This window comes from Akebia trifoliata, chromosome 5 (assembly GCF_017979445.1).
Source record: "Akebia trifoliata isolate Shusen 1 chromosome 5, ASM1797944v1, whole genome shotgun sequence".
Classification (NCBI taxonomy): domain Eukaryota; kingdom Viridiplantae; phylum Streptophyta; class Magnoliopsida; order Ranunculales; family Lardizabalaceae; genus Akebia; species Akebia trifoliata.
The window spans coordinates 20125322-20197410 of NC_141379.1; the positions used below are offsets into that span (position 1 = coordinate 20125322).

The 72089-nt window shown below is 35.7% G+C and overlaps 2 protein-coding genes across 9 annotated transcripts; one reads left to right on the forward strand and one right to left on the reverse strand.

The window, feature by feature from the left end:
• Positions 1 to 15476: 15476 nt before the first annotated feature.
• On the reverse strand, positions 15477 to 33823 carry LOC147401614 (D111/G-patch domain-containing protein). Of its 8 annotated transcripts, XR_015178616.1 has the most exons (6): positions 33683 to 33823; positions 33538 to 33591; positions 24646 to 24768; positions 23272 to 23470; positions 20278 to 20340; positions 19861 to 20156 (listed from the first exon to the last, which is right to left on the reverse strand). XR_015178616.1 is itself a non-coding variant. In XM_086442945.1 (4 exons), exons 1-4 carry the CDS (start codon positions 33737 to 33739, stop codon positions 23336 to 23338), a joined length of 369 nt encoding a protein of 122 aa, XP_086299071.1. In that variant the 5' UTR covers positions 33740 to 33823; the 3' UTR covers positions 23039 to 23335. The 8 variants fall into 8 exon arrangements, 1 of the variants encoding a protein (XP_086299071.1); XR_015178611.1 differs by lacking the exons at positions 19861 to 20156; positions 20278 to 20340 and adding an exon at positions 15477 to 15771; XR_015178615.1 differs by lacking the exons at positions 19861 to 20156; positions 20278 to 20340 and adding an exon at positions 15477 to 15774.
• A 28840-nt stretch (positions 33824 to 62663) lies between these two features.
• LOC147401615 (uncharacterized) lies at positions 62664 to 64794 on the forward strand. Its single transcript, XM_086444422.1, has 3 exons — positions 62664 to 62882; positions 62925 to 63060; positions 64694 to 64794. The coding sequence occupies exons 1-3, from the start codon at positions 62664 to 62666 to the stop codon at positions 64792 to 64794; spliced, it is 456 nt and encodes a 151-aa protein (XP_086300548.1).
• Positions 64795 to 72089: the final 7295 nt, after the last annotated feature.

Genomic DNA, 72089 nt, shown 5'->3' on the forward strand with positions numbered 1-72089 from the left:
TGTTGTGGCATCAGGTGGAAAAGTTCGATCCTCTAAGAATGCCTTGATGTCTCCATACCATGGTTTTTCCTCAGCTTTTTTGACCTCCACAGGTAAGCAATACGCAGGCTCGTCTTGAATACCAATTTCAAGAGGGTCGACTATGGTGTCTTCGGAGATGCTGATCATTGAGGCCAAAGTAGCCAATACATCTGCAAATTGGTTCTTAGCCCTCGGCATATAAGTAAAGGAGATACAGGTGAAGTTCGAGCTTAGATCTTCGAGATACTAGTGATACGGAACCAGTCTCTGCTCTCGAGTCTTCCATTCTCCCGTTGTCTGGTAGACTACTAGACTTGAGTCTCCAAATACATCTATTTCATCCACTTCGAGGTCGATCGCTGCTTTCAACCCCAGAATGCATGCTTCGTACTCGGCTTCGTTGTTCGAACATTGGAACCTCAGTCTAACCGTAATAGGGATATGAGTCCCGTCTGGCTTAACTAGAACTGCCCCAATTCCGTTTCCCTTTTGATTTACTGCTCCATCGAAGTACATTTTCCAAGTAGATTCTTCATTGTCGCTCTCGGCTTCAACAAACAAGATGGCTTCATCAGGAAAATTTGTCTTTAGCGGCTCATAGTCGAGCAGAGGGTGTTCCGCTAAGTGGTCAGCAATGGCTTGTCCTTTGATGGCTTTTTGAGTGACATAGGTGATGTCAAACTCAGATAATAATAGCTGCCATTTTGCGGTGCGTCCTGTTAGTGCCGGCTTCTCGAAGAGATACTTCAAGGGGTTCATTCGAGCAATGAGCATAGTCGAATAACTAAGCAAGTAGTGGCGTAGTCGTTGTGATGCCCAGACAAGGGCACAACATGTCTTCTCGAGAGTCGAATAGTTCACTTCATAACTTGTGAACTTCTTGCTAAGGTAATAGATGGCTTGCTCTTTTCGACCTGTTTCATTATGTTGACCCAGTACGCAGCCCATGGAGTTTTCTTGCACGGAAAGATACATCAGTAGAGGTCGACCTGGTGTGGGTGGAACTAAGACTGGTGGATTAAGCAAGTATCTCTTAATCTTTTCGAAAGCTTCTTGACAGTCTTCATTCCATTCTTTCGGCTCATTCTTCTTTAGTAGTTTGAATACTGGCTCACAGATCGGAGTTAGTTGTGCGATGAACCGACTAATGTACTGAATTCTCCCTAAGAATCCCCTGATCTCTTTCTCTGACTTGGGTGGTTCCATATGTATGATGTACTTCGTTTTAGCTGGATCAATTTCGATGCCTCTTCTACTGACAATGAACCCTAATAACTTCCCTGATGTTGCCCCAAATACACACTTTGCCGGATTAAGCCTTAAGCTGTACTTCCTTAATCGATCAAACAGTTTCTTCAAGTTTACCAGATGATCCTCGTCAAGGTTAGATTTGACTATCATGTCGTCCACATATACCTCTATGTCCTTGTGAATCATGTCATGAAATAACGCAGTCATGGCTCGTTGGTAAGTTGCCCCGGCGTTCTTGAGACCGAATGGCATGACCTTATAGTGAAAGGTACCCCAAGGTGTAATGAATGCAGTCTTCTCTTGATTTTCTTCCGCCATTTTTATTTGATTGTAACCCGAGAAACCGTCCATGAACGAGAACATACCGTGCCCAGCTGTATTATCGACCAGAGTGTCGATGTGTGGTAATGGAAAGTCATCTTTCGGACTGGCTCTGTTCAGATCTCTGTAGTCCACGCACATACGCACCTTTCCATCTTACTTTGGTATAGGAACGACATTAGCGAGCCACTCAGGGTAGGTGGATACTGCGAGAAACCCTGCTTGGAACTATTTCATTACTTCATCCTTGACCTTAAGTGTCCATTCTGGTTTCAATCTTCGTAATTTCTGCTTGATTGGCTTGCTTCCCGCTTTGATTGGTAACTTGTGAACGACTAGATCTGTGTCTAAACCAGGCATGTCTTGGTAGGACCATGCGAATACATCTTGGTACCGTTGTAAGAGCTTTTTCATCTCATATTTCTGCTGAATCGTTAATAGGGCTCCAATTTTAACGATCCGTGGGTCATCTTCGGTGCCTAGGTTCACTGAGTTTGTATCCTCTATATTTGGCTGAACACCCTTCTCGTGACGTTCCATGAGTTCTTTGATTTCTTTTGGAAGATATTCAACCTCTTCTTCTGACTCTTCTTCGATTCCCATGAGATCAAAGTCAAGTTCGAGGTCAAAGTCGTATTCATCTCTTTCATACTCTGTTTTGTTACCAGGCTCATTCAACTGAGGAAATTCTTTGAAAACCTTTGGTATTTTGAAGATTTCTGATTTTTTTGAATTTTTTAAAATATTTGATTTTTTTGAATTTTGGAGAATTTTTTATTTTTTTGAATTTTGAAAGATTTTTTATTTTTTTGAATTTTGAAAACTTTTTGATTTTTTTGGATTTTGTAGACCATTTGTATTCCTGAAACAAGATAAAGATAAATCATGCAAATTCATTAGCAACGAAGGTGAGCCTCCAAAATAGTCTTGCTCCGAGGACGAGGGCTCATTATGGTCCTCGGGCGGATGAGATTTTGCTAATGACGTTTTTTTTTGGAGGCCGTAGGGATTTTGGACCCCATGGCGGCCTCGTAAGTGATTGGGTATTCCTCCCAATTCTTGAATTCTTGCCCTTCTTCTACAGGGTGGATAAGTCGGGAGAGTGGCTCCCTTAACGGTTCGGATATGACCATCATTTCCGGTTGACTGTCGTCAAATCCGGGTGTAGGAATTTGTAGGGTGGGCGGAATTACAACAGATCCCCAGTCGATTTGAAAAGGGAACGGTGATTTTCTTCTTCGCACGTCGTGACTTCCGCCTTGGCGGGCTCTCTTTCTTCTTCCTCTTGACTCCATTCGGAATCCCCTCCGAACAAGATGTCCATGCCATCTGTAAAGGAATGTGGGGACTCAACGAATGAGTCTTCTTACGATTGAATGGGCTCGATACTTACAACATTTGGTTCTCCGGTGTGGTTTGTTGCTGGCAGTTCTAATGAGTCATCTGACTTCTTCAAGGATGGTGGGAAGCTGACGCTGATGTGTGGTATTTTGCCTAAGTTCCATACATTAGGCTCTCGGTTCTGTCTTCATGCAATTCTAAGCTCCCTTTTTTTATCCTTTATATCAGATATGTCCTTCCTCGTAGGCTTGAATCCAAGACCAAAGTAGGGAGTGTGTTTTCGCATGCTGATCAAAGTGGCCCTGCCCTTTCCTTTTGGCCCTAACCCTTGTCTCGGATGATATCCCGCCTTCTTCATCACTCGTCCGATCATCAGGTTTGTTTTTGACAACTTTGCCCTTGTCTTCTCTTTTCCCCTTTGGATATGATTGATAGATGTGAACTGAAAGGAGTGGTATCCTTCGTTTTCCCCGGTCATTTCTACGTCGATATACGGTACATCCGGCGATCGATCGACTGGTATGAGATTTTCTGCGATGATCGATATCACCCTCTGTCCTATGATGAATTTGACTCGCTAGTGCAAGGAGGAGGGGACTACCCCTGCGGTGTGGATCCAGGGTCTTCCTCGAAGAAGATTGAATGCTGAGGGTATGTCCAGAATCTAAAATGTCACTTCAAACGTGCATGATCCAATAGTGACTGGGAGATCCAATTCTCCTAACGACTCAGTTTTTCTACTATCGAAGGCCCTTACGGTCCTTCTAATTGGCCTGAGGTAAGATAAATCCGTGTTTAACTTGTGCACAGTTTGTAGAGGACAGACATTAAGAACCGAACCATTGTCGATCAGTACCCTTACTACCATCATACCTTTGCACATTATCATAATGTTCAACGGTTCAATGTGTCCACATCCCCCGTTAATAAGTTCATCATCGGTGAAGGTGATCGGATTGGGGGCCATGACCTGACCTACTGTCTTTTTGAACTCTTCTGGCGAGGTGGTATCAGGTACATGCGCATTACTAAGGGCTTTGAGTAGTGTTTCCCGATGATGCTCTGAGTTTAAAAGCAGGTCAAAGATACTGATTTGAGCTAGCATTCTGTTCAACTACTCTACTATGTTGTACTCACTCTTTCGAATGAGTTTGAGGAGGTCAGTTGCCTCCTTGTCAGTTACCCTGCTCTTCTTATTCTCTAGTTCCCCTTGAGGTGTTTGTTCCTCCTCTACCAACTTTCCTTTTCATTTTTCTTTTCTCTTGTCCTCTTCCTCGTTCTGCCTTTTTTGTTCTTTTTCTGGTACTTTGTAGTACCTCCCTGATCTAGTCATATGACCAATGTCTGTGATCATTGCCTCTTTTGGCTTCTCAACTCCTGCGGATGTCACAATCATCGTCTCATAACTCCATGGGACGGTTTGACTTGAGCGGTATGGGAAAGGTTTAGGGGATATGATGGTCATGGGTTGAGGATCTGGCTTTACATGGAGGATAAGAGGTGGCGGGTTGGGTTTGACGGTGTTTGGGGTTTGTGGGTTGGTGTAAGAGAGGATGAGAGGTGATCGAGAGGAAAAGCTTGAAGTTTGAGAGGTCGGTGCAGTGTAAGGTATGATGAGAGGTGGTCGGGAAGTAGGGCCTGAAGTCGGTATGGTGCAAGGTATAATGAGAGGTGACCGAGAGGTCGAGCTTGAAGTTGGTAATGTGTATATAATGAGAGGTGGTCGTGAAGGATTTGAAGTTTGGGAGTTGGAGTGAATGGTGAGATTGGCCAGATTGACGGGAAGTTGGGATGGTGGTTGGTTGGTGGTATCTTGTGGTAGTGCATTAATGCTTGATGACGTTGGTTCCTTTCTCAAGTTGACTCTAACCTTCGAGCCAACAGGTGCTATCAAGGCTGAAGGGTCGAAACTTGGTTCGTCTTTCTCTATAGCATTGATCGTAGGTCCATTGCCTCTAAGGTTGTGAGTTGGTAATGGGTTCTAGTTGATATTTTGTTGAGGTGCTTGGGCAATCGGACCATCGAAGATGATCATTTTCCTGTTGATCAGATTTTGAACTTGGTGCTTGAGTTGCCAACATTGGTCGGTGGCATGCCCCGGTGCACCCATATGGAATTCACAGAATTGATTGGGATTGTACCCTGGCCCCTTTATTGCTTCTGGATTTGGTTGCCTCTTGGCGAGATATTCTCCCCTAAGTAGGGCTGAGAGTGTTCTGATAGAGTCATAGGAAGATGGGTGAAGACTCGTGGGATCGTGTTGGGTCTACGCTGCTCGGTTTGATGATTCTGGGCAAATTGTGGGTTTTGACCGAATACTGGATTTTGTCCGAATTGGAATATCTGCGGTACCGGTGCAGCTTGGGGTGGGTTAACCTTGAAGGGGACCTGAGGTGCTGGTGGCCTCTGGTTTGGTGTTGAGATGAAGAAAGGTCGGACAGGTTGTACATTATTGACTTGTGCTTCTTCTTTCTTCTTGCTCATGACTACCGATTTTCGTTGAGTAGACCCCCCCACTGGTGCCCCTAAACTGGACAAGTCGTAGATCAGACCTGACCGAATACCGTCCTCAACTAGATCCGCCACTTGGACCAATGACGAGAAGCTTGCAGTTGTATGACCCACTAGATGCGTATAGAATGAATGACCCAAAGTAGAGATGAATATAGTGTTCATCTCTTGCTCCGTCATAAGTGGTTTAACCTTAGAAGCCGATTCTCGCCACCTTTGGGCATATTCTTTCATACTTTCCTTTGGCTTCCGAGTCATCTTGGCCATGTCATTCCTGTCCAATCCCATATCTGTATTGAATTTGTACTCTTCTGAGAAAATCGTAGCCAGATCCTGCCAGCTCTTGATTCGAGAGTGATCCAATTGCGAAAATCATGAAAGAGCCGCCCCTGTTAGACTCCTTTGAAAGAGTTGAACCAACAACCTGTCGTCATCCCCAAATTGGCACATGGATCCACAATAAAGCTTCAAGTGTGACAGAGGACATCCAATGCCGTTATACTTCTCGAAATCAGGACACTTGAACTTTGGTGGTAGTGGTGTATTGGCGTATAGGCAGAGGTCTCTGAATCTCATTCCACTTACGGAGTCCCTGCCTTTCATCTTTCTAATCTCTTCCTCGACTGCCTCAAGTTTGTTGGCAAGTTTCTCTTCTATGGTACTCCTTACTTCAGCTGCCTTAATTCACATTCTTCCTCTTGAATGACCTCATGTCGTGGTGGATTACAATGAATGTGAATTGGTGGTCCTTGATTGGTAGGGACGGTGGGTGGTAAGGTATTCGGTACTTGCTGAGGTTGTTGTTGCAGTTGTTCGGGTATAGCCTGATTTGAGCCGGATGCCTGATGTTGTACAGCTTGAATGATGTTTGGATTTGCCATTAGCAGATCTAAAATTTTATCATGTTTTTCTAATGCCTTCACCACTATATCTAGCTTCGAGGTGAGATCTGTTATTGCTTCTGTCACTGTTTGTTGAGGTTGCTCTGAAGTACTCATGGTTGGTTGCGAGCGTAGAAAATATGGAGGATTGTCAGGTGGCAAATACTTCTTTCTAGGTCGTTTGGCCACCTGTGGATAAAAGGTTAAACGTTAATATATCATTTACATAATGAAGATGCATGATGATTTATTATGTCAGATTGGATTAATTGGTAAAATTGTATTAAGAAAATCTTGAATTTCGTTGAGGTTGGATTTTTTGTTAGCACGAAACTGGGATTCGTTGGCACGGAGCCAGATATTGATTAGCACGGAACTGGGGTTTGTCAGCACTGAGCTGAAGTTTTATTGGTGTGAAGCCGGAAGGTTATCGGCACGGAACCAAAAGTTTGTCAGCGCGGAGCTAGAGATTTGTCAGCACAGAGCTGAAGGTTCATTAGCACGGAGCTGGAGGTTTGTTAGCACGGAGCCGAAGGTTCATCAGCACGGAGCCGGAGGTTTATCGACACGGAGCCAAAGGTTCATCAGCACGGAGCCGGAGGTTTGTCAACACTGAGTTGGAGGTTTATCGGCACGAGCCGAAGGTTCATCAGCACGGAGCCGGAGGTTTATCGGCACGGAGCCAAAGGTTCATCAGCACGGAGCCGGAGGTTTGTCAACACGAAGTTGGAGGTTTATCGGCACGAGTCGAAGGTTCATCAGCACGGAGCCGAAGGTTTGTCAGCACGGAGCTGGAGGTATCAGCACGGAGCTAGAAGTTTATCGGTACAGAGTCGAAGGTTCGTCAGCACGGAGCTGGAGATTTATCGGCACGTAGCCAAAGGTTTGTCAGCACGGGGCTTGAGGGTCATCGACACGGAGCCGGAGGTTTTGTCAGCACGGAGCTGGAGGTTTGTCAGCACGGAGCTAGAGGTTCATCGGCACGGAGCTGGAGGTTTATCGGTACGAAACCGAAGACTTGTTAGCACGGAATTGGAGGTTTGTCGGCACGGAGCTGAATGTTTGTCAACACGGAGTTGAAGGGTTATCGGCACGGAGCATGAGGGTTATCGGCACGGAGCCAAAGGTTTGTCGGCACGGAGCCAAAGGTTTGTCAGCACGGAGTTGGAAGGTCATCGATACGGAGTCAGAGGTTTGTCAGTACGGAGCTGAATGTTTGTCAACACGGAGTTGAAGGGTTCTCGGCACGGAGTCGGAGGGTTATCGGCACGGAGCCAAAGGTTTGTCAGCACGGAGTTGGAAGGTCATCGATACGGAGTCGGAGGTTTGTCAGCACAGAGCTAGAGGTTTGTCAGCACGAAGCTGGAGGGTTCTCGGAACGAAATCAGAGGGTTATCGGCACGGAGCTAAAGGTTTGTCAGCACGGAGTTGGAAGGTCATCGATACGGAGTCGGAGGTTTGTCAGCACGGAGCTGAAGGTTTGTCAGCACGGAGCTGGAGAAACATTTTGTAAAAGTAGATTAACTGATAGCTCTAGTTTGGGTTGGGTACGAGTTGTGGTCCTGACTCGAAATATACGTGGGCCATGGACCCGTCTGAAAGTGGGTATGGTCGTGGACCTCGCTTGAAATGGATACGGGTTATGGAGTCATTTGGAAATGGATATAGGTCGTGGAACCATTTGAAGTGGATATGGGTCGTGAACCCATTTGGAACGGATATGGGTTGTGGACCCATTTGGGTATGGATATGGGTCGTTGATCCAATTGGAAGTGGATATGGGTCGTGGACTCAATTGGAAGTGGATATGGGTTATGAACCCATTTGGATATGGTATGGGTCGTGGACCCAATTGAAAGTGGATATGGGTCGTGGACCCAATTGGAAGTAGATATGGATTGTGGACCCATTTGGATATGGTGTGGGTCGTTGACCCATTTAGAAGTAGATATGGGTCATGGACCCAATTAGAAGTGGATACGGATCGTGGACCCATTTGGAAGTGGATATGGGTCGTGGACCCAATTAGAAGTGGATATAGGCCATGGGCCCATTTGGATATGGTATGGGTCGTGGACCCATTTAGATATGGTATGGGTCGTGGACCCATTTAGAAGTGGATATGGGTTGTGGACCCATTTGGATATGGTATAGGTCGTGGACTCATTTAGAAGTGGATATGGGTCGTGGACCTAATTGAAAGTGGATATGGGTTGTGGACCCATTTGGATATGGTATGGGTCGTGAACCCAATTAGAAGTGGATACGGGTCGTTGACCCATTTGGAAGTGGATATGGGTCGTGGACCCAATTGGAAGTGGATATGGGTTATGAACCCATTTGGATATGGTATGGGTCGTGGACCCATCTAGAAGTGGATATGGGTCGTAAACCCAGTTCGAAGTGGGTATGGGTCATGGACCCATTTGGAAATGGATATGGGTCGTGAACCCATTTTGGTGTGGATATGGGTCGCAGACCCGATTCAGAGTGGTTATGGATAAGGTTGATAGTGTGTCACATTGGGTCCGGATCAACTTTGATAGGTAGAGTGGAGGCAAGCTCCATTTGGGTCAAACACAAAGTGACGAGGGGTAGACCCTAAGTTTAACGAAGAAATGGTTTATTTAATCATTTTCAAGCCTTAAAACTTAAAAGAAAAATAAAGTCCAAGAGAAAAGTTGTCAAGACTTATGTAAAGGACAAAATGAGTAAAAAAAAATTATTTTTCTTTTTTAGGGTTCATTTTTAATGAACGGACCGAAGAGCTTTTGTACTGGTCCGCTCTTTAAAAACGGACCAGAACCTTAATTTTAGTATAAAAAAAAAATTTTGTTTATTTTTTTGTTTTTTTTTTTAGATTTTGAGGCACATAGCCTCTGTTTTTTGGCTTGGGGTAAAAAAAAAAAAAAAATTTAGGGGGACATGTAAGGAAACAAAGGAGAAAAAAAATAAAAATAAAAATAAACTTAAAATCTATACAACTTTGCCTTCAAGGGCTACAAAAACAAAAAGAAGATTATATGATACCCAAGAGTTGATACGTCTTGACATTTGTGTCCTATGCCTCTAATCGTATTTTGATGCATGCGGCTATAGGTGGTTTGAGGTTACTCAATCTTCAAACCTCCATGCACATTGAAATGTACACTTCTTAGGTTGGTAATTGAGGTGGATGTTCTCCTCCCCGCCTTCCCAAATGAACGATCTAGGGGGCTTGAGAGTACCGACATCCGGGGTTAGATTTTTAAAATAGGAGAAGGTTGTTTGTGCAATGAGATATGAATCGAATGTGCACAAGTGCATTACAAATGTGTATCAACCCTTACAACCTTGAACAAGTACAAAAAAAAAAAATATTACATACATTCCCACAAAGAAGAGAACATCATAAGCACAACAAAGTGAATCAACCAACAAATATGTTAGTAACAAAAATGAAACTAAAAAATAAAGTGGAATATTTTTTTTTGAAAGAAAAAATGAAAGAAAAGAAAATGGCCAAGTCAAATTGGTTTGGACCCACTTGCTCCCCAGTGGAGTCGCTAAGTTGTAGACATGAAATGTTCACAATGAACCTTAATGCTACATTATTTGGAGTCGCCACCATTCTTTTTTAGAAATGGGTGTGAATGGGCACCCGAATTGATTTTTTTTTAAAACCATTTTTTCATGGCATTGTTGTGACTCTCACACGTTGGAAAAGGGTACGGTCAACATAAAATCTAGGTGAGGAGGTCCGATTAAAGGATAGGGAAGGTGTTAGGCACCCCATCCTCTCCATCAAATGTGGTTACCTTGCTTGGCCATTTTATTTTGTAAAAACTTGAGAAAACAAATATTAAAAATGCATGAGAATGCATGACAAGGGTGGTGTGTGCATTAAAGTGAAATGTTCCCCTTTTCAAAAGGTTTTTTATTTTAAAGTGACCTTAAGGGCATTCTATGGAAGAGAATGACCTATGTAGTCACATTACATTTATGAAATGAATGTTGGTTTAAGCTCTTAGAGAGACTCCATGATAGAGTTCCCTTGAAGCCACAACCTTAATGCATGTATGCATGGCTAGAAACTTAGTGTTTTACCCCATCAAGAGGGTGACACATTTCTTCATCATTGCCATGCATGAGTGGGTGTGTGCATTGTGTACAATATGATGCACGAAACTAAAGTTAAAAGGGCTTCAACCCCCATCCTTTAAATCGAACCTTAGTCCAATCTAGCGGGGATGGGAGAGGGTATTCATTACATCCTAAAGGATTTCTAAAATGAAATTAAAGTAGAGGGTTAGAAGAAGAAGATGCAAGCTTTTAAAATAAATGAACTACTTTTGAACCTTGAAGAATAGACTTGAGAGTTGAATGAGATAGTTGAGGGTTGAGTTGAAGTTTAGAAGATGAGAGAATGAGTAGGAAATTTTGTAGATTTTAGGTTGAGAGATGGGGGCTTGAGAGCATGAATTGTTCATAGGAAATGAGGGTATTTATAGAGTTTTTGGAGAACTTTTGGGGATAAAGTGGTCCAACCCTAAAAATAAAGAAAATGGACATGAGATTTATGTTGTTTCTTTTTGGATTTTCCATTTGTATGAGGGTAAATATGACATTTGTGAAGAAACCCTAAAAGCATTCGTTAATCTTTGATTTTTTCGTAAATAGAGGTGAGAGAACAAAAGTACTTTTGGGAGGGTGAATAAGGGAGTGACATGTGTAAAGGTGGAGTGGTAGGTAAAAAGTAGATCTTGGTTCATTTGTAAATAACAAATAAAACAATGGTGGAAGTATATTTTTTAAATGGACCAATGGGAGAACAAAAGTACTTTGGGAGGGTGAATAGGGGAATGACATGTGTAAAGGTGAAGTGGTAGGTGAAAAGTATATCTTGGTTCATTTGTAAATAACAAATAAAGCAAGGGTGGAAGTATATTTTTAAAATGGACCAATAGGAGAACTCCATGTATGTACTTGAAGATTCCCACTTTTGAAGGCATAATGGGAAGTTCTCTCACCTTTATGAATTATTACCAAAGACCAAATAACCTTTTCGGTTTGACTAAACTTTTTGAAAAGGGCATTCTTGAGTTTTAACAAAAGAAAAGTTGACTCTCCAATTAGATAATGCATTGGGTATTGGGGGCTTATGAGGGATCAACATGTGTCATCTTGTGAAGGAGTATGAGAGAATGGGTTTGGAGTGGGTTTGGTATTGGGCTTAGAGAATGGATTTTGTCTTGAGCTTAGGTTGGACTATAAAATGGATTTAGGTTATGGGTTTAGAATGGCATTGGGTTTTGGGCTTAGGTTGGGCTAGGTAATGGATTTGGGTAATTGGGTTTAAGACTAAGAGAATGGGCTTGAATTTAGGTTAAAAGACGGACTTTGTTTTGGGCTTAGATTTTGTTAGGGAGTGGACCATGGTGAGGGTATGGGTGATGGATCGGTTAATAGAGAATGAATACGAATTTGGAGTGGGTTAGGGACAAGGTTGAGCATGCAAACTATATGACATGATGCATGTATGCATGAAAATGATGTCAAGTGGCAATGCGGACCTGTTGAGAGGCTTAAGTCCTAAATTGAAATCAATTTGAAGAAATATGAATTTTCCTAATGGGTTCGTGCATATTGGGGTGTCTACACAAACCAATGTAACATATTGACCATATTTCAATGTACTTTCTCAAGGATTTTCTTCATTTATCATTATTTATAATAACGTCAAATATAATTATTTATATTTGAAATATGTAAATATAATGACAATATTGGGATAATCGATGAGATTCACAATAGTGCACATATCTCGCTTGTGCCTCAAAATAGATTTTGAGGACACAAGGCATAATACTAAATGTGATGGCCACTTGTGTTTTTAATATGACATTTACGCATGCCATAGTTGGATGGGATTGATCAACTAATGATTTTTGCATGTTCCTCGACACTATTGCGAAACCATTGTTACAATTTTCACATCCTCCTCCATGTTAGTTATTTAAAAGTTATGATAAAATACAATATTGAAAATGCCATTCTTAATAAGTTGTCTCATTTTTTCAAGGCAAATATTATTTGAGTGATGTTTTGGAATTTTGAAGTAAATGTCACATTACAAATTCTAAATACAACGAGATATTACATCGGGTTGTATGATACTCCACAACTTCATAAGAAAACATGTAATTACAAATGAAAAATTCTTACGTTTCGAGGAAAAACAAATTGTGGAAGATGAAGGGGGTGCACCTGAACATGATAATAATCATGTGCTTGTAGATCGTCGATCTCTTATTACCATGGAGAGGACAAGAAGTGGAATAACTAATGCACTATATGCTACTTATGATAGAACTTAAGAACTTCGATCTATTTTAGATTTGTTCTTAATGAAATTATATTTCTCTTTTTGTATGACATTGCAACACTTTTTATTTGACATTGCAATACTTTTGATTTTCATATAATAAGTGCTTGTTTGAATGTTAATGTGTATGGGATGTTATATAAATGTTGCATTTTATATAGGATATTATGTAGATGTTAGATTATGTATTATGTAAGTATTTTTTTTTTTTATTAGGAAAATTTCATATGTACATTTTTAAGAGGAGATGCTGTTGAAATTTTAATAAAATTATAAAATTTTAAATTTCATTTAAAGTAAAATAATTATTTTTATAATTTTTTAATATAAATTTATTTTATATATATAGTGTAATTATATATTTATTAAGGCATTCTAATCATTTTTATTATAATGTTAATATTAGCATTTCTCCTTCAACAATGGTGAAATATAATGATTTAAAATATGTTGATGTACGTATTATATGTTTTTTTTAATGTTAATGTGTATGGGATGTTATGTGGATGTTAGATTATGTATAAGATGTTAAATTATGTTTTATGCATGTATTTGTTTTATCAGAAAATTTTCATATGTCAATTTTTAAGAGGAGATATTATCGAAATTTCTATAAAATTTATAAACTTATAAATTTATTTAAATAAAAATATTTTTTTTAATATAAATATATTTGATATATATATATATATATATATAAGGGGCGGTTCAAGGGCCATATGAGAAAACATATGAAAAAACTTTCGTTTTTCAAAATAAGAGTTAGAGGTTTTGGATTGAGCTGATTTTTTGCAAGGATGGTCACTATGATGAAAAGATCATCCTCACAAAAAATCAGCTCAATCAGAAACTTCTAAATCCATCAAAAGTGATTTACAAATTAGTGATAAAAATTGGTAAAAAATCGACGATCCACATTCTAAATCACTTTTAATGGGGTTAGAAGTTTCAGATTGGGCTGATTTTTTTTTTTTTTTTGGATGATCTTCCCATCATAGAGATCATCCTCACAAAAAATCAGCTCAATCCAAAGTTTCTAACCCATATTTTAAAATTTTATTAAAAACGAAAGATTTTACATATGTTTTCTCATATGGCCCTTGAACCTGACCATATATATATATATATATATATATATATATATATATATATATATATATATATATATATATATAGGTATTCGAATCATTTTTTATGCATTCTGGGTGCATTATCAATATTAAGGGTAGTCTGATCATTTTACCAAAATCCATCAATAAAAAACTGTCAAAGAAGCATCAATTTCTGGCTTATGTAACGAACAAGCTTCTGTTGGATGTGGATTTTCAAGCTCTAGACTTCTACTTCTTCAAGAAGCCAACTTCTAAAGTTTGAACTGACTTTAGTAAAGAACAAACCCTTAGGGACACGCTTCTAATTATTTATATTACAAAATAAAAGGGTGGCCCTCTCTTATTTTATCCCCCACATAAAAGAGAGGTTAAGATTTTTTTTACTTTATTATCATTCATTTTCTCATCCTTTCTAAGAGTACCCTTTAACCTTTAATGCATTCCTCATACTACCCTCTTTCCAAATATAGCCACTACAAATTTAGATATCTCCTTCCCCCTTTTTAATAATACTCAACTTTATTCTTTTTTCCCTTCTTTCTTCCTCTTTTTTCCAAGAATACATTTTTTAACTTTATTATATATCCTATTTTACCCCTCTTAAGCTTAACAAGGATGTTCGTGTAGTAGATAGAGTTGTCAATGGATAGGTATCCAATCAGATAGTATTATATCCGAATTCAAATTCGAATCCAATCGGATATCACTAACCAAGATTCGAATTAGAATTTGAAAAATATATCGGATATCCGATAATATTCGATCCGATAAAAAAAATCTAATTTTATATCATCATCTTCAATCTATAAAAAAACATATCGATTTTCCTATTCTTTTCAACTTCAAAAATTATAATCTTCAACCTATTTCAATCTTAAAATCAAATAAAATGAGATTTTACTTTGAGAAAGAGTATTTACCTAGATGCTCATTGACCGGAGACGATGGCGGTTATGGAACTCGCACGGTCAAAAAACAAGAGTTTTACTTTGAGAGAGAGAGAAAATATCTACTTGAATACTCACCGACTGAAGAAGATAGTGGTTATAAAGCTTGCACAGTCAAAACCCACCCTTACCCTTTCTTGGTTCTTCTTGCGTTTTTGCATTTTTGGTTGGGAAAGAAGATAGATTTGAAAATGAAGTTTTATTGTGTAACACGAACACACACCACCATATGTATTTATATATATAAGTTTTGTTGTGTAACATGAATACATAACATATGTATTTACATCGAAGTGGATATTATCGAATCGGATTTCATAACATCCGAATTTGTATCCAAAACTCATTCCAATCTTAAAATAACATCCAATTTCGAATAATATCCAATTTTTCTAATCGAATTCGAATATCCATTGACAGACCTAGTAGTAGACACTAGCGAACTCTATTACTAACAAAGTTATTGCACATGCAAAAACTGTAGTAGTAATGAAGTTAGGATTCGGTAATTGATCTCAAAATTCAGTTAATTCACACCAAAACAAAACAAAAAAAAACAAAAAAAGGAAAAAGTTTTATAAAAAGATTTGAGGAATACGGGAGTGATGATTTTGATTTTCTTATCAAAATCCATTATCTTCAACCTCCTCGAAAACCCTATCTTGTTATTTGCATCTAAATGTTGCAACAAAAGAAAAACAAAAACAAGAAATATTGAGGGTTAAAGGGAAAAAAAATGTTACCATAGTCTGCAATTAATCATTAAATTGTCAATTAATTCGTTGATTTAATCACTCAATCTGTTATTCGGAGAATTTTCCAAATTTTTAAAAAAATTTAGAGAACAATGGTTATAACGATACCTCATACAAATATAACATCCAAAATGTTTACTGCCTCATTTGTAGATCTTGGAGGGAGGAAGTGCTTCTCTAAAAGACTGGTAACATCTCTAAAAGACTGATAACTGTGAAGGCATTTGCATCCCCAACAATTTATATCAGCCCATCTTCTTCATTCTTCTGCTGTCAAAAAGAAATGCCATCGGTGGTTAAATACAATAGCACCTTTATAGATAGATACATCTGCATATCTGAGTGATACATTCAGGTGCTTGATAACCAACTAAAACCAAAATCGATTATCATGATCATGGATGACTGTCAATGTATCACATTGAGCCTGAAATCCCATATGTTCTGAAAATTTAAGATCTGCATCGAGGTTTTGGAATCCAATGGTGCATGTATATATAGTGATCAAATCCAACCCAATCTCGATCTGCTGTCATCATATTTGATTAGCAACATAGGGAGGTCAGAAAAAGATCCACTCCAATAAAATACTGGTTCTAGATCGAAACCCAAACCCTAGGTTTAGGTACAATTTTATTCAATACCATAACTGGGACCATTTTATGCGATAGTTTTCTGCTCTAAGTAATTTATTAATGCCCAGACTGGAGGCAACCCATTTGACTCACTGATATGGCACCATTTAATGATATTTTAAGGACAACAATAATTTAAGGAGTTGGCTAACGTGCTCCCACCCTTACTACGGCTGTGGATCCACATGTAAGGAATCCTAGTAGTGTTTGTTTGTAGATAAGAAATATGTTAGGTTAGAAATTTTTGTAACCTGATGAATTATGAGATTTAGGATCTTGACTTATATCAGTGTTTGTCGATTTCTTCCGCTTACTCTAGACTCTCATGTAGATGTTAGTCAAATGTTTATTCCGCTGCGTATATTTTCTTTTCATAAGTATTATTATTTGTGAATGTTCTATCAGGTTGTGTGATTGATTATCTCACTCCTCGAGATTCTGACTAATGAATCATAGGGATTCATGTTGGGATTTCGGGGCGTGACACTTCAACTTAAATCCCACTGTGAATACAAAAGAGTCTTTTGAGATCTTCAAGAATCTCAGGATCTTGTGAGCTCCCTAACCCACTCTGGTTTTCACTGCCAAAAGGTCAGGGGAACTAATAAAGTCCTCGAGAACCTCAACCAAATTCCCCAAAGAGTTCTATATCATACATAACACCTCCCTCGTCCAGAGATGAAAGGAAGACCAATGATATCCAGCCAAGCTTTTTCAAACAACCAATCAAAGGGGCTAGGCTTTTTAATTTGAGCATACCAAGTGATGCAGGACAGTAAAGGAAGAAGATGAAAAAATGGGTATTAGGAAATTTGGTTGAGAATTGAGTTAAGGATTTGGGTTAGGATAGGGTAAACCCAAAAGTAAAATAATTTTTTTCGCAAGTACGACGGGATAGATGAAAAGGGTTAAAGGTTAAAGTTTATAGGGTAAGGAAATGATTAGAGGTTAAAGTTTATAGGATAATGATTAAAGGTTAAGTTGAGACTTGTAGGCTTCAAGAATCAAGAATTCTTAAAAAAATGTGGAAAGGTGGATTGAAGAAGATGATTAAAGAAAGAAAAAAAAATGATATTTACCTTGAAATCACCCCAATGATTTCTATAGCACCAACCACATTGAATGCACCAACATTTTAAAAAAAAAACAAAAACATTTGCAATTTTATTTATTCCGGCCATTCTCTGTTAATAAACCCTAATACAATTTATAAATAAAGAAAATCAACAAGAGTCCTAATAAAACTAAAATACTAAATAAAATAACCTAATTTTCGCGACTTTCTCTCTCCTAAATTTTCAACCCTAATAAACTTAAATAAAAGATAAACTAAATGTACAAAACTGCCCCTAAATATTATACGAAGACCATGGACAATAAAACATGAAAATAAACGCAAAAACACAACTAAAAATAGATAAAAAAAAACTAATCAAAAATAATCTCGAACGATAAAACGATAAATCTAGACCCAATTAAGTGAAAATCAAAATAATTACAAATTTTTCATCGGAACCCATGACCGTTGACTTGATTTGCATAGAGTTTATAGATGGAGAATGAATGGAATAAACAAAATTACAAGGAAAAAAAAATGATATTTACCTTGGAATCACCCTCAATGATTTCCATGGCATCAACCTCATTGAATGCACCAACATTCGAAAGAAAGCAGAGACATTTGTAATTCTTTTTATTCCATCAATTCTTGGTTAATAAGCTTTAATACAATTTATAAATAAGGAAAATCAACAAGAGTCCTAATAAAACTAAAATACTAAATAAAATAACCTAATTTTCTCTCCACATTTTTCAACCCTAATAAACTTAAATAAAAGATAAATTGAAGTCACTAAACTACCCCTAAATATTATACTAAGACCATGGGCAATAAAATATGAAAATAAACCCAAAAACATAAAAATGAAGTCCTAAAACAACTCAAATTATAATTAAAAAAAAAATAACTAATATAAAATAATTTCGAACGATAAAACAATAAATCTAGGCTCAATTAAGTAAAAACCTAAATAATTACAAATTTTTCGTCGGAACCCTTGACCGTTGACTTGATCTGCGTAGGGTTTATAAATGGAGAATGAATGCAATAAACAAAATTACAGAAAATAAAATAATATTTACCTTGGAATCACCCCCAATGATTTCCATGGCATCAACATTCAAAAGAAAACAAAGACATCTGTAATTTTGTTTATTCCATTCATTCTCCGTCAATAAATCCTAATACAATCTATAAATAAGAAAAATCAACATGAGTATGAATAAAATAACCTAATTTTCGCAACTCTCTCTTAATTTTTCAACCCTAATAAACTTAAATAAAAAATAAACTGAAGTTACTAAACTGCCCCTAAATATTATACTAAGGCCATGGACCAATAAAACATGAAAATAAGCCCAAAAACATAAAAATGAAATCCTAAACCAACTGACAACTAAAAACAAATAACTAATATAAAATAATCATGAATGATAAAATGATAAATCTAGACCCAATTTAGTGAAAACCTAAATAATTACAAATGTTTCGTCGAAACCGTTGACTTAATTTGTGTTCCCATTACTAAGCCAAAAATAAAATGGATGCATCATGTATACGGATTTGTTTTAGATTTTACAAAAATAAGAGTAATCCCTAGAAAACTCCAAACAAAAACACAAGCAGTTTTCTCAAACAGCTTTAACAAGACCACTGGCACATTTGGTGGCGAAAAGAGAGAAAATACTTCTTGAACATTGTTCCAGATGACATTATCAGATTTTGACGAACACATTACTGCCAAAATCCAACAGCCAAAGACCTTTCCCAGACTAATTCCCCAGGGACCTAAACAATAGATTTTTTTAACCCAACAACCCCCCCCCCCCTTCCGGCTAGCTTCTCCTTTTCTCCAAACTTTACAACCTTTTTTAAATTTGAGATGATAGGGTCATTCTCCTCTAGAATCACACCAGCCAACTCAAACAACCATTGGACACTTCACCTTCAGGGATCAAAAGAGGAGAAACCCACTTTTTGACCAACCAGACAGACAATAGAATGAATCTGCCAAATTCGTTTTTATCGTCAACAACCATCAAGACTCTAATCCAAAACAAACTTCTTCTAGATCAACGAAACCTTGGGACCCTTGGAAGCCTCTAATAGGGTCTAAGAAAGCTAAGAAGCCTCTTCACAACCTAAGCAAATGGGCCATCCCCCTTTCATCCTCTCTTGAAGACCAACAAACTCTTCATGTTCTTTTCCAAGACCTACACCTCAAAGACCCTTAGATCCACCTGAGCTAACACCATGACATATCGTGGTTGATTGAATCGGAATGTTTTGGTTGAGACAATATCAATTTTTCTTTAGGTATTATTTTTTTCTCATACTGTTGAAATATGACTTGAGTTATGTTACAATAACATTTTGAGTGCAAGGAATTTAGTTCTGGGAAAACTACTTTACAAGATAAATTAAAGTTCTTGAATTAAATAATAAAAAGTTAATTGAAACAATGTAAAAAGAGAAAATAGTAACACAAGCCCTCTCGACTCCAACTTATCCGAAAAAATTATGTTTCTTGATTGAGCATCACGGATGTGAGATATCATCCAGGGCTTAAGTAATACAACTTGGCGGTCTAGCACTATTCCTGTCATAAATTTGTATTCTCTGATTGTTAATCTGAAGGTACACCAATATATGAAGTACTTTACAAACGCAGTTTTGGTTTTCCAGATATGGAGAAGAGGAAATAAGCCTTGGATGCCAAAATACTTAAAACACTCGATGAATCAATTTTGTCGAATTCTTTAAAATATATATATATATGGTTACAATATTGAGAGCATCGAGCCCTACAGTTGCAATGGTATGATTATACAATACTACATTTTTAAGGTCTTAATAGTTAAGTTTTATTACATTCCTATGAGCAGATAGGAATGAAATAAAGGAACAAACTTATCATCACAACTATGACTTCTTTTAGGACTTGTAGAAAAACAGAACTGCAAAATGAAACAGAACAAGGACCAAACATAACATTCCCATAAGAATCCAATTAAATTCAATTATACAAGTTTGAAATAGGAGGTATACAGGAAACTAAATAAGTGGTGTATGTAGTACCATTCATCACATAAACACTAAATCCAATCACTATCAGCATAATATTTCCATGGCCACCTGGACCTTCAAATTCAGCACATAAAAGCTGAGTGTAAGGGCTTCAAATCAAGTATAATTTAACCAGCTCAAGAGCCATTATATTCAGTGAATATTACTTAACCGACCCTAATATCGGGTTTTCTTGCTAAATGCCCTCCCTAAATTTTGCGGTTAACTTAATAATCCAGTTATTGAAATTTTTCAACCAAATTCCCTCTCAGCTTATAAAAAGATTAAAGTACTCAAAATAACTTTTCTCACCTCTATTGCCTTGAATTTTCCAACAACTATTACTATTCATTCCGACGATTTATAATGTGAACAACTGCATACTAAACCTTTTTAAGATTTAGGCATAACTTTTTATGTAGGTATTCATTATAATTATATATGCATTTTGGGTATCTCATAAAGATCTATCCAGCGGCAAATTCGACACTTTCAAAAGCAGTAATTCATTGTTTTATTTTGTTTAAAATCGGCAAATTCCTTCTTTTGGAGGTGATGAATTCACCACTGGATAGACCTTCGTAAGATACCCAATACCCAAAGTGCATAAATAGTAATAACCAAACAGATGTCTGGATAAAAAATTACACTCTAATTAAGATTAGGGTTTGATTTCACCACTTTTAAATGACCAAAAGAAGGAATAAATAAATTTAAAAAAAATCTGCCCCTAGGTATTGAAGAAAGAACGAATTCACAACTTTTTTCGTTTAAGAGTAACAAACTCACCACATTTGAATGTGACGAATTCGTCATTAGGTAAAAATTTACGAAATACCCAAAATGCATAGATAATAATAGCGAAAAGGATATCCGTATTAAAAGTTATGCTCAAATTAAGATTAGGAAAAGCATCGAATTCGCTACTTTCTTTTAATGTCAAGTGGCAAATTTATTTTTATTTTTTTGTTAAGTGACGGATAAGGGGAAATCCCACCTTAATCTCAAGTAGAGCATAACTTTTGATCAAGGTGTTCGTTTCTTTAATATTACGTATACATTTTGGATATTTCATGAAGATCTATCGAATGACGAATTTGTTAGTCTCAAAAGTTAAAAAAATAAATAAATAAATAAAAATACACTTTGGATAAGATTGAGTTTGGATTTTACCATTTTTAAGCCAAAAGTGAGAGATTAGTGAATTTGCCGCTTGACATTGAAGAAAGTAACGTGTTTTCCATTCTTGAAAAGCAGTGAAATCACTACTTTCTTCAATAATAAGTGGTGAATTCGCAGCTTTCTTTTCTTTTGTTTTATTTTCTTTTCTTTTCTTCTTTTTTGTTTAAAAGGGTCGAATTCATTGCTTTTTTATTGAAAGTATTAAAATCGAATCCTTATCTTTTACTTGAATAACTTTTGAACCGGACATCATAGTCATAGCAATGAATATGCTACTTTTGAAAATGACAACTTCTCCATTGGATAGATCATCTTGAAATACCCAAAATGCAAATTTAATAATAGCGGAACGGACACCCAGGTCAAAATTATGTCTAAATCTTCAAAATAATGACAATCCCGGCCTCCTTTTGTCATTCTTGTCATTCACCATCAAGAACCGTCACAATGTATTGAGTAATTTTCCCTTATATTAAATCTATGGAGACAATAGCCAAGTCCGTGTAAAATATGCAGAAGTAATTAGGCATCTAAATAGCTGAACCGGGCTTCAACTATATATTCTTAAATAAATCCAATAAAAAGAAAAAAAAAAAGAACCATTATTGAAGTAGATGCAATAGATAAGCATGCTCCCTTGTCCTAGACTACATACCCATGTAGAATGCACTAAAGCGATGTACCAAGTCTTTTACATAACTGGGATTAGTTGATTACTAACAAAAAGGGGGCTCAGTGGGTAAATTTCATGTGATACAGATTGATAGTAGTAGTAGACTAGATCAATCATTATGAAATAGAAAGCAGTACAGCACCTATACAATTACAATTACTAATAATCAGAGAAACAACAAGAAAATTATAAGATACAACACATAAATTTAATAAACAAATGATGAAAAAACAAAAATCAACGGCACAGAACCATCACTCCTACAGTTTACTGCACAATATTCATCGATAAATTTGTGACGGAATACCCCATGAACAAAACCCATTAAGACAAATAAGTGGCAGAAAGGGACAACAACATGTTAAATCTTGAAAATAATGACTATAAAACAACAAGAACCGCTACAAACTTTATCAATGAAATGAGGAACATAGAAAATTATGATTCACGAAAATCAGAAAGAATCAATCATCTTTAGTGGAAAACTGATGAAGAAATGGAGGAGAACAATATGGGTGAGAGGAGCAGTGAAGAGAAATCTGAAGATTTGACGGGAATCCCCTTTCCCACTTTTGCTGGATGCATAGTGAAAAGGATGGGGTACGGGAATCTGAGGGATTAAATCGTGAACGTTCTCAAGAAATTGGAAAATTTTGTCACTAGGTTAGATGTGACAAATTTCTTAGATTTGGGTATCAGTCCCAATAAGGTATTTATGCAAACAAACTAGTCCATATGCAATCACTTCAATTCCAAGTTTTGAAAACCCACCTTATTGACTACAAATTTCACCAAATTAATTCATTCTCAACAGCAAAGCTTTAAAATGTTCTAACATTGTCCTGACCAAATCAGTCTCCAAAGCAACCAATTTAATCCCAACATAGCAACCAATAAGAGAACATAATAACAAGGCAATAACCAGGTCAACCTACGAAAACATAGTACTTATCTGCATAACAAATGTGGGAAAGAAGCCTTGGAAATTTTTCACATAAGACACAAGATACAAAGGCGGAAATAGAATACACAAACCAATATCGTAAAGATGAAGTCAAATACCTTTCAAAACCCTTGCAAAACATAGAAACTGATACAGAAGGGTTGTGCGTGAGGTGATGATGGGCATGGAAACTGTAAAGATCAAATACCTTTCAAAATCCTCGCACAACGTAGATACTAAATGGTTGTGTATGAGGTGATGGACTTGGAACTTCAAACATTATCTGGCCAAAACTCCATGCGGAAGGCTCGTTCAAACTCCTTCTCTTGCAAGAGTTGTTCTTTCTCCTGCATTTTCCTCGCCCTTTTGGACTTGGTCTTGCCTTTCCTTTTTAGTTCAGAATGCTCCTGATGTAGATAAATAAATTAAGCGTTCACTAAAAGGTACACATTCAACACTTTTTAACTAAATAAAAAAACACTTCTGTTGTGGCCTTATATTTGTTTGTGATTTGGTTCATGAATGTTATTTAATGTACGACTTATAGGATTCAGTGATTCATTAATGTAGAAATATGGGATTTGATAATAATGTCTTAATGTTATGATTTATATTTTTTTCAATAGTGTGTTATTATGAACAAAATATATGTTGAACTTTTTAGCGTCATAACATATATAACTATGTGTTAAAACATGTTATCATATTCATGCATAGATATTCAACAGTGTTTTTTTGCTCAAAAATGTATTGAAGACTTAGAATAAATGTCTAATGTATTATATATACAAACACATTTTTCTTAATTTTTAATATCTTTTTTATGCTTTATATTTTTTCCCCGTTTCTTTCTCCTTTTTTTTCCTTTTCTTCCCTTTTTCTTAAGTTTTCCCTTGCCATTTTAAACATGTACTCCAACTTTGTTACTATGGAAACACCCCTAGCAAGGACAGTTAAAGAATAAAAAAGCAGTTCAAACCACCAAACCGCTCACACCCAAGGAAATGAGAATTAGTGGACCCATCATTTCAATTTTCCCACTAACACTTACACTAAAATTTGATCCTCACTTGTACTAAAATTTCAAGGTTCCTACTAACACTTATACTAAAATTCGATCCTCACACACATGATCAACAATAGCAGCTAGACACAGTTTCTGAGACAGCTATATTTTCATTTTCAGGTCTCTAAAAAATTGTGATAGATTAGATGGTCAATAAAACATAATCAGATAAATTTGTAGCACACACGTGATCAACAATAGCAGCTAGACACAAAGTTTCTGAAACTGTTAGCTGTATTTTCATTTTCAGATCTCTAAAAGAATGTGATAGATTAGATGGTCAGTAAAACATAGTCAGATAAATTTTTAGCACACAGCTGTCATAGGTGGTACCCCTCAAATGTGACAGTTCGCCACCCTTGCATATGAACCAGCTGGTTTAGGATTCCTTTGATATACCATAGTTATAGTTTAAAGGTCAGATATCTTAGAAAATTCTAAAATAAATGCTACATTTGCTTCACAAAACCTTCAAAGAAATGTGTTGAAGCTGCTTATGCGACCAATCAAACTCACATTCTCATTTTCCCCAGTAAATGCTGAATATTCAGGGGGCTGCAGCCTTGTCTTCTTTATTTTCTCAGCGCCTAGACCACGCTTGTCGTTCTTCACATGCGCTAGTAATGGCTCCAACCTTCCCTGTCCCCCCATCAGAAACTTTGTTTAGTCTTCCAAATTGAAGTAAAAGCAATACAAAGAGTATCATGGTTAATGCCTTTTATCAACCAATTTTCAGTCAATCTACATATTCAGATTAGAAATAACAATTTTAACGAATCGCAAATAAATTAAGAGAAACTGAAATACAGAGATGATAAAGATGATCTAAAGGCCAGCCAGCTTAGTTGGTAAAGGCCATGGGTGATGTACCGTAGACCTGGGTTAAGTTCTCACCATCATCGAGTTACTGATCTAATTAAAAACAGGTTTATGAATAAAAATAAATTAATTAATTAAAACTGAAAGATACATTTCCATGCAAAGGAGCAATAGGATTATCTTTCTACTGATGTAGAAAAAGCACAATCAACATGGGGAACAAAGAGGACATAGGTTCGGTAATGCAAGGGTTCCAACGAAAAATTTGTAATTATTTAGATTTTCACTTAATTGGAGGTAAGGAAAACAAACGATTAAGGGAACACAGAACATCAATAGGATATTAATATTGTAAAATTTGAGATGGCATGTGATTTAATAGATATGCAACAATTAAAAGAGCATCAAACCAAAAAAAATTTAGGAATTGCAAATGAAAGAGAACGAGGAATCTCTAACAAGTGACGATTTTTTCTCTCCTCTACTCCATTTTGTTGAGGAATATCTACACAAGTGGTTTGAAGGATAATGCCATGATCATCAAAATAAGAAGCAAGGTGACCATCAATGTATTCTCCACCATTATCAACTCTAAGAATTTTTATTCAAGCATCAAATTGGGTTTCAATCATTTTGTGGAAGGATTTAAAAATAAAACACACATCACTTTTGGCCTTAAGTGAGTAAACTCATGTAACACGAGACAAATCATCCATAAAAGTAACAAAATATCAAAAACCACAAGAGGAAACAACAAGGGAGGGTCCCCACACGTTAGAATGAACAAGATCAAAAAAAGAAGTGTTTTTACAACCCCTAGAATGATAAGAAGTTCTAGTATGTTTGGAATATTCACAAACTTCACACTTAAGAATAGAAACAACAATTGAATGAAAAAACTGAGGAAACATTCAATTTAACAAGAAAATAGGCGGATGGCCCAGATGACGAGGCCACAATAACAACTCCTTATAGCTACCACTCCCAACTACAAATGGTATATGTTGGACCGGCGAAGCGACATGATGGAAGATCCAGTAAGTAAAGTTCCCCCTCCTCATGGCCCGAACCAATTGTCTTCCTCGTCGCCAAGTCTTGAAAAACACAATGAGATCAAAAGAAAGTGACACTACAATTCAAAGACTTGGTGATGTGACTAATAGCAAAAGATTTAAAGTAAAGTTGGGCACATGAATAACAGAAGTTAATGGCAGACAGAGATATTACCCTTTCTAATGATGGGAAAGTAAGATCTATCAGCAATTTTTACCTTATCTTTACCAAAACAAATATTATAAGACGAGAAAAATGAGGACCTACCAATCATATGATCGTAGGTTCCTGAATCAATAATCCAAGAGCAACTAGGAGTGGAAATAGAGGCACTGAGGCCTGAAGCAGATGAAGCAGATCTCTCTGAGCTAAAAAATGAGGACCTACCAATCATACCTTTTGCCACATCTTTGAGACATGGAAGATAAAGCGGATCTCTCTGGAATAGAATATTGTTGCATAACACTGCGACATCGCTTCTCACGTTGTAGATAGGCATACACAAAAGAGGTTCTTTGCCAAAAATTTGAACCCGTACTTGCTCTAAATCAAAATTCAGAGTAGCAAGGAATTCAAACACCTTATTTTACTCAACCAACTTCTTATATGTAATAGCATCCTCTGAACATTTAGCTTGAAAAGTCTGATAGTAATCTAACTCTTCCCGCAAACGACGAAGAGTAGAATAATACGCGGACAGGGGCTTGTCCCCATGTCTCATCTACCAGATACTTTGTTGCAACTCATACACACGAGCAAAATTCCCAAACTTCAGAATATATTGTATTCATTGTATCCCATATCTGTTTGGCAATAGATAAGAACAAATATTGATTACCAATATCTAGTTGCATAGAATGAAGAAGCCAAAACATCACAATGGCATTCTCTTGATCCCATTTACCATACATAGGGTTAGAAAGGCTAGGGGGCAGTAATTGCACCAATCGAGCATCCGGCCTTTCTTTTTGATTTAACATAAAGCATAAGAGATTGAGATCAAGAAAGAAAATTCTCTCCATTAAACTTCACAGCAATAATTTGAAGGTTGGGAACTTCATTCTAAGAAACACCAATGCTCACTTCAGCATTCAATTGAACATTAGAGGATTGAGTAACCTCAGACATTGAAACAAAACACTTGCTCTGCACAAATTAGGCCTTATAACTTCACTTAGATCACCATTCAGAAAGGCATTCTTCACATTGAGTTGATGAAATGAGCATAAGTGACATGCAGCTAAAGATATTAGGAGACGAATAATAGAGAGTTTGGCTACAAGAGCAAATGTAGCACTAGCACCAAAATCTTTTCCTAGAGTTTGCGAAAACCCCTTAGCAACGAGGTGCCATGTATCCATCAACAATGCCATCCGCAAGATATTTAGCAGTAAAAATTCATTTACAACCAACAGTCCACTCCCGGAAGAGAAGGGGAACAAGCTCCCAAGTATGATTTTTTTGCAAAACATCCATCTCAGCAATCATGGCCCCAGTCCACTAAGGATCTCACAAAGCCTCTAATACGTACCGAGGAACTCAAATAGAATCAATGGTAGCAAGATAGGCTTGATAAAGAGAGAATCCCTAATAATAAACAAACTGGACAATAAAATGATCGGTAACACACCTCTGCTTACCTTTGCGAAGTGCAATAGGCAAATAAAAATCAAAAATAGAAAGAATAAGAGTAAGAATAGAAGATGGTACCTGAGTCCAAGGAATAGGTTGACAAGGATGGAAAGGGGCGAAGGCGACAAGAGTCAACCTTAAGAGACGACGAAGATAAAGATGGAGAGAAAAACGGAACGGGTAACACTATAGGAGAGGGGTCCTACAAAGGAAAAAAATCTTTCAAAAAACATGTAGCACGAAAGTAGGGAACATTTTTAAAAAATGTGACATTCAAATAATGAATTACAAGATGAGAAAGGGGGTCATAACAACGATACCCTTTCAACATAGACGAGTAATCCAAAAAAACATATCGAATGACTTTGTTGTCTAATTTTGTGCGATGAGGGGTCCTGTTTTGAACGAAACAAGTACACCCAAAGACTGTAAATGTAATGGGAAAGAGAATGCTATCAGGTCGAAAAACATGAAGAGACACACGTCCTCCTATGGTGTGACTTGGAACAGGATTAAGGAGAAAAACAGCAAAAAGAACTGCCATATTCCAATATAACTTGGGAACATGCATCTCTCGAAGAAGACAATGGACAATATTCATGAAGTAACGATTCTTGCATTCCACCACCCTATTCTACTTAGGAATATAAAAACAAATCAACTGATGAAGCATACCATGCTCAAGAAGATGGGACCGAATACTATCAGAAATATATTCCCCTCCCCCCCATTATTAGACCTAAGAGGTTTAACAGTGATGTTATTACTGAGTCTAAATCATTTTTAGAAAATTAATAAGAATAAGAAGCACTTCAGCACGAAAATGCATCAAATAAACCCAAGTACAATAAAAATAGTAATCAATAAATGTAACATAATATCTATAACCATTAAAAGTAGTAATAGGAGAAGGCCTCACATCAGAATGAACTAAATCAAATATTGCATTAAACCAATGCATGCGAAGAATATAAGAAGTACGTGTGTTTAAAAAACTCATACACAGAACACTAAAATTTGTGTTCAGTATAAGAAGTTTTTAAAGTAGGAAATAAATAACATAAGTGCTGAAAATTAGTATGTCCTAAGGGAATATGTCATAAATCTAAAAAATGAAATGAAAAAATATGACTCCCAGAGGATGGAAGCATAGAAACTTGAACAGTAATGGGTTGGGATCCAATAAATATAGCCCATCCTTCTCATACCCCTCATCAAAAATCCTCCTTGAAGTCGGGACCTGAAAAATATAATGAGTGAAAAAAAAGCGGTTACTGAGCAATTTAGGGATTTGGTAATACTACTCACAAACAAAAGGTTAAGAGATAAGTGAGGAACATGGAGCATAGAGTCAAGGAAAAAAATCAGAGGATAAGGGAATTATACCCTTTTTGTGGATAGGTGTAAGAAACTCATCAGCAAGACAAACCTCCCTATGAGTAGTAGGAAAAGTAGAAGTAAAATGGCTACACGTATCGATCATGTGATTAGAGACACAACAATCAATTACCCATGTTTGGGGAGCAGAACCTAGCGGAGTGACATGAAATTTAGAAAATGTACTTGAAGGTGCGGTAACTGATGCCACAATCGAAGATGAGTGAGTATGAGCATGAATTTGATCACGTAAAATAGTGGCAATCTGAGTTTGGAGCTGTTGAAAATCAATAGTGCCAAGGGAAATAGGAGGATCAGTGTGAGGATTTGATAATGACACCACAGTGGCAGCACGGAGGCCAAAATGTCACAAAGTAGTGGCGGTAGATCATAACAAATGGGGATAGAATTAAAAACATCGAAACTTCTCATGGTCAATCTTCCCATAATGGTTGCAAGTAAGGCCACTCCTACCACGACCACGATTCCCAAAGCCCGAGGTACGAGAGTCAAAAAAAACTCGAATTAGCTAACTAAAGTAGAAAGAATACCAGGTGCCTATGCCTAAGCCTGAGAATGAACTATATGACGTCGATATTCCTCACTATCAATGGTCGCAAATATCTCAAATAAAAGAGGTAAAGGAGTAGTGTTAAAAATATGGGTCCGAAATGCCTCAAACTCAAGACGTAAACCCATGAGAAACTGGTATGTCTGATGTCGAGCAATCCTCCTAACCACAAATCCGACTGCTTCTACGGATAACTCAACCATAGACTCATAATAAGAGCTCCTCCCAACGGGACCGAAGAAACACGAAATAATCAACTACACTATGTGTTGCTTGGGTAGTCTGGAAACTATCTCAATAAAGTTCATAAATCCTCGAGTCATTCCTAGCGTGCGCATATGTCTAAGTGAGGATTGACCACAAAGATGGAACCGTTTTGTGATACATAAACATGGTATAAATTCGTTGCTACATAGAATTAAATAACCATATAAGAATAGTGCAATTGTCAATCTCTCATTATTCAAATTTGGGATCAGTGAGGAGTGACTTAGTAACGATGCCCAAAAGTTATCCAAATTTACCTCTACTACCCAAATAATGTCGCACAGATCGGGACCAAGACTAAAAATTCTGAAAATCTAATAGGGCACTGGTAATACATTGGGCTAAGGAATTTGCCCCAAGAGTAGTGTTTGAATTTTTGGTCTCTTGATTCATCGTCATCGCTTACTACAAACAAAGAAGAAAAAAAAAAAACTTTGGATCAAAGGGAGATCTCCCGTAGTCTCTACCCAAGGTGGAAAGAACCACGAGGTAAAAGGGGCAGTCCTCTAGACCAGAGAATCCAAAAGAAAGGTTTCTGATAGAGCAGCAACACTTCCGCAAGTCACAAAACAGCCACTAAACAGGTCGCAGTCCCCCAAACAGTCACCAGTGGCAGACGCAGGCCCCAAACAGCCTTCTCTTGCAGTCATGGGTCACCAAACAGCCACAGACCCAGATAGCAGGCCCTCTCTTGCAATCGTGGGTCACCAAACAACCACAAACACTGATCGTAGGTCACCAAAGTGCCTTTTCTTGCAGTCGTAGGTCACCAACCATCCACAAACACAGATCACAAGCCCCCTCTCTTGCAGTCATGGGTCACCAAACAGCCACAAACACTGATCGTAGGTCACCAAAACAGCAATAGCTGCTGTCGCAAGTCACCACACAGCTACCAAGCAGGTCGCAGGCCCCGAAACATAGTTCACAAGTCCCCAAGACAGCAGTAGCTGCTGTCGCAGGACACCACACAGCACTTTGCTGCTGTCGCAGGCCCCTAAATAGCCACAAAAAGCAAATCGCAGAACACAAAAAAACTTACCTTGCAATCGTAGGCCACCCAAGCAGATTTAGCTGCTGTCACAGGCCACAAATCAATCCAATACTGACAAAGGCAAAAAACCCTGACATAGGCAGAGACATAGCGTAAAAAATCTATCGCAGCACATGATCAATCCTTATCGCAACTCGCGATTAAGGAATCATGAATCAATCACAGAAAAAGAACCACCGAAAGGGAGACCTTCTACGAAGCTCTCGCTAGGTTATTAGGTCTTCAAGCTCTATGAGGGTTGCTGAGGAAAGAAGAGAAAGGAGTATAGAGGAGAGAAGATGCTTTAAGATCCCAAGAGTCGAAGAGGAAAAACCAAAGGGAGGGGTTGATGGGTCCTCTACGGCTCTAATACCAAGAAGAATTATGAAAAAGTAATTGTCAAGTCTCATAATGAGGACTTAACAGATATATATATTAACAAAAGAGTGAATGGACGTAAACACCCTTACATAGAAATAATAGAATAGAAAAAAACATAAAAACATTATTTCCAATACTCACGACCTTCTAATGAGGTTTGGAAAAATGCAAAGGGGAGACAAAGGAAGGTAATCCTTAATAAACTCCTAGACTAGGACTCCAGGAGGTTCAATAGCTCATCCAATTCTAAATGGGGACTTAGGTGGCGACGTCTTCCACTTCCTTCATGCTAAGGAGATGATGTTTTCTCCTTTTTTCTGAGTAGAGGCACTAAATTCCTTACCCAAGTTTAGAGCAATGTCAAGCCTAACACACCACACATCAATATGATGTAAGACCATAAAATGCAAGAATCATCATATTGCAACTACAGAATCCCCACTTCAGATGATAACAGTGATGCAGTTTGTGTTCATCTCTTGCAATTTTCTTAACTGAAACCAGAGATACTAAGTTGAACCCCAAAAGAAGATGATGGATAAATATGGTTTACTAGACTTTCACAATACTATAACAATCAGATTGTCGCTAACGTCTACAACCAGATTCCACTAACATCTAAAGCATAAACAATTTTGTTCCTATGGCCCCAAATGAAAATCCAAATTGATTAATGGTTTGTGGAAAGCACTTTGTAAACCTTCAATCTCTGTCATTTCCATTCAATTCAATATGGCCCACCAATACAAAAGTCGCGAGCTTTATTTCTCATAAACTGAGTAAACTTCTAATAGTAGGAAATAAGAACTACAATTGAGCACATTTTGGGATTTTGGTACAAGATACTCTATTATAAAGGTACATCATTCTTTATTAGTTTTTTATTAAGGTGGTTTAAATGCTCCAAAACACAAAAGACAAGAAAAAGAGTCCTTCAAGCACCCCAAGCAATCAAGCATGTCTTTGGTCCGTGTCGTCCAACTCAATATTAACGAGGAAGGATAATATCTCAAAATGGTATTACTTTCATGGGTCTAGCCATTCTCAACAAGAACGCTTTGCTTACACACCTATTCACATTGAAAATTACCCATCAAAACACTGATGAACCCATCCTGTCACCATAATATGTGTGCAACTGTTGATCGAAGAACCATGTCCTACCTACCTATTGCTATGGAGAAAAACTAATCTCAAACAATGTCTTCATTCTATTTCAACTTTTAAAAACAAAACTAAGTTGCGTAGCGGCAGTGCTCACACTGTATTTATGGTGCTAATGTCGTCCTCATGACGCTCAAGCCCCCTTAACAACGCTTGTGATATCACAAAGAACATGCCATCTTCACAACACCCACATCGTCCTCACAACACCCAAATTATTCTCTATGTACATGTCGTCCTTACAACACGACGTCCTTCTGGCACTCATGGTATGATCTCACATTACTTGTACTATTCTCATGGCACTTGGGTTGTCCTCACGACATTCATGTCATCCTCATGGCACTCTTGTTTCCTTCACAATTCTTACGTCCCTCTTGTCATCTATACAATGCTCATCTATCATTGCAATGCTCTCATAGTCCTCGTGACGTTCATGTCATCCTCATGCCCATAATCACCAACTCAGGTTCAGGAATAAGTTGGAAAGAGGAAAATTGGAAAAGTTTGATAAAATTGAGAATTGAGAAAAATCAAAAAATCAAAAAAAAAAAAATTGGAAAAATCCAGATAGGATTAGAATTGTAATCTTTGTTACTAGGTGGTGTTCTCATATTATATCTTCACATCCCATATTACACTATAATAATCAATCACAAAACCTCATATTGATATCATTCATGCATTCACACTAACAGGTACACAATATATTCAAGGTTTATATTGATCAAATTAAAAAACAGAGATGACTCATGTGAGTAATCCAGGTCTCCAATGAGACGAAACAATACTCCAAACCTTTTAACTATAATAAACTCAAAAGAACTCAATAGTATACAGCGACCTTATGGAGAAAGGTATGCATTATCTGTGATCTATCTGATTGTAAGACACAAAACTTGAAAACCATAAGTTCTAAAGCCCTATAATTAGCATGACCAAAGAGAACCCAATTGCAAATGTGACAACCTCAGTTTCGATCCACCGACCCATGAAGACATCTTGGAAATCCAATTCAAACAAACACGTACAATTTAAAAGAGAAATAGTGAACAATACAGTGAAGATAAACAAATATAATAGAAAGAGAGAGAATCGGGGGCAAACAAACCTGCTCAGCCGCACCCAGACCGGTGCCTTCTGTCCATCCGGCCCTTTTCAAAAGCTGCAAAGGGAACCCTAGATGATGAGAAGAATGATTTAACGAAGCTAAAATGCATAAAACACTAAACTTCAGAAGGATGAGAAAAACAGACCTGAAACCCTATGTTGGACGAATCAATGGCGGATGAATTCGAACCCAAGTCGTCCATCACGGTTTCGTTATCGATGACGATGCTAGTTGAAACGTGTCGGATATCCGCTATTTAATTATTTAGACTGGTGTGTACGTTTGGCTTTGCCCCGTTACGAGCTATGTGAATAGTAAAATACAACATTTATTTTAAATTGTTACGTACCTAGATTATAGAAATATGGAGCACAATAATATACTACATAGTTGTATTATTAGGATCTAGGTTAAAAATTTTATTAAATTTGGATTAAAGTAAATTTAGAATAAAATAAAAAAATATGGAGTACAATAATAAGATAGGTAACATATAATTGTATTATTAATTGATTAGAGATTTTATTAGATTTGAATTAGGGTAAATTTAGAACAAATCAGATTTGGATCATGATGAATTTAGAATGAAATCAGATTAGTTAGATTAGGGTTTTTATCCTTTATCTATAAATACTAGGGGTGCAACTTAATTCAATTCAAATCGAGAACTGAATCAAACCGTAGAATTTAGATTGGTTTGGTTCGATTTAGACTCATATTGATTTGGTTTCGGGTCTGAAAAAATGAAGAAGCGATGAATTCAATTCGATTCTCGGTTCAGACAATATAAAAAATCAAACCAATTCTTATTTAAGATAAAATATTAAATATATATATTTGATTTTTAATTTTTTACAAAAAACCAAAACTAATCAACCACGAAACCCAACCCTAACTCTCGGTATTTTGATTCTTTGTTCCCTCTACTCTCTCTCTCTCTCTATCTCTTATCTCTTGCAGTTGCAGTGAACTTGTGGTTGCGGGCTTAACTCTGGCGGTCGTCCCTCCCTCCCCCCATTTCTCTCTCTCTCTCTTGCCATTGTGTGAGACAGTGTGACACGACTGTAGGCTGCATCTCAACTCTAGCGACCAGAAGTGGATCGGTCTCTCTCATCTTGAGGTACGACTATCTCTCTCTCTCTCCATTACTTTGACCCGCAATGATACACTAAATCATGTTCTCATGAAGATAAATTAGATCTTGGATTTGATTTTAATTTTAAAGCATCAGAGATCTTGGATTGTTATTCCAAGGAATAAATCAGACCATATATACATATGTATATATATGGTTTGATTTATTTCATATATATATATCGGTCAGGATCAAGGGACATATGAAAAAACATATGTAAAAACAATGTAACATTAATAAATTTTCAAAATATGGGTTAGAAGGTTCGGATTGAGCTGATTTTTTGTGAGGTGATCTCTATGATGGGAAGATCATTCAGAGAAAAAAAAAAGTCCAATATGAAACTTCTAACCCCATTAAAAGTAATTTAGAATGTGGACCATCGATTTTTTGTCAATTTTTGTCAATAATTTGTGTAAATCACTTTTGATGGATTTAGAAGTTTCAGATTGAGCTAATTTTTTATGAAGATGATCTTCTCATCATAGTGACCATCCTTGCAAAAAATTAGCTTAATCCAAAACCTCTAACCCATATTTTGAAAAACCATTTTTTTTACATATGTCCCTTGAACTGCCCCCATATATATATATATATATGGATATCTCTACGGTGAGTAGATCATCCTCACCGAAAATCAGCCCATTCCAAAACTTCTAACCCATGTTTACCAGTTGAAAAATCGTGGACCGTCCATTTTTTGTAAACTATTTTTGATGGGGTTAGAAGTTTTGGAATGGGCTGATTTTTGGTGATGATGATCTTCTCACCATAGAGATCATCCTCACCAAAAATCAGTCCATTCCAAAACCTCTAACTCATGTTTTGCCAAAAATTTTGCTAAAAAGTTTGCCATTGAACGCCCCCCCCCCTATATATATATGGGGGGCGTTCAAGGGCCAACTTTTTAGCAAACTTTTTGGCAAAACATTTTTCAAAACATGGGTTAGAGGTTTTGGAATGGGCTGATTTTTGGTGAGGATGATCTCTACGGTGAGGAGATCATCATCACCAAAAATCAGCCCATTCCAAAACTTCTAACCACATAAAAAACAGTTTACAAAAAATGGACGGTCCACGAGTTTTCAGCTTGTAAACATGAGTTAGAAGTTTTGGAATGGGCTGATTTTGGTGAGGATGATCTCCTCACCATAGAGATCATCCTCACCAAAAATCAGCCCATTTCAAAATCTCTAACCCATGTTTTGAAAAATGTTTTGCCAAAAAGTTTGCTAAAAAGTTTGCCATTGAACGCTACCCTATATATATATATATATATATGAGAAATATTCAGCACCCAACCATTTGCCCAACTATTTTTGTCTTACATGGGTTATAAGTTTTGGAATGGGCTGAGTTTTAGTGAGGATGATCTCTATGGTGAGGAGATCATCCTCACCAAAAATCAGCCCATTCTAAAACTTCTAACCCCGTCACAAATGATTTACAAAAAATGGACGGTCCACAATTTTTCAACTTGTAAACATGGGGTTAGAAGTTTTGGAATGGGCTGATTTTTGATGAGGATGATCTCCTCACCATAGAGATCATCCTCACAAAAAATCAGCCCATTCCAAAACTTCTAACTCATGTAAGACAAAAATGGTTGGGTAAATGGTTGGTGCCGATTATATATATATATATATATATATATATATTCAATGAATCACGTTTTTTTTTACAAAATGCTTTGTATTTTAGTAATTGCTAAATTTCTGTGTTAGGAAACTATGGTCCAAGCACACCCTTTTGCCATTATCTTCAATCTCTAGGTTCTATTTATTTTAGAATCGTGATAATCTGAACCTGGAGAACAAATAACAAATTTTGTGGTATAAGAGATTTTAAAGCATCAGAGATTAATTAAAATTTTTCTTTAAATTTGCCTTTTTATATCTATATTTCTCGACATAAATCGAATTTGCAATCACAACCTAGAATAAATAGAACTCAATCCTCTTTATCAAGTACATAAGAACATAAAAAATTGGATTTGATCGAGTATTTTATCCTCTCGATACTCCTAATTAACTTCAAAAAACCCAACAAAATATTGGGGATTTGGGGTTGATTAGGATCTATTTCGATTTCATATTTTTATAATTAAAAGGCTCAATTTACAAAGAAAAAAACAAATGCACCTTATTTATTTATTTATTTATTTTTGATTAATTTACTAAAATATACGCTCAAAATTGAAAACTATTCATTTTAATTTTGAAAATTATAAATTAATTCTTCTCCAAACAAGAACCACTGATTCACTATTTTTGAAATTAAAATATTTTACATAAGTAGGAAAAATTATTATATAAATCATAAATATTTTTCTCGTTACAGTTTTACTAAGAATAGTTTTTTTTTAAAAAATCTTCTTATAAAATATTTTAATTCCAAAAATTGTAATTTACCATTTTCAGAATTTACCATTTATCTAATTGAATATTTCATGAAAAAATTAGTTCATAATTAGCCATTTAATTGGAGAATTAGTTCATGTTGAATGTTTTTTTGACTTAATTATTTTAAATATTTTGATGTATATTGGGACTTAATTGATAAATTTTATTTTTTGTTAGATAGACAAAGACACTAGCAATGCCAATATTGAACCAGTTATTGATTCTACTCATTCTGTTCCTTCTGATACTACTGACATTATTGCCTCAAAACCTAAGGTAAACTCAACTCGCAAGAAGTCTTATAAATCAAAATCTAATGTTTAGGATCATTTTACAAAAATTAAAAATGATAATAGGGGGAAGTCAGAAAGAGCCAAATGTAATTATTGTAATTCAGATTATGGGTGTTCAAGTGTTAATGGGACTAGTACGTTAAGGAAACATTGAACTAAATGTCCCAAGTATCCTTATCATGATGATAAGAGGCAAAAAGTCAGATCATTTAAAATAGTAGGACACGAATGAGATATTAACCTTACCTCTTGGAAATTTGACCAAGAGTTATGTAAGGATGCCCTTACAAAAATGATAATCATTGATGAGTTGCCCTTTAAGTTTGTGGAACGTAAAGATTTTTAATTTTTTTTAAGCGTATTACAACCTAAATTCTGTTTAGTGTCTCACACCACTGTGGTAAAAGATTGCTTGCAATTGTATACAAATGAAAAAAAGAAGTTGAAAAATGTATTGAATACTTCTGTCCAAAAAGTCTTTTCTTACGGATTTGTGGATTTCTTTGCAAAATATTTCATACATGTGTCTTATTACACATTAATAAAACTTGAAAATTACATAAAAGGATACTTAATTTTTATTTTGTTACTAGTCATAAAGGTGAAGCAATTGGTAAAACAGTTGAATTATGCTTGCTTCAATTGGGTATAGAGAATATGTGTACTATCATGGTTGATAACGTAAGTTCTAATGACGTTATCATTGGTCATTTGAGAAAAAAATTGAACAAAAGGGGTGGTTGCATTCTAGAAGGTGAATTTTTGCATATGAGGTGTTATACACATATATTGAATTTGATAGTAAAAAAATGGATTAGTGATGTGCATGATTCTATTAGTAGAATAAACGGGACTGTGAAATATGTAAGGAGTTCTCCGTCAAGAGCTCAACAATTTAAGAAATGTGTTGATCAAGAGATAATTACATGTAAAAGTTCTTTAGTCCTTGATATTCCAATTAGGTGAAATTCAACATATCTTATATTGGATACCGCTATAAAATTTCAAAAATATTTGAACGGTTGGAAGGACAAGGACCACAATTTGAAAAACTTAGAGGATGCTTTCCCATTGAAGATGATTGGAATTATGCTTGAGTATTGACTTAATTTTTGAAAACTTTTTATGATGCCTCTAAACGAATGTCGGGTTCTCTTTATGTCACTGCTAATTCTTACTTTCATGAAATTTACGTCACTAAAAATAATATTTATGATTGATCTAAAAGTCTTGATCCTTACTTGAATTTTATGACAATGAAGATGAATGATAAATTTGATAGGCATTGGGGGAGTATTAACAATGTAAACAAGATTTTATTGGTTGTTGTGGTATTGGATCCTCGTTATAAGTTGAGATATGTAAAATTTTGTTACTCAAAGGTTTATCCACTTATAAAGGTTAACGAGTTAATTAGAACAATAAACCAAAATTTTCAGCATTATCAGTTTTTCGACTCAACTTCGATTTTTTCTTTAAATGATTTTACTCAAACTTTAAATGAGATAGAAGTTGATTAACTAACTAGTGAGGTAATGTTCAAGTCAAGTCACTTTAATTTGAGTTTCTAAAGCATTTGAAAGAAGAAGAAAGTATGGATTGCAAATCAAAAGTAGATAGATACTTAGAAGAAAGTGTTGAGAAGCAAGACATAAATTTTAATATTTTGGATTGGTGAAAAATTAATTCTTCTAAGTATCGCATACTTTTTATGGTGACACAAGATTTGTTAGCTATTTCGATTTCTATTGTTGCTTCCGAAAGTGCTTTTAGCACTGAGGGTCACGTATTAGATCAGTTTCATAATTTTCTAACCCTAAAGTTGGTGGAATATTTAATTTGTAGACAAGCTTGGTTACGTGCTTCACTAATTCCAATTGATATTGAAGAGATGTTAGAAGAACTTGAAGAAATCGAGTCAAGTAACTTTTTATTTTTATATGATTTTATTTTATTTGTGAAATTCTTTCATTTCTATTTTCTATTTGATGACAATTTATTTTTACAGTTATTACAAATGATTTTGAACTTCTTGATTGAATTGCAAATGCCTCTTCATTTGTATTTTTAAGTAAATTGTTCTTCCATAAATTATTACAATAGAATAATTTTTTTAAATATTCGACTTCATATATATAATAATAGTATTTTTTTAGACTTATCGATTGGAGCATGAAGGAAGATAGATAATGGTTGATTTTTTTTATTGTGCTTTACTTTTTTTTATTATGTATGGTTGCTAATAAAACTAGGGTGTCATTGTAAGCAAAGATTGATTTATTTAGGACAAATTATATGAATATGTTGGTGACTTGATGTGAAATTTGAATTTTAGATATTTTAATATTTAGATTTGGATTTTGGACATTTTAATAGTTGATATACAAATTGTATGAATGTGTTGGCCAACTGTGCTGTGGTTGATTATGTGGTTCCCTAGCATGAAAAGAAATCACTTAAAAAAACGATCTCGAATCTTAAAGGTAAGATTTATTATTCTTGCTATGATTTGTAAATTGTTGTTGTCATTATTGATCTAAATATTTTGAAATTTAATTAATTTTGTAGAAGAGGTTGTGAGTTTGAGGTTGAAGCAAAGATCTTTGGATGAGAAGACAAGAGATGCATTAAACAAGATTTTAGATCTCAAAGGTAATGAATCAACTTGGTTTAATTATGGGTTTGTAAAACATTGTGTTTTAGAGTAATTAATTCTCTCATTCGGTTGTTTCCCCCTCAAATTAAGAGATTCTGTCTTGTTTGAAATCTTGTAGAGGAGGTTTTCGTGGAGGTTGAACCAATCCTAAAATGTTTTCATTTTGGCATACGGTTAGATTGGAACAGGAAAAAAGTTTACTATGGTCGGTAAGAGATACTTCGAAATGGTAAGCACATCACCAAGAGAGAACCTAAAAGAATTAACTGAATTTGTGAATTTGGGACCCTATTTGTTAGGTAACTTATATGAGTTAGTAGTTCTATTCTACAGTAATCTTAACATTCAAACAGATCCAAATGGATTCATAGAAATTAAAAGGATCACAAATGTGAATATATCGAATTTTGTCGAAGCACTATGAAAAATATTTATTTATTTCTTTTGCAATTTCAGTGTGGTTTTCTTTGACAACTCTTTCAACTTTATGGATGTACATTCGTTCTTTATAGCTGTTAAGTGTATTTTTCATGTTTTCCATTATAGACCATCTTCGCAAGATAGAAGGAAAATTTTGCTGGGCATAGCTAATGCTTTGGAGGAATATGAGAATTTAATCAAAGTTGAGGTATAGATGGATACTGAAGTTTGGTTGTGATGGAAATTAAGTTTTTTTTTTCGATATCTGATTTTTGCCCCACCATGATCTATTCAAACCTATGATATCCATTGTGTATGCATGTTTTTATAATTTACATTCTCTTTGTTTCTTCATAAGCATGGTGTTTAGAAATAAATATCTTGTCCATACTATTGATTCCAATGTATTGTTTTCCACAGATTTCGAGTCTGGCAAAATCCATTCGTGTGCTTTTGTACATGGAAGAATCGATTGGTCATGTTTTTAAGAGAACATAGGTAAAAGGAGGAGTGGGTATTTATGAAATTTCCTCCACAATCTTGTGTTGAACAATATGGTGCTCACTTTACATATTTGGGTGACAAATGAATATGTTTTTAATTTTTGTCAACTACAAAGAGTGAGGCAAATCACGAAAGCTTCTTTACTATTTGATAATTTACATAATACAAAAATTTGTTTGAAATCTATCGTGCTATGAAACAGAACCACCTTTGTGGCCAATGGAATATTTGTTTTCTAGATAAACTCTCTCTTTGTGTTTGTCATCAATCACTTTGAAATTTCTGATATCTATACTCTTACATCCAGCTTGCAGATGGGCTCATCTTAGAGAAGACAACATGTCCCTTGGGTGTTCTCTTTATTGTTTTTGAGTCTAGACCTGATGCATTGGTTCAGGTAAACTGAATCAAGCAGAACCTTTTAGTTATTGATTTTGTTAAAAGGGGCCTACTCGGCTGTAAATTAATATCTTTTCCTATTTGTATTTATATGGTGCCATTTTTCTAAGTGGATAGAGTTCGTGAATGTTCATACCAAGACATGGGTTTGAAACCCATATTCACCCATTAACCAAAAACAATTAATCACATTGCTATCTCTAATGCTTGAACTTTTTTTTTTTTTTCTATTCTTGTTTGTTTATTTTAAATTTTATGATTAGAAAACTAATTTTTATCAATATTTATCTAGTAATTTTTACTGGTTCTACAGTCATGACTGTCCTTACCCAGTAATAGCTCCTTACGTTTTCATACTTACGTATTGGTAAGTTAAGATTTGAAATTAATTACCATGCATAAATTCTCCAAATTTCTTTACAGTTTAAATCATTGAAGGAAATGTACTTGCCTACTCTGATCAAAACATGCATGTGGATGGTCAAGGTACTTATTCTTTTCTTTTTTCCTGTCTTTTCTTTATTTGCTTGTAATTGTAATTCATCACTGTGATCCAACTACTAAAGAAAAACCAATACGTCATACGTATCACTTGGAGGTTGGTAATTCTTGTTGCCATCTCATTTTTATTTTTTCCTTGCTTTTTTGTTTTAGTGATTGTTGATTGTATATTGTTATGTTGTTGTTTGACAGCTGAAAGCGCCCTCGATCCGCGGGGTGCGCGGATCCGCTTTTGACCCTTGAGGTTTGGGAGTCGCCACCTAGTTATTATGGTCTAGGAACTAAACTGACTCTAAAACGGATAATGAATTAATCTACTACAGAAGATCTGAATCCGGGGATCATGTTACGGGGTTGGAAGGTGTTAGGCACCAACCCCGCCCGGCCATTGCCGGTCTCTACTTATCCCAAATAAATCTACATCGCTAATGACAAATCTAGATTAAAAAATAATGAAATTCTTACATTCGATCTGCAAAAGTGTTATTCCCTCAGATCTGGTGAAAACGGCTCCTTGTACCGTATTCCTTACTTCGTTCTATCTCCGGATCTGATTTCTGATCTCCGAGGTAAGGTATCTCCTTCTTGGATCTGGGTGCTTTGAATTTGTTGTGGATTTTTGGGATGTTTTTGAGAGGTTTTTAGGTGTTTTTAGGCTAAAATCGAAGTAGGCGTGTTAGGTAAGGAGTTGGGGCTCCAAAATTAGGGTTTTGGAGAGGTTGTGGAGGCTTCTTCACCTACTTTTCCTAGGGTTTTTTCTTTGATACGAAAATAAGGTGTGGAGGCTTCTATTTATAAAGTTTTTTAGGAGAATTAGGGTTTCTTTTAGGGTTTCAATTAGGATTTTGACTTAGTCTTTAGGGTTTTAATTTAGGGTTTTGACTTTAGTCTTATGAGATTGACTTGATTAGTTTAGATCAGGGTTTTGATTTAGGGTTTTGACTTTAGTCTTATGAGATTGACTTTAATACTTGACTCTAGTCTTACTTAATTGACTTTAATTTTGACTTTAGTCTTATTTGATTGACTTTAATATCTTGACTTTAGTCTTGCTTGGTTGACTTTAAATTTTTGGAGATCCCCCCTCTATTATATCTTTGATTCTTTGAACCCCCAAATGGAGGGGTCCTTAAAGAAATATCTTGCGAACCATCAACAATTTTGCTTGAAAGCCTGATTGATCAATTTTTTGATTTAAATTTTATAATTAATTTTATTAATGTTTCACTTTACATTATTTAATGATTTATTTATTAATTTCAAAATTTTTAATTATTAAAATTGTGAAATTACCATTTTGCCCTCGGAGAGGATTTTTTACGTTTTAAGTCGTTTTTCAATGTTCCAGGATGTTTTGGAATCAGTTTTTTGTAAAAAATTCAATGGGAATGTTGGTTTTTGTCATTTATGAAATTTTTGTGTGAAATGGTCGTGAATTTTATGAGGGGTATTTTCGTAATTTTATCGAATTTTGTAAAATTGGCGAAATGATTTATTTGGTTTCGATTTGTCGTTTTATGTGTTTGAACGGGTTTTCCTAAGCGTAATGTAGGCTCTAGGGTTGTTTTGATGTTAGGGGTATTTTGGTAATTTGGTCATTTTTAGTGATTTTTATCGTGAAGCTTCTTTTTGATTTGCAGGATGATGATTTCTATATTTCTGGGGTAGTATTTTCCTAGCGTAGCGTGGTTTCTTAAGTTTTGTCAGTTCGAGATACCTCATCCGGATTTCTGAAACACATCTGGTAACAAAATAAAGCACTGGAATAAACATCCATCATTGGGAACCGTTGCGATCGGGTTGACGACTTGATTAATCAGGCGAATGCAAAAATGGGGTGTCTACAACAGCATGCTCCTCTTGTTGTTTGAGTAACATTATTCCTTCAAGCAGCAAGGGTAGTATAAACTTTATCCACAAATTCAAATGCAGCCGACTTCTATTTTAAGCTTGCAACATGGTTCCATGCCTTCTTTATCAACCCATTTGGGGACTCCAGCCGTACAACCAAACATTATAAATGAAATGCAGTCCGATTCATTATCTTTTGGGCAGATGCTTGTTTGAGTTAGAGATGATAGATTTATATTTTGTGCATGTAGAACGATTGGAGCTGGCCATTTAATGTGGTGTTTCAATTACATTTTTTAAGTTAATAATAAAATAATTGGATGAAAAGTTTGTGGACAAAAATGGATGTAATGTTTAATTGATGAAATTTTGTTGGCAACCCATGCAACCAAACCGAATTAAGGTCCGTTCAATTCGGTTCTACACCAATTCGGTTCGGTTCGGTTCTGATTTCGACATAATGGAACCAACCTTTGTCGGTATGGTTCTGCTTTTGCTCAAAACCAAACCAAAGCAAACCAAACCAACTTGCACCCCTAATAAATACTTCATATATTTTGGTTTTACGTATCATGAGAAATTAATTAAATTTTTTTTCTAGGTATAGGAGATTGACTATCTCGAATTGATCAAGGTTTGATCTGCCTTTAATCAGATCAATCTCTAACCTCATTCACTTTTTATTCTTTATTTTATGGTTTGACTATCGCAATACTGTCTATCATTGCATCAATTGGTATTAGAGCGGTGTTCCTCAAATCATCTTAAAAGAAACTTGCATCTTGACTACCAGCTTCATCTCCATTGTTGTTTAATATGGCTACTAGTGCAATTACTATTTAACGTCAAATTTGGGGGAGAAGAATTTTTAGATTTGGATCTTATTGCCCAATGTAACAAATTTCTTCATCATTAGATTGTCATCTCCATCAACAACACCCATACATAATCCATCAAAGCGACATCTCCATTACTTGTGGAACCACTTGTGAACAAGGTATTATTTTGGTTAAACTCTCATCTGGGCCTGAATGGAGGATGAAGATGACCTCAAAATAAAATTTGATCCTTCATAGGTGCTATTACAAAAATACCCTTACCCACACCTTGAATACACTGACCTAAGCCAACTTTCTATGTATGTTAGCCCCTCAAAAGCCATCTGTTATCAAAATCCACATTCAATATAAAACCAATACAAACTACCTACAAATAGCCCCCTACCTACTCACCAATAACCCATCCATTTATGATCCATATCCAGCCCATTCTGTAATCAATCCACACATATAGGCCCAAGTCTAAAACCTCTAACCCTTCCAAATATTTAAGTCGCACCCTTAGCCAGTCCATAAATCCTGTTAACTTACTCCAACCCAAGCAGATCCTTAACCTCACAAGTCAACAGTCAAACTTGTGATTAACTTAGGTCAAGTATCTCAATCGAATCATTTTAACCAAGCAAGTTGTTTATCTTTGAGCCATTGATTAACCATCATATTGAAGAGACATCACAGTTTGATGAAGATCATGAAATCAAATGCAACATGCACTAAAATATTAGAATCAATACGTGAGGATTATAAAGAAATGGGTTGTTTAATCGAAGAAATGTAACAACGGAATCAAATCACGTGTCTCGTGATGGATTATATCACAAATCTATATTCATATAAAATTGAAGAGGATCACGTTATGAAGGGATTAGAAGTAAATATTGAAGGATTGGTCTAAAATAGCTACAAAAAGATGCCAATATAACCAAAAATATGGAAAACAAAAGACAAGATGGATCTGATATAAACAAATGCAACATCGATGAAATTGATACTTTTGAAAAGAAAGAATCAGTTAATTTTGTATTTTCATCCATATTTGAGGTATATGTGATCAAGCCAACTATTTTAAAGAAGTGCCAAGATGTGAAGGTCAAGAATACAGTTTGTGAAGACAACATCAACTTCAATTGTCAAACAAGAACAAGATATGTATTAAAATGGATGTAATTGCTTCTTATACAACTTGGGATCCAGGAAGATTCGACCTTGAGGACAAGGTCGATTTCAAGAGGGGTGGAATGCTACATACCTAGATTATAAAAGTATGGATTACAATAATAGGATGCGTGTTATATAGTTGTATTATTAGTTGATTAAGATCTAGGTTAGGGATTTTATTAGATTTGGATTAGGGTAAATTTAGAATAAAATCATATTTAGATCAGGATGTGTAGACACCCCATTTTTGCACTCGCCTGATTAATCAACTCGTCAACCCAATCGCAATGATTCCCAATGATGGATGTGTATTCCATTGCTTTGTTTTGTTACCAGAAATATTTCAAAAATCCGGATGAGGTATCTCGAATTGACAAAACCTTAGAAACCACGCTACGCTAGGAAAATACGACCCCAAAAACATAGAAATCATCATCTTGCAGACCAAAAAGAAGCTTCACGATAAAAATCACTAAAAATTGACCGAATTATCAAAATACCCTTAATCTCAAAACAACCTTAGAGCCTACGTTACGCTTAGGAAAACTCTCTCAAACACATAAAATAATAAATTGGAACTAAATAAATCATTTCACTAATTTTAACAAAATTTGACGAAATTACGAAAATGCCCCGCATAAAGTTCACAATCATTTCACACAAAAAATTTCATAAATAACAAAAACTAATATTTCCATTGAATTCTTTATGAAAAATTGATTCTAAAACATCCTAGAACATTAAAAACCGACTTAAAACGTGAAAAGTCCTCTCCGGGGGCAAAACGATAATTTCACAATTTTTATAATTAAAATTTTTGAAATTAATAAATAAAATATTAAATAATTAAAGTAAAACATTGATGAAATTAATTTAAAATTTTGAATTAAAAAATCGATCAATCGGGCTTTCAAGTAAAATTGTTGAGGGTTCGTGAGATATTTCTTTAAGGACCCCTCCATTTGGGGGTCCAAAGAATTAAAGAAATAATGGAGGGGGATTCTCCAAAAATTAAAAGTAAATCAAGCAAGACTGAAGTCAAGGTATTAAAGTCAATCTAGTGAGACTAAAGTCAAAATTAAAATCAATTAAACAAGACTAAAGTCAAGATATTAAAAGTCAATCAATTAAGATTAAAGTCAAAACATTAAAAGTCAATCAAATAAGACCAAAAGTCATAATAGAGTTCTAATTAAATAATAACTCAATCTAATAGAGTTCTAACTTAAAAACAATTCTACCTAAAACAATTCTAATTAAAACACAATTCTACCTAAAATAAGTCTAACTAAAACACAACTCTAATTAAAAGAACTCTAATTAAATACTAACTCTATCCAAATCAACCCCTAAAAACATCTATAAATAGAGGTGCTCACACCCTATTTTCATATCAAATCATAAACCCTAAGAGAAGTAGGTCTAAAAGCCCCCTTAGCCTCCCATAAACCCTAGTTTTGGAGCCCCAACTCCTTACCTAACATCCCTCCTTCGATTTTAGCCTAAAGAACACCCAAAAGCCCTCCAAAAACACTTCAAAATCCATAATAAACTCGAAGAGTTCAGATAAAAAAATAAGGAGATACCTTGTATCGGAGATCCGAAATCAAATCCGGAGACAGAACGAAGTAAGGGAGTACGGTACAAGGAGCTATTTTTGTCAGATCTGAGGGAATAAAGTTTGTTATCGGAAAGGTATAAATTTTTTTTAATTTTTATCTAGGTTTTTAGCAATGTAATTTACTTGGGAAGTTAGTAGAAATCGGTTTTGGCCGGACGGGGTTGGTGCCTAACACCTTCCAACCCCGTAACGTGATCCCCGGACTCTTTTTCTCTTTCATAGATTAGTTTGCCTTTCTTAGAGTCAGTTTGGTTCCTAGACCTTAACAACTAGGTGGCGACTCCCAAACCTCAAGGGTCAAAAACGGATCCGCTCACCCCGCAGATCGAGGGCGCTTTCAGGATGAATTTAAAATGAAATTAGATTAGTTAGACTAGGGTCTTTATCTTCTTATCTATAGATATTTCATGCATTTTGGTATTACATATCAATGAAAAATTAATCAAAAAATCATTTTGAGTTTAGGAGATCGACCATCTCAAATCGATCAAGGTCCGACATGCCTTTATTCATATCAATTTCTAACCTCATTCACTTTTTATTCTTTATTTTGTAGTTTGATCATTGCGATACAATCTTGGATCATATCACAAATCTCGATTTTACGTCTCCTCTCATGATTCACGAGACAAAAATCATTTAACTCATTTTACAATTATTTATTAATAAATAATTATATTTTTTTGGATAAATATGATCATTAGTTGTATGATCTTTTTTTATTTAAATAATACAAATATAATAACTAGACTTCGAGACTAAAAAGGAAAGATAGTCAAATTAAAAAGGTAATATTGAAAGGGATTTTTAATGATTAGGGATCCTAACTTTCACTAGTTAGGAGTTCAGGCTCGATCTCTTTAAAATTGGCATTTTATCCTTCCAGCTCACCGCCTTTCAACTTTCTCAACTTTTCTTTGGAGTTGTTAGCTTAGACCTAAACTTCGTATATAGCAGATAATACAGTTTATATTACACAAAACTTCTCAATGAAGCTTATTTCTTCATTTTACATGCATTTTCCTCTCTCAGTCATTTTTACACTATTATGTTCAAATGAAGCTCTATTAACGAATCTCAATTAATGAAACTCTATTATTAAGTACGAAAGCTTCATTTTTACATAATAAATTTGTTGGCATTGGATTCCAGGGATTTTTATGCCTAATGAAGTTGTTGGTAATGGTCCATAAATGAAAGTCTATTATTAAGTACCGAAGCTATATTTTTACGTCATGAAATGGCTAGTATTGGATTCTACTTCCAGGAATCGACCCAATGAAGTTGTTAGTATTGATTCTTATGTAACGAAGTGGTTAGTAATTGTATAGTTACATTTTTAACAAATTAAAGCTTCTGGTATTGATTCCTACAACCATTATCTACGTAAAGAAGCTTCTAATATTGGTACTTACGTCTATTTTTACATAAGAAAACTCCTGATACTGATCCTTACTGCACGACTAAGCTTGTATATTATGTTCAACTACTAATTTACACTATCAAGTTTTAGTATTACCTCCAACTTCTGTACTTTACATCCATTTGCCTCATTTTTCTCACAGTAATAAATGAAAAAAAAAGTAAAATTGATTAACAATTTTATCATATAAACCAACAACACTACTTTGATGATACTCGACGCTTTCATGAAATCTAATTATGTTTTGGTTAGAAAATTTATATTTATATAACTTGAATAGAAAGAGAATTTTTTATACCATCAATTTTGTTTATTTTCGTATGAGTTTGGTATGTGTTAAGTATTGCCTACAATTGTAATAAAGAATGTACACTTAAATAACACAAATTCACATAAGCGCTTAGTCGTAGTATCGACGTGTTATACTGTTTTACGTAGTGTTAAATATCTTTGATTAAAGTTCTATAATATTTAAGAATATTTCACTTAATGTTTACTTTTTTGTTGCAACAACTTCACTGGCATCTCAACTTTCACTTCTACACAACACTTGAGATTAGTGCTTTCTCAACTCTGTTTATCATTTTAGTATAATTATTTACGCTTCTATATATATGTTTCTTTTTCTTTACCTTTTTGCTTATTTTTATTTTTATTGTAAATGGAGTGACTTATTCCTTTATATTCCCACTTCGATGGAGCACTGATACAAGAAAATTTCTTTCCATATCAAGGTGGAAAACACAGAGTTACCCATGTTAAGTCTGATTTCACTTTCATGGAATTTGTTGAGCAAATGTATAAAGTGAGTTATTTTAACCATAAGCATACGTGTCTATCATTTAGTTGCTCAATACATGTTGGGGAAGAAGTGCTTATGATAGATTTGGTTAACTCTGAAGATATGAGTAATTTATTCATTGCTTATAGTCGTAACTACTACAAGATTGTTAATATTTATTTAACTAAGATAGCTAATTAGGATGCAATGTTGGGGCTATTTGTTCACCAATACTTTTCGAAAAAGTACCCACATTCCCATAATCAATTGTTAATTCATATGATCCTAGACAACGAAAACCAATCATCTATAGTTCTCATATCCCATAAGTGGATCAAGAACTTCATACCCCCTTTGATACTTCCAGGGATTTTGTTGGAAATGGTACATGTTTTAAAAAAATGATATAAATGAAAAGAATGAGATCTTTAATGATGTAATTGCTCCTAACTTTGGTCATATATCAGAAGATGATATTTATAATGATTTGGTCAAACGATATAGTATATGATGCGATAAGTGAATAGAACGAGATCTTAAATCATCCCATGGATAGTGAACATTTCCATGATGAATATATGGCCATGGTTACCAATGTATACGACTATTGTAATTTATCTGAAGATGAACAAGTTCACATGCACGTTGACTTAGTACTTGGTCAACCATTCAAAAATCGAGATCCCTTTCGTAAAGTATTGAAAGAGTTTGTTATGTACAACAATTTTGAATATAGATTGTTGAAGATAAACAAGAATCAAATAAATGTAGGATGTAACACAGAAGGATGCAAGTGATGTATACACGCATCAAGGGTTATCGGTATGGGTGTTTTTAAAATTAAGTCCTATAACCCTTTACTCATGTAGTAGACCTTATATTGGGCATGACCATCAGCAAGCCACAAGCATTTGGATATCTTACTACCTAAAAAATTGTTTGGTATAACATCCCAATTATAAAAGTAAGTAAAATAATCACTGAAATTGTGAAAGAATTTGGTGTCGTAGTCCGTTACTACAAAGCTTGGAAGTTAAAAGAAATAATAATTGGAAAAATTTATGAAAATTGGGATGAATTGTATGGAACACTTCCCTCATATCTTCTTAAGCTAAAAAAGGTTGACCCTGATGTTGTGACAATACTTAAGAAAGGTCCTGATAATGTTTTTTAGATTATGGTTTGCTTTTGGTTTTTGCATTCGTAGTTATGAAAATACTCTTCGCCAAGTTATTTCAGTAGATGGGACACATTTGAGAGGTAAGTATAATGGGACCATGTTAATTGTCACATGATTTGATGTAAATGGACATTTAATACCACTTGTCTTTGTTGTAGTCGAATATAAAACATTGATAGCTAGCACTAGTTTATGCAAATTTTAGGTGATCGTTGTGATGACCCGTCAAGCCACCACGAATCTCAAAAAAACTTTCTAACAAAACACGTGAGATTAGAGGATTTAAAAATTACTAAGTAAATAATTTTGGAAAAGTATAAGACTTACCAAAAAAAAATTATCAATGAAGTACATTTGAAAAATTAGTGGAAAAACATAAACAAGTGAAATATATCATAAGGACAAGAGTTATAAGGAAACAAAATTTTGAAAAACTAGTAATACCATTGGATAGATTTTTGAAAGTTATTCGAGATAGTCTATCATTGAAATTAGAGAAGAAACAATCCCGGTCAAGAGTCCTGAACCCATACTTTCCAAAAAAGGCACCTAGGTCAACCAAGTTTGACCAAAGTCAAAAATTATAAATTGGAGTTGTATTAACTTAGCCCCACAACCCACTTAACTGATCAATTAACCTATAATTGTGATTAGTCAACTAATCCAGATTAACTAGTTTGGTAAATTAACCTTGACTATGGTCAAGGTGCTTAAACACCTAATCCAAGTATGTGTCTTCATGTGAGTTGAGTTAGGATATTTGTCAGCCCTAATTTTTAACCCATGCCATATGGAATGATGACTGTCATGCATGGTTAAGGTTAGTTAGCAAAACCATGGTTAGATCCAAACCACCCTTATTTAAAGGCTCTCCTAAAAGTCATTTTGCCTATTTTGACTCAGCTAGAATTCTAACAATTTGTTTCCATTTTCCTCATAGAACTCTATTAGAGCTTGCCTAAAGAATCTATCAAAGTTTAGCCCTTCAAGACTTATGAATGACCTTGAAGTTTATGAGAACAAGATTGGACTAGCTCAAAGGAGGTCACAAGTTCGTAGGGGATTTAGAGGAAAGGACATCAACCAACTTAAGGTAGAATTCTTTCTCATTTCGGTACATTTGAAATTTACATGGTTTGATTGTAGTCTATATTCTTTACGTCAAATTATATTTATGCTAATAGTTCATTTAAAAAGGTTATTAGTATAATCATGGTTGTAAGATCATGTTCACAATTCAATCTATTTTGTTTGATAGTTGTAAGTTTCCAAAACAAATAACGTACGGGTGTTCTACCATAACAACCTTGACCTAAACAACATGAATGCAAGGGTAAGATATGGTATGAACCCAGAAAAAATTAATGAGCAGCAACACATCACTGTGTCTAGGCAGTCTGTATGGTTGCGATAAGAGCCACGGTGGGAGACTTGGTGGCACCGCAACCCACCGTAGGCATATTCTACGGTTTCACCGTAGAATTCATCATTTTTCCACCACATAGACATGAGGGGACTTAAATGATATTTTTTCAAAAAACCTCGTGAGGTACCCATATGGATCCCTAAATCATATGGAATTATTTAAAAACAACTTTTAAAAAACAAATGTGACCTGAATACAAGTTTTCCAAATTTATTCTGTGGAAATTAGTGTTTGTTTTTGGTTAATCGATTTTACGTAAAAATGCAAAATTATACATTATGTAACCACTTACTTTTAGAAATTGTTACTCATCCTTCAATTTACCTCAAACTATTATAACAAATCATGACACTCAATTCCAAGGAGAAACGTGAGCTTTGTTACAATAGTTAGGGATTATTCATATCCAATCTGAAATTATAGGTTTTGACAATATAGAGACCTAGAGGGGGGGGGTGAATAGGACTGTTTAAAAATTCTTCTAAATGTGTACACTCAAGTGTGACTGAATTTTTAATGAATTCATTCTATTGATACATTCACCAAATCATTCATGGAACAAAAGATTTATGCAAGCAATGGTCAATCATGATATACATTCAGATTTGTATGAAGATAATGAAATTAGAGAGAAACATAGGACACGCAATTTATAGTGGTTCAACAACTGTGCCTACGTCCACTCCCAAGAGAACCCCAATTGATGGTTCTTCGGTGTTTACTAAAACTGAGATTTTTGGTTCACCTTAAACCGTACATTAAATTTTTCGGGGTTAATTTTGTAATCCTAAGATTGAGTGAACCACACCCACTCAAAATGTCTGAGTTTTATACTTCGGGAACTCAGCAACCTTTATCACTCAACTTGAGTCCGCAACTCAATCAAGTGCTTGATTTTGAAGAAGAAATCAAGTAAACTATTACAAGAATATTTTTGAAATTTAAAACAAAACAATCAAACTCACAATTATGATGAATGAGGTGAGTTTGTTTTTCACTACTTTCTTCATCTTTGGCTCCTCGTCTAGCTCAATGTTAGAATGTAAATGCTTGAAGGATGAAGCAAGTGAAGCTTGATCAACTCAGATGAAGTAGCTTGATGTGCATGATTTCGACCTCACCTAACGATTCTTCTTACTTTGTTAAGCCTTTTGAAATGTACTTATTCGCTTGGGCTTAACTCAGAAATTATTGATAAAAAAGAAATGAAGCCTAGAGCTTCTCTTTTATAGAAACTATTCTTAACGACTTCCTGTCGATGGCACCGACCAAACTTAACGATCGAAAATCTTACCGTTGAATATTATCGGAAGCACTCTCGGTGGAACCTTCAAGAGTCATTAGTGAGATCGATGAACATTATAATGGTGGAACCGATAGATCCATGCTTCTGCCACCGAGAGATGATTTCTCAATTAGTTCTGGCGGTGGATGTCGGTGGGACCGACAAGTTGTTCATCGGTGGAATCAACAAGTTAGAGCTTCTGCCACCGATAAAATTTTTCCCATTTTGATCTATCGGTGGATGTCGGTGGGATCGATAGGTTGTTCATCGGTGGAACCAACAAGTTTAAGCTTCTGCCATCGATAAATGTTTAAGCTTTTTGTTCTGTCAGTAGCTGACAGTGGATCCTTCACTCCTGCCGACAACTTCTGTTTCCCTTGAGATAGAGTTGGTTTTGGGATGACCTTAGAACACTCACAAGATGCTTCGATAATAACTTGTTAGTGAACGGATATCCAGGGATAATGTTACTGGTTGCATGTTTATTTACTTTCTGTTAGCGTGATGCACTATTTACATTTCCGTTCCGTTATTTATTTTAAGCCGGTTGGCTACACTTGCATGGTAGGAAACTGGATATCCATTCTCAACCTTGTATTGTTAATTTCTCTTTTGTTTTTAAATGAAAATAATATATATATAGTTATTTTGTGAACTGTTAAAGAGTCTATAAATGCCTGAAGGGATAGTGCGTCATATCATCCGGAGTGGTGTACTATCTTGGGATGTACGGTAGGGACCACCAAGCTCATACATGGTATGAGACGCGTATGAGAGTGGAGTCACAATTGGAATCTGGGTTATTCATTTTTATCTTTATCAATGAACTTGTAATGTAAAGGTGGTCGTATACGAATGATTTGTATATTTGGGAATCACATGCACGCCTGATAGGCATAGACGAAAATGATTAGTCAGTGATCACTAACAATCTATAGTAGTCGAACGTTCTGACACATAAAAAAGAGACCCATTGCTTAAGATCACGTCAATTGGTCAGCCTGAGCCAGATAAATGATCAACTAAGCGTGGTAAGTGCAGCGACCGACTACAAAATCAAGAACTAAAAGCTAGAGAAGAATTGCAACATCATGTCCCGACTGTGAGAGATCCAGTTGTGAATCCCAACTCTTTAATTCCAATACTCCACCATAGTGTATTATGTATCTGTTGCCTTACTTTGATATATAAAATGAAATGCATGTTTAATGTTTCTATTTGATCAACTAGATTTGTATATAAAGAAAATACTATAATGAGGACTGTTAGTTGATGTAATGTATGTTTTAAAATGTTTAGTTGCTCATCCCTGGCTATATGTACTAGTTAATCGTAGTTTCTTCTGTAAAACTTTTCATATTTTAAAATGATCCAGTATATTTATTCGTTCATGTTAGGAGGGGTTATTAGCAGAAATTGTTTGTTTTCTTATTGGGTAACCATTGTTACTTATCCGTTCCTTCCTATTTTTTTTAGCTTCAGAGCCTACAATTGGCGAGACGGGCGTATAACCAACGAGTGGAGACCATTTGGTGGGTCAGATAGACGACCAGAGTCCGTTACCTGGTGAGTACTGGGACTATATCCCTTAGTAGTGTCAGTTTTTCTAGAGGTATTTTGGATTCTGTGTTGAGTTTTAGGAATTTTGTTAGAGTGAGGAATCTTTGTATAATCCTGTATATAAATTTTCTTCTTTCGCACTCTGATCTATCGTACGTTAGTAGACATATATAGGCTTCCACTAGTATTATATTTTGTTTGTTTATATGCATGATTGTTTGTCGTTTATCAGGTGCAGGTTGAACGCCTTGGAATGCTAACATAAACAGAGGAGACCATGCCGAAATTTCAAGGTGCCACCTAGTACCTCGAGTTTTGACAAGGGGATTTGTGTTGGTGTTTGGCGGGGCACCACAGGATCCTTCAGTCGTGTATTTCTATAAGGAGAACTCATTCAGGACATGATGAAGTAGGAAGCTGTTGGGGCTAGGGGTCTGGATAAGATGGCTTGTCAAATAGAAATTGTAGAGATAATGCCAAACCATGGGAGATATATGGTACTGGTACAAGAGGAGTTCACGGTGTGTAATCAGTTATTTAGAGATGGAACTCAATAATAAGGTTTTGAGGTGCCACAATAGGAGTCGACAGATGGTCAGAGGTAGGGAGAACAGTCTGCCTAGGTATATGGAGGTTTTCTATAACTAATTATAGACACCCCATTTTTGCATCCGCCTGATTAATCAACTCGTCAACCTGATCGTAATGATTCCCAATGATATATGTTATTTCCATTGCTTTATTTTGTTACCAGAAATGTTTCAGAAATCTGGATGAGGTATCTCGAACTGATAAAACTGTAGAAACCATGCTATGCTAGGAAAATACGACTCCAGAAACATAGAAATCATCATTTTTCAAACAAAAAGAGTTTCACGATAAAAATTACTAAAAAATGACCAAAATACCCCTAACATCAAAATATCCTTAGAGCCTACATTACGCTTAATAAAACCCATTCAAACACATAAAACAACAAATTGAAACCAAATAAATCATTTCGCCAATTTTCATAGAATTTGACAAAATTACGAAAATGCCCCTCATAAAGTTCACGATCATTTCACACAAAAAATTTCATAAATGATAAAAACCAACATTCCCATTGAATTCCTTACGAAAAATTATTTCTAAAACATCCTAGAACATCAAAAACCGACTTAAAACACGAAAAATCCTCTCAAGGGGTAATATGGTAATTTCACAATTTTTATAATTAAAATTTTCAAAATTAATAAATAAAATTTTAAATAATTAAAGTGAAATATTAATGAAATTAATTCAAAATTTTGAACTAAAAAAATCGATCAATCAGGCTCTCGGAAAAAATTGTTGAGGGTTTGCAAGATATTTCTTTAAGGACCCCTCCATTTGGGGGTCCAAAGAATTAAAGATATAATAGAGGGGGGTTCTCCAAAAAATTAAAGTCAATCAAGCAAGACTGAAATCAAGATATTAAAGTGAATCAAATAAGACTAAAGTCAAAATTAAAGTCAATTAAGTAAGACTAAAGTCAAGATATTAAAGTCAATTTATTAAGACTAAAGTCAAAATCTTAAATTCAATCAAATAAGACAAAAAGTCAAAACCCTAATAGAGTTTCAATTAAATAATAACTCTATTTAATAGAGTTCTAACTAAAATATAACTCTACCTAAAATAATTCTAATTAAAATACAACTCTACCTAAAATAATTCTAATTAAAATACAACTCTAACTAAAAGAATTCTAATTAAACACTAATTTTATCCCTTAAAAAAATCTATAAATAGGGGTCCTCACACCCTATTTTCGTACCAAATCATAAACCCCAAGAGAAGTAGGTCAAAAGGTCCCTCCTTTGACAAGTGTTGGAACAGGATAACTTTAAACTTACTGACTAAGTTTAACAAATACTCATGATAAGGTTTCAATTTTTCATCCCTAGTCTTCCATTCTTCCAATGACTGATGTATGACCAAGGCTGAATCCCCAAAAACTTCAATTTTTGTAATGCCCAAGTTCAAAGCAGCTTCGAGCCCAGCGATGCACGCCTCATATTCAGCTGTGTTATTAGTGTTTGAAAAGACTAATTTAATAGCGATAGGAATGTGGCATCCTTCCGGAGAAAACAGAACTACCCCTATTCCATACCCATTTTGATTGGCGGCTCCATCAAAGTACAACTGCCATGTTTGGTTCTGCGGTTCTTCTTTAACATGCAAGATGTTCTCATTTGGGAATTGATCAACATGCCTTATTCCTTCTACTATAGGGTGATCTGCCAAGTATTCTACTACAGCTCTCCCTTTGATAGATTTCTGTGTAACATGCGTGATGTCAAACTTTGATAGTAATAATAACCATCGTGCGGTTCTCCCTGTCAACGCCGACTTCTCGAAAAGATACTTGAGAGGATCCATCTGAGATAACAGGATAATTGAATGAGACAACATATAGTACCGGAGTCTCTGAGTAGCCCATACCAGTGCTAAGGAAGTTTTTTCGAGGGCAGAATACTTTCGTTCATACTCTAACATCTTTTTGCTGATGTAGTATATAGCCCTCTCTTTGCGAGTATCTTTGTCATATTGTGCAAGCATGCATCCCATAGCTTCTTCTATGATTGACAGATAAAGAAGAAGTGGTTCACCCGGTGTAGGTGGAGCCAAAATAGGTGGGTTCAAGAGATACTCCTTGACTTGGTCGAAAGCCTTTTGACATTGCTCATTCCAAACTGTTGGTTTATTCTTTTTTAGAAGTTTGAAAATGGGTTCATAGACGTTGGTGAGTTGAGCGATGAATCTCCTAACATACTGGATTCTGCCCAGAAAATCTCGAATCTATTTTTCAGTCTCAGGCGGTGGCATATCTTGGATAGCTTTAATCTTCACAGGGTCTACTTCGATCCCTCTTTGACTGACCACGAATCCCAACAGTTTTCCAGAAGTTACTCCAAATACGCATTTCTGTGGGTTGAGGCGGAGTTGGTACTTTTGAATCCTTGTGAGAACCTTTTTTAACTCAGTAGCGTGCCCTAGTCGTTCCTTAGATTTGACTATCATATCATCTACATAGACTTCGACTTCCTTGTGTATCATGTCATGTAGTAAAGTCGTGGCTGCTCTTTGATAGGTAGCTCCAGCGTTCTTCAAACTAAAAGGCATAACCTTGTAGCAAAAGGTTCCCCACTGTGTAATGAACAACGTTTTTTGTATATCTCGAGGATCCATTTTATCTGATTGTACCATAAAAATCCATCCATGAAGGACAACAAAGCGTGCCCTGCTGTACTATCTATTAGGACATTTATGTGTGGTAAAGGAAAATTGTCTTTTGGGCTTGCTTTGTTTAGGTCTATAAAGTCCACACACATCCTGACTTTTCCACTTTTTTTTGGCACCGGGACGACATTGGCAATCCACTCAGGGTATTCTACTACTTCAAAAAATCCAGCGTTAATCTACTTCGTAACTTGTTTTTTAATTTTCAAAGTCCATTCCGACTTCATACGTCGAAGTTTCTGTTTGATTGGTCGAGCATCATGATATAACGGAATCTGATGTTGAACAATATCTGTGCTTACTCCCGGCATATCCTCGTAAGACCACGCGAACATGTCGTTAAACTTTCTGAGCAAGTCTATTATCCCTTTGCATTCATTGGGAGATAAAGTGACCCCAATCCGAATTTCTTGAGGACTTTCTTTTGTTCCGAGGTTGATAACCTCTACTTCCTCTATTAGAGGTTGAGCTCGACATTCATTTTCTTATTCAAGTAATTTGATTATTTTAGGAGGAGATTCTTTGTCAGAAGATTCTTCCTTCGAAACCAGATTATTAGTTAAATTATTATTGCGCTCGGGGTAATAAAAAATTTCTTTCATTTCATTGAAAGGAGATGGGGTAATAGGATTCATTGCAGATTTGACAGACTCACTTGACTCAGCAGGAAAAACAGACTCATTAGAAATAACAGACTCAACAGAAACAACTAACTTATTTGACTTAACAGAAATAAAGGACTCAACTGGCATGTCAGGCTGAACATGACTAATGGGACTGACAGACCCAGCCTTGACGTGCAACACATGACTAATTACATGATAGTTTGAAATACACCCAACATCGGGTTTGATTACTGATTGAGGATTTGGGATCCCTTTCTCAACTGACAACACTAAGATACTGTGATCTTCAATGAATAGTTGATCTATATTGAGAGAATCCAGATCGAGTTGCCAGTCTTCAACTTTCTTCTCTTTAACTTCTGTGCTTACTTCCTTTTTAGGCCATTCCATGCCAAAGAAAATTTCAAACCCCGGTAGACGAGTACCTGTGATGTGATCAATGAACGGTTCTGGGAACCCACAGTAATGGAAGTCTTCTCCTTCTTTCACAAAATAGCCATTGAGGGTCTTTCGATATGGCTTCATTTTAATGAGATCTGTGGTGTGCCTTTGCCTTTTTGCAATTGCCTTGTCCCGTTTTGTCTTCCAGTATTGGGTCCAATCTTCCTTAGTAGGCTTATATCCTAACCCGAATGTGCCAACTACTTCTTTAATCACTGGTGCCTATTTGATACCTTGTTGCTTGCGACCTAAGCTCATACCCGGGAAAAATATCATTTTTTTGAACATATTGGCCATATAACAGTTAGAGGTGTTCTCAATAGAGAAATATTCTTTCACCGAGTGATCCCATTGAACTGAGCAGATCTTCTCGAATTCAAACCCGCTAAGTTCTATTCCTTGTTGTTCTGGCTGGATTTCAAGTAGTGGCTCATTCTTGGCCTCAGTACTATTTACAATTCCTATAATGTCAGCATCTCCATGAAGAGTAATTACTAGCCCATCCTTGATAAACTTGACCTTCTGGTGCAGCGTGGAAGGGATAACTTTGATTTGATGTAACCATGGCCTCCCTAATAGTAAATTGAAAGAAGACTGGATATCAAGTAGAAATTGTAGAGATAATGCCAAACCATGGGGGAGATATGGCACTGGTACAAGAGGAGTTCACGGTGTGTAATCGGTTATTTAGAGATGGAACTCAATAAGAAGGTTTTGAGGTGCTACAATAGGAATCGACAGATGGTCAGAGGTAGGGAGAACAGTCTGCCTGGGTACATGGAGGTTTTCTATAGCTAATATAGTCAGTCGAAGGCTCGGATCATTGGTGAAATGGATGCTGTAGTGGGGAGCTGGCTTTTGGATGAAAACACCCTAGCTCTGGTACAGAAGAAATATTACATATGGAAGCTGAAATAGATACCATCCCCTTAGACATGGTAGATGTAGAGGAGAGTTCGATGAGTCAGGGAAAGCTTAAGTCGAAGAATCAAACAATTGAAGTTCTAGCTGATTGGATTATTCGTAATATGAGTGAGATCAGTTGGGTTGCTAGAATATCTAAAGAAGGTCAGGCAGAAGGAGCTGGTGTTTTGTTTGAACTAGCACTCAAGAGAAGGAATGAGATCGATGAATGCTATGATTCAGTGATCAGAGAGGAGGATCTGTTAGATGAGGAACAAGCTATTATCCGGGATGAAATGGAATTAATTTTGATGACAGAGTTCGATCAAGAACAGACATTACAACAAGAACGTTTGAGTAAAGGGAAAGAAGTTGAGATGGTAGATGAAAATAAAGTGAAGAAAATAAGAGTTATATTGGCCAAAGAGGTCCATGAACTACACAAGTCAGGGGCTTTGATCAAGGCTGGACCATCCCTAGTCATAAGGAGTAGGAGGAAACTCAAGGTTATTAATAACGATTAGATTTCTTTCTTGGAATGTACGTGGCCTCAACAATGGGGCCAAAAGGGCTTCGGTTAAGGCATAACTAAAAGCACACAAACCACACATTGTTACACTTCAAGAAACTAAACTGGACCAAATGGATAAGGTGGTAATGCGTGACATTTGGGAAGGGCAGAACGTGGGTTGGAAACATCTTACAGTGAATGGGACAACATGCGATGTTTGAGTATAATGGGCCAAGAGATTGATCAAGGTGGAAGACTTTCTAGTGGAAGCTTTTTCTGTATCTATTTTGTGTCGGTGTATAGGAAAGGTAGACAGTTGAGTGTTCTCGGGAGTGTATAGACCTATGAGAGATTGGGAGCGAAAACAATTCTGGGAGGAGTTGGACGACGCAAACAGCTACTGGAACAGTTCATGGTGTTTGGGATGAGACTTTAACGTCATTAGGTTTGCTTGTGAGAAATAATGAGGATTGAGGATAACAACCAGGATGAGGAGATTTGGGGACTTTGTGAACCGAAATAATTTAATGGACATTCCGCTCCAAGGTAGAAGTTTTACTTGGTCCAACCATCAAGCTGTACCCACCCTTAACAGATTAGACAGATTTTTGGTTTCAGAGGATTGGACTTCGATCCTTTGCCAGATTTCCCAGATGACTATTCCATATCCAAGGTCTGATCATTACCCTATTCAGTTGGTAACATGGTCATTCAACAGGGGTCCCATCCCATTCTATTTTGAATTGATAATTGAATGGTGGAGAAGTTTTTCATTTATAGGAACAACATGGGAGGTCTTAGGAAAAAGTTGAAGGCGTTAAAGATGGCATTAAAAGAATGGAACAAAGAGTCCTTCGATAGAGTGGATACACAAAGAAAGGACATTATTTTGAGAATCGAAGATCTGGATCATAGGAAGGAGATGAATCCGATTTTGATAAATGACAGGACAACGATATTGAACCTTCACAAGAAGTATCAACGGATGGCATTTATGGAAGAGATCAGTTGGAAGTAAAAATACAGAATTAGATGGCTTAAAGAAGGGGATGGTAACAAGAATTTTTTCATTACATGACCAATGCCCAAGGTAGAAACAATCGCATCACGAGGCTGTGTGTGAATGGGGAGTGGTTGGAAGGAGAAGAGGTGGCTGCAAAGGGGATTGTAGATTTCTATTCAGATCTATATACCGATGGAGCTAGTGACAGACCGAAACCTAATTTGCTACGTTTTCATAGAACCTTTGAGGCACAAGGCGAATGGCTGGAAATACTTGTTGAAGAAAACGAGATTTGGGATGTTATCTCATGCATGAAGAGTGATAAAACACCGTGACCAGATGATTTTCTAGTAGAGTTCTACAAAATCTATTGGGAGATCATCAAACATGATTTCATCGCTTTGATTAATGAATTATTTAGAGAGGGTATGCTGGATCGTGATTCCAACTGTACCTTCATTGCTCTAATTCCAAAGGGGGCGGGAACTGAAGATATTAAAGACCTGAGGCCTATCAACTTCGTGAACATTAGTTACAAAATCATCACGAGCATCCTTGATAGAAGATTGAAAGGGATTATTCAAAGGTTCATAGGGAGTAATCAGAGTGCATTTGTCAAAAGGGGATAGATTCTGGATGAAGTTCTAATAGCAAACGAGTGCATTGATTCTAAACTGAAATCAGGAAAAGTGGGTGTGGTGTGCAAGGTGGACTTTGAGAAGGCCTACGATCGTGTCAATTGGAAAATTTTGAAATACATGTTAGGGAATATGAGCTTTGGTAGGAACTGGATCACATGGATTATGGCGTGCGTGACTTCCCCCTTTTACTAGATTTTAGTGAACGAAACGCCTCACGGTTTCTTTAGGAGTTCGAGAGGCCTCAAACAAGGGAACCCCATATCACCTTTCTTATTTATCATAGTGGTAGAAGCATTTGGTAAGATGATGGAAAGAGGGGTAGCAAGCGGATCTTTCTCAGGGTTCTCAGCAGGGGTAGACACGGTTACCATTTCACATATCCAATTCGCTGATGATACTTTAGTTTTCTTGGATGATTCCATAGATCAGACAAAGAGGTTAGGCGGATTACTGTGTTGTTTCGAAGTGATGTCCGGTATTCCAATTAACACGAAGAAAAGTAAGGTGTTTCTAGTCGGCTTGGTTAGATGTGCAATCCTTCTGGTAGCATTGTTGGCTTGACAGGTGGGCAGTCTTCCTTCGTCCTACTTGGGGATGCCTCTGGGGGCCCTTTATAGGAGGGTGGCAATTTGGGACCCGATAATGGAAAGAATCGTAAGGAAACTAGCAATATGGCAAGCCAATTATCTTTCGAAGGGAGGTAAATTGATGTTGATTAAAAGTGTCATTTCTAGTATTCCAATATATTTTCTCTCTCTTCTCTTAATACCTCGAATTTTAGAACTAAGGTTAGACAAGTTGTTTCGTAACTTTCTATGTCATAACATAGTTGGGAATAAAAAACATCATCTTGTGAATTGGAAACAAATTTGTTCATCTAAGAAATAGGGTGGCCTCAGCATTAGGAGACTCAGGGAGATGAATTTGGCCTTGAGGGGCAAGTGGTTGTGGACGTTTGGGAACGATGAGAATAGCTTATGGAGACAAATTATAGAAAACTAGTACAAGTTGAGCCGAATGGGGTAGGAAAGTGGAACAACCATACAACCATATGGATGCGGGTTGTTGAAGAGCATCATGAAGATCATCCAACTATTCAATGTGAGAATAAAATTCAGAGTGGGGTCAAGGCAACCGAGTAAGGTTTTGGGAAGACACTTGGTGTGGCAATCGGCCTCTAATGGAGGTTTTCCCAATCTTGTACTCCATATCCTCGAAGAAAGGGCAACTAATCACATCCGTCTGACAAGTGATGGGTAGAGGATGGGCATGGGATCTTGGACTTCGAAGGGACATTGATGACTTGGAACTTCAAGAAGTTGATAGGTTAGTCAGTGAGGCTTCAAGTATCGTTTTTTGTAAGGGAAGAAAAGATGAGAGAATTTGGACTGCAAGCAAGGACGGAAGATTTTCGGTACACTCTTTCTACTAATCCTTATGCAATAATGGGGACTCATTTTTTCCTCATGTCTCAATTTGGGATCCAAAGGTGTCAAGCAAAGTCACTTTCTTCACGTGGACGACAGTGCTAGGAATGATAAAATGATGGATTTGTTGATGTGTCGTGGATGGAACGGAACGAGTTGTTGTATGCTATGTATGGAAAATGGACAATTATCGGATCACCTCTTAATTCATTGCAAGTTCTCGCATGGCATTTGGGCTCATTTTCTTAAGTTATATGGGGTTTCAACATGCTTACCGAAATTAGTTTAGGATATCTTTATTAGTTGGTCATCAATTGGCTATTCGTTTGGCAGCACAAAGTGGTTGCTTTGGACTATTGCGCCTTTCACAATTTGTTGGGGGTGTGGTTTGATAGGAATATGTGTATATTCGTGGGGAAACAAAAAGAGTGTCTAGACATGATCATGTCTATCTTAGGTCTTATCATTTGTTGGTCTAAAGTGTATAAGGAGTTTAGGGGTCTATTTTTTGAGAATTTTTTGTACAAGTGGGATGGGATTTGCGGCTCTACTAGTGAATAACACTGTTTTGTAGGGCTTATCCAGGTTGGTCAATTCGACCGATTTGGTCATTTTTCATGAATACAATACTATTTATAAAAAAAAATGTCATCAATTATATTTGTATAAGAATGAAAATGTGTAGTGAGTATTGATGATTGATGTTATGTAAAAATTTTAAACTACTTAGTTGCTCATCCCTACCTATATGTACCAGTTAATCGTAGTTTCTTATGTAAAATTTTGCATGTATTGAAATGATTCAGTATGATTATTCGATCATTTTCGATAAGGTTATTAGTAGGAATTGTCAGTGGACCTACTGAGTAACCATTGTTATTCACCATTTTTTTCCTATTTTTTTAGCTTCAGAACCTATAGCTGGAGAGGCAGTCGTAGAGCCATCGAGCGAGGATCATCATGTGGGTTATACCGACGACCAGAGTCCATTACCTGGTGAGTATTGAGACTAATTTCCCTAGGAGCTTGTTTGTCCCAATAGGTGTATGTAATTTTTGGATTGAGATATTAGGTCCATGTTAGAGTGAGAGTAAGCATGTATATTTTTACCTTTGGCACAACTCTAATCTAACTCTATGTTGTTTGCAATTTAACATCTTCTATATCTTGTGTACTTTTGGTACATTTCTATATGTAGGATTTGTTGGATTTTGGCTTGCCAATTCTTTTTGAATTCCGTAGAATGCTAACATAAACAGAGGTAACCATGTCCAAACTTCGAGGTGACCTTGGGATTTGTGTTAGCGTTTGGCAGGATGCCATAATTTCTATTTCTTCTTCCTATGTGGCTTCTTCCATGTCGTGATGTCTCCACAGTACTTTGACTAGAGGAATAGATTTGGATCTGAGTTGCTTTACTCTCCTGTCAAGTATCTGTATTACACCTTCCTCGTAAGACACGATTTCGTCTACTGCTAAATCTAACAAATCAACTACGTGGGAATGACTTTACAAATACTTCTTCAGCATGGGCATGTGGAACATATTGTGAACCTATTGAAGTTGTGGTGGTAAAATCAATCTGGAAGCCACTGACCCTATCCATTCTATTTGAAAGCGCCATCGATCCGCGCGGTGCGCAAATCCGCTTTTGACCTTTGAGGTTTGGGAGTCGCCACCTAGTTATTGTGGTCTATGAACCAAAAATCGACTTTAAACGAATAAAAACAACTAATCTACTTAAAAAATAACTGAGTTCGGAGATCACATTACGGGGTTAGAAGGTGTTAAGCACCAACCCCGTCCAACAAACACCAGTCTCTACTAATTCCTAAATAGAACTATATTCCTAAAAAGACCTAATCAATGAAATAATTTAAATCTTTACCTTTACGAAGACAACGGTCTTGTTCCCTCAGATCTGATAGAATAGTTTTTCGTACAGCACTCCTCGCTTCATTCTGTCACCGGATTCGTTTTGGATCTCCAAAATAAAGTATCTACTTCTGAATTTTTCTAATTTTTTTTAATAGATTTTTGAGGTGTTTTGGAGGGTTTCTAGGTGTTTTTTGAGTTAAAGTTGGGGTATGGATGCTAGGTAAGGAGTTGAGACTTCAAAATTAGGGTTTATGGGAGGCTAGGGGAGTTTTTTGACTTACTTTTTGTATGGTTTATTTTTTGATACGAAAATAGGTTGTGGGACCCCTATTTATAGATTTTTTAAGTGCCTTTTAGATAGAGTTAATATTTAATTATAATTCTTTTAGAGAGAGTAATTGTTTAATTATAATTGTTTTAGGTAGAGTTATATTTTAATTAGAATTGTTTTAACTAGAGTTATTATTTAATTATGATTATTTTAAATAGAGTTATTATTTAATTAGAACTCTATTAGGATTTTAACTTTTAGTCTTACTTGATTGACTTTAAGATTTTTACTTTAGTCTTACTTGATTGATTTTAATAGCTTGACTTTAGTCTTACTTGATTGACTTTAAGATCTTGACTTTAGTCTTACTTGATTGACTTTAATATCTTGACTTTAGTCTTACTTGATTGACTTTAATCTTACTTCATTGACTTTAAGATTTTAATTAAGATTTCACTTTACATTAATTAATGTTTTATTATTAATTTCAGAATTTTTAATTATTAAAATTGTAAAATTACCATTTTGCCCTCAGAGAGGACTTTTTGCGTTTTAAATCGGTTTTCAATGTTCCAAGATGTTTTGGAATCGATTTTTCGTAAGGAATTCAATGGGAATATTGGTTTTTATTATTTATAAAAAATTTTGTGTGAAATGCTCATGAACTTTATGAGGGGCATTTTCGTAATTTTGTCAAATTTTGTGAAAATTGGTGAAATTATTTATTTACTTTCGATTTGTTGTTTTATGTGTTTGAAAGGATTTTTCTAAGCGTAATCTAGGCTCTGGGGATGTTTTAAGGTTAGAGGTATTTTGGTAATTTGGTCATTTTTTATTGATTTTTATCATGAAGCTTCTTTTTGTCTGAAAAATAATGATTTCTATGTTTTTTAGATTATATTTTCCTAGCGTAGCGTGGTTTCTATAGTTTTCTTAGCTTCAGATACCTCATCTGAATTTCTGAAATATATCTAGTAACAAATATAGCAATGGAATAATCATCCATCATTGGGAACCGTTGCAATCGGGTTGACGAGTTGATTAATCAGGTGACTGCAAAAATGAGATGTCTACACCATTACCTCAGAAGATCCTACAAGTCGCGACTTCAATTTACCTTTCATGTCAAACCTGGATATTCCTTTTCGGGATGATATTTTCAAGAACACTCTATCCCTGACCTGGAATTCCAAAATATGTGACGCTTGTCTGCATAGCTTTTTTGTCTATTTTGAGTACTTTTTAATTTGTTCCGTATAATGCGCATTGTCTCAATAATTTCCTTGAAAATCTCTGGTCCCAACATAGTGGCCTTTCCTATCTCTGCCCAACATATCGGTGATTAACACGGCCTACTGTATAAAGTCTAAAATGGTGCCATGCTGATATTGGCTTGAAAACTATTTTTGTAGGAGAATTCTACTAATGGAAAGTGATGCTTCCAACCTCCTCCAAAATCCAAAACACATGCCCATAGCATGTCCTCTAAAATTTATATCACCCGTTTAAACTGTCCATTTGACTGTGTATGAAAAGTCAAATTGAAGTTCAACTGAGTACCCATGGCTTTCTGTAAACTCTTCCAGAATCGCGAAATAAATCTGGGATCCTTATCCAACACGATAGAAATTAGTACTCCATGTAGTTAAACTATCTCAGTTACATATATCTGGCTCAGTCTGTTGACATCGAATGAAACTCGGATCAAAATAAAATATGTCGACTTAGTCAGTCGATCCACAATCTCCTATATGGCGTCTGACTTATCACTGGCTTTTGGTAACCTAATTACAAAGTCTATGATTACATGCTCTCACTTCCATTAAGTTATGGGTAATAGATGGAGTAAGCCTGTTGGATTGCGGTGTTCTACTTTAACTTGCTAACATATCAGGCATCTACTCACATATTCTGTGATAACTTTTTTCAGACCCGAAAACCAGAAATTCCTGTGAAGATCTCTATACATTTTCGTACCTCCTAGGTAAATAGAATATCAGGAACGATGTGCCTCACCTAGTATATCAAACCTCAATTGTGAGTTCTAAGGTATCCACATCCTGCCTCTGAATCTAAGAACCTCATATGATCTTTTTGACCAATCTAGGTCTGTCAGGTCCTTAGCTCTTGACTCGTATTCTTGCCCATCCTCATTTATTTTCTAAGACTTTTTTATTTGCGTCATCAATTTATTTTTGATCCTTAGCGTACTCAAATAAATATGTAGTCTAAACCTTTCCCTCAAAGTCTCAAATACTATTGCCATGACTTGTTCAAACAACTGTCATTCTTTTACCATCATATGTGCTATAGTGTTCCTACTCAGTGTGTTGACGACTACATTCACCTTTCTCGAGTGATACTCAAGGGTAAAATCATAGTCCTTTAGATAGTCCATCCAACGTCCTTGTCTCATATTCAATTCTCGTTGCGAGAATATATACTTGAGGCTTTTATGATTGGAGAATACTTCAAACTTCTTTTCGTATAGGTAATGCCTCCATATGCATAGTGCGAACACTATAACAATCAACTCAAGATTATGAATAAAATTAGTTTTCTCATGCTTATTAAATTTGCTAGATGCGTACGCCAAACTATCTTCCCGAATTACATCAATATGGCCCTCAAAACAATCCCAGATGCATTAGTAAAGATCGTCAAACCTTCATCCGGAACCAGAGATATGGAAAACGGAGTGGCCGTCAATTCCTTATTCAAATCTTGAAAGGCAATTTCGTAATTATCATCCCATTCAAACTAGACATTTTTCTAAGTCAGTCTCGTCAACAATGCTGCCAGAGTGGATAATCCCTTAATAAATCTTCTATAATAGCCTACCACCCCAAGAAAACTTCGGATATCTATCACTATCTTTGGTTGTTTCTATGATAGTACAACTTCAACTTTGGAAGGGTCTACTGCTATCCCTCCACTTGACACTATGCATCCTAAGAATTTCACTTTCTGTCATGCCCAAAAATCCCAACACAAATCCCTATGATTCAACAGTCAAAATCTCAAGGTGTGAGGTGAATATACACACAACCTGATAGAACACACACAAACAATAATACTTATGGAAAAGAAAATATATGCAGTGGAATAAACATTTTACTAACATCTATATAAGAGTCTAAAGTAAACAGATCAATCGCCAAAAACTGATATCATCAAAGTCCTTAGTCTCATAATATATTGAATTACAAAATTTTTTAAGACTAACATGTTTCTTATTTACAATAAAAAACTGCTAGGATCCTCGACTAGTCCTCAAAGACACGACGGTGGCAAGACATCAATCCGATCCTCCTCGATGATCTTTTCAAAAGACTCCTCAAATAATAGTTCCTCAAGAGTAGAGTAATTTGAAATGTGATGGATAAGGTGAGTAACAAGGTAAAGTTATTCAATAGGATGAACGTCATTCTAACAACGAGTCATACATGCACGAGTAATCACCAAAATAGTTAAATAATGTAACTTTTTCATAATGTAACATACGATAAATGTCTAAGCATATTCAGTAAATAGTTATAGTAATTTTCAATCTATCATTTCTATCATTTAAAGTAACATATGCATCTTTTAAATGAAAACATATATCAATCATTACAAAATAAGGAAAAAATACATAATAAGAGTACGACGGTGTAATCGATAAGAGAGCAGAGGAACACGTCGATATAACTACCTCGGTTATGGCAAAACGATATTCCAAACTTCCAATCTGATTTGGAATCCCATCGTTAGTATCTAATTTTGTGATCAGTCTAGCATACCACGGTTGAATGACCATTTATCTGACTTAGACTAGTTGTTGACCAAGAACCAAATATTGAGTTCAACTAACAGTGAGGTCGACCGTTTGACAACTACAAACTAAAATTGATCACTAACTAGCCAAGGAGAACCCTCGCGTCAAAACCTATCATGAGGCAATGCATGTGAACGTCGTCTACCTCTACATTATATAGAGACCGCCTTTACACAAAACGTTTTTCAAGAAATAAGTTGGAGAAATTTTTGAATCTCATAAGCTGTAATATGCTCTAAGGTATCCTATACTACCGAATAACATATGACATCTAGTGCTATCCTAGATTGACTCACAGCTTCTGGATACTAAAAGCACCCTCGATCCGCAGGGTGCGCTGATCCGCTTTTGACCTTTGAGGTTTGGGAGTCGCCACCTAGTTATTATGTTCTAGGACCCGAACTTTGACTCTAAAGGCAAATAAACTAATCTATGAAAAAAAAATACGGATCCGGGGATCACGTTATGGGATTGGAAGGTTTTAGGCACCAACCCCGCCCGGTCAATACCGGTCTCTACTTATCCCAAATAAGACTACATTGCTAACAAAAAACCTAGATAGAAAAAAAAATAAAATAAATTTTACCTTCGAACGCAACGATTCTATTCCCTCAGGTCTGATAAAATCGTTCTTTGTACCGTACTCCTTGCTTTGTTCTGTCTCCGGATCTGATTTCTGATCTCTGAGGCAAGGTATCTCTTTCTTAGATCTGGATTCTTCAAAAAATTTTATGGATTTTAGGATATTTTTGAAGGGTTTCTATGTATTTTTCAGGCTAAAATTGAAGTATGGGTGTTAGGTAAGGAGTTGGGACTTCAAAATTAGGATTTTTGGGAGGCTAGGGAAGCTTTTTGACTTAATTCTCTTAGGGTTTATTATTTGATACGAAAATAGGGTGTGAGGACTCATATTTATAGATTTTTTTTAAGTGTTTGTTTAGATAAAATTAGTGTTTATTTAGAATTCTTTTAGTTAGAGTTATATTTTAATTAGAATTATTTTAGATAGAGTTGTATTTTAATTAGAATTATTTTAGGTAGAGTTATATTTTAGTTAAAATTTTATTAAATAGAGTTATTATTTAATTAGAACTCTATTAGGGTTTTGACTTTTGGTCTTATTTGATTGACTTTAAGATTTTGACTTTAGTCTTACTTGATTGACTTTAATATCTTGACTTTAGTCTTACTTAATTGACTTTAATTTTGACTTTAGTCTTACTTGATTGACTTTAATTTTTTGGAGAACCCCCCTCTATTATATCTTTAATTCTTTGGACCCCCAAATAGAGGGGTCCTTGAATAAATATCTTGGCAACTATCAACAATTTTGCCTGAGAGCCTAATTGATCAATTTTTTTGATTCAAAATTTTAAATTAATTTTATTAATATTTCACTTTAATTATTTAATATTTTATTTATTAATTTCAAAGTTTTAATTATTAAAATTGTAAAATTATCGTTTTGCCCTCAGAGAGGACTTTTTGTGTTTCAAGTCGATTTTTGATGTTCTAGGATGTTTTAGAATTGATTTTTCGTAAGCAATTCAATGAAAATATTGGTTTGTATCATTTATGAAATTTTTTGGGTGGAATGATCATGAACTTTATGAGGGGCATTTTTGTAATTTTGTGAAATTCTATGAAAATTGGTGAAATGATTTATTTGATTTCGATTTGTTATTTTATGTGTTTGAAATGATTTTCCTAAGCGTAATATAGGCTTTAGGGTTGTTTTAATGTTAGGGGTATTTTGGTGATTTGATTATTTTTTAGTGATTTTTATCGTAAAGCTTATTTTTATCTGTAAGATGATGATTTCTATGTTTCTAGGGTCATATTTTCCTAGCGTAGCGTGGTTTCTACAGTTTTGTCAATTTGAGATACCTCATCCGGATTTCTGAAATAAATCTGGTAACAAAATAAAGCATTGGAATAATCATCCATCATTGGGAACCGTTACAATCGGGTTGACGAGTTGATTAATCAGGCGAATGCAAAAATGGGGTGTTTACAGATACACAGCAATGTGTCACTCTTAATGGGTTTTTTACAAACCTTTTCTGGTAAACAAAATAGTTTGTTTTGCATATATTATACTAGTTTCTTTTTATCAAAAATACAAACAAAGTCTGGTAGTGTTCTTTAGTGACAACCATATGTCATTTTTATCCATCAACCATCTCATTCATCTATCTATCTATCACGTTTTACGTGGCACGACCATTACGTAGAACTGGAGGCACTGTCCCAACAATAGTCGAGAACATACGTTCTCTTTATTCATCCATCAATCAATCGATCAATCTATCGTAACTTCCTACATATCTATCAAA

Excerpts from the sequence above, each read along its gene's own strand:
- LOC147401614 (XM_086442945.1), bottom strand. The coding sequence starts at position 33,739 with ATGGACGACTTGGGTTCGAATTCATCCGCCATTGATTCGTCCAACATA. Across the intron at positions 33,592-33,682 it reads CGTCCAACATAGGGTTTCAG|CTTTTGAAAAGGGCCGGATG; the intron begins GTCTGTTTTTCT and ends TTCCCTTTGCAG. Across the intron at positions 23,471-24,645 it reads TTACTGGGGAAAATGAGAAT|GAGCATTCTGAACTAAAAAG; the intron begins GTGAGTTTGATT and ends TATCTACATCAG.
- LOC147401615 (XM_086444422.1), top strand. The coding sequence starts at position 62,664 with ATGATGGAAAGAGGGGTAGCAAGCGGATCTTTCTCAGGGTTCTCAGCA. Across the intron at positions 62,883-62,924 it reads AGGTGTTTCTAGTCGGCTTG|GTGGGCAGTCTTCCTTCGTC; the intron begins GTTAGATGTGCA and ends TTGGCTTGACAG. Across the intron at positions 63,061-64,693 it reads CAATTATCTTTCGAAGGGAG|CTTCAGAACCTATAGCTGGA; the intron begins GTAAATTGATGT and ends CTATTTTTTTAG.